At 36.5% G+C, this 72,089-nt stretch overlaps 2 protein-coding genes across 4 annotated transcripts; both read left to right on the plus strand.

Moving 5' to 3' along the window:
• Positions 1 to 5,715: 5,715 nt before the first annotated feature.
• LOC117412189 (uncharacterized) lies at positions 5,716 to 35,628 on the plus strand. Of its 3 annotated transcripts, none has more exons than XM_034905881.2 (17): positions 5,716 to 5,967; positions 11,757 to 11,882; positions 14,381 to 14,461; positions 15,070 to 15,243; positions 15,869 to 16,026; positions 20,192 to 20,368; positions 21,131 to 21,647; positions 21,898 to 22,060; positions 23,104 to 23,215; positions 23,953 to 24,043; positions 24,948 to 25,034; positions 29,065 to 29,217; positions 30,627 to 30,756; positions 30,857 to 30,889; positions 31,292 to 31,392; positions 31,581 to 31,664; positions 32,381 to 35,628. In XM_034905881.2, exons 1-17 carry the CDS (start codon positions 5,911 to 5,913, stop codon positions 32,483 to 32,485), a joined length of 2,349 nt encoding a protein of 782 aa, XP_034761772.2. In that variant the 5' UTR covers positions 5,716 to 5,910; the 3' UTR covers positions 32,486 to 35,628. The 3 variants fall into 3 exon arrangements, with proteins under 3 accessions (XP_034761772.2, XP_058847125.1, XP_058847123.1); XM_058991140.1 differs by having other exon boundaries at positions 5,717 to 5,967; positions 14,384 to 14,461; XM_058991142.1 differs by lacking the exon at positions 11,757 to 11,882 and having other exon boundaries at positions 14,384 to 14,461.
• Positions 35,629 to 39,886: 4,258 nt separating this feature from the next.
• LOC131698614 (cerebellin-4-like) lies at positions 39,887 to 48,345 on the plus strand. The gene is made up of 3 exons (XM_058991143.1): positions 39,887 to 40,489; positions 44,199 to 44,315; positions 45,765 to 48,345. The coding sequence occupies exons 1-3, from the start codon at positions 40,196 to 40,198 to the stop codon at positions 45,960 to 45,962; spliced, it is 609 nt and encodes a 202-aa protein (XP_058847126.1). The 5' UTR covers positions 39,887 to 40,195; the 3' UTR covers positions 45,963 to 48,345.
• The last annotated feature ends 23,744 nt before the right edge of the window (positions 48,346 to 72,089 follow it).

The raw sequence follows: 72,089 nt of genomic DNA on the forward strand, positions 1-72,089 counted from the left end.
GTTTGGGTGTTGCCCCAATAGGAGTGTCAACTTACTGAATATCATCCACATAATACATTCAAATTGTTTAAGTGAGCAAGCTGTATCACAAGAGCACTCGTAACCCCAAAAATGTATCAATTTACTAGGAATAGAGAATATTCCTGAAAAATATGAATTCTTAGGAAATGGGTCATTTCTTAGTAGTGCTCAATCAAACCATTAGTTATTTGAAAAGTGGACAATTATCTGTTCAGAGAAACCAAGATATTTATAAACAAGTGTAAACAGGATGGCTTGTGTTTGACGTCAGACTAGGAAGAAACACACCAGTACTGCCGGAAGAAGCGCTGAGTGTGTATTTATTGAATTAAAGGTTTACACAAAACAAAACACTGAATAAAATAAAAGGCATGATGGCCTAAACAAACGGGCATAATTAAAGCAAACAAGTATCGTCGAGTAGCAATTATGTCTTTTCACTTACGTTCCTCTTCTGAACAACCCAACCCAGGCTGAGAGGTTCCTGCCTCTTATGCAGCTGTGCCTGAGCTTGATTGCTTGTTAATCATTCAAATCGGGCTCAGGCACATTCTGCACGTGAACTGACTTGGCAGGGAAGGTAATTAACCCTTCCCTGCTCGACCTAAAACAACAGTGCAAAATAAAATAGATTTAAATCATGGTACAAATACAAAATATGCACAGGAGCGGGGTGTACCCATCACAGCAAGCAATCTGAGAGCAACAAATATCTCCACCCATTCATTTTTTGTTTATATTAATTTAAATGTATTAATTTCCGCAGCCTTGTAATATTAGCAATTTACCAACAACTAATTTGAGTCTCGCAGCACTGCGAATATATGCAAGATATTCACAATTCAAGCAGAGTTGCATAAAAGATGCATACATTCGCAAAATCTTTGAATATCTGACCCATAGTTTTTAGACAAGAGTTGCTCATTATACATGCAAAACATGTATATGAATTGTGATATATGAGACTGGTTTCACACTTGATTAGCACTAATATAAAGTGGACTAGCCCAAGATTTGTGCTACTTTTGGTCTGTGGAACCAGCCGGTAGTGAATCTGTAATGATCAAGGTGCTTTGAGGTTTAAGCTGAATACTAGATTTTGTTTCTTCCATACTTGTTTCCATACTGTACATTTTTGAGGAGAGTGGAACGGCAGAGAAATTGATCCTGCCATTATCATTTATCATCCAGGCCACTTTGATGAGGACATATGTTTAAAGTTTAAAGTTTGTATCCATACATACATTTATGAAAGAGGACACCTTCCTGGGCATTTCTACAGGGTATTTTATAACTTCCATTGCATTTTGTTATATGTACAAATCCTGTAGTAGTTCTAGAATTGAAAATAGCACTGGGACTGTGTTTGTGGGGAACTGTGAAATCCCTAGTGGCCCCTGAGGCTGCAGTGGTATCGCAGATATAAGACTTGCAGAAGCCATACTGTGACCTTTTCAAATTTCTACAGTATTATTCCATTTACATGAATGTGGGCTGTAGAGTCTACACATATTATATCAAGTTGGCTGCAGAAAAGCACTGGTTCACTAATACCATCACATCTTGTTGAAGTTCATCTTTAAAAAAATAAAAATAAACAACATTATAAGGCAATGATTGTTATCAGAGTGGAGCATTACCAAGGATTATCAGTAGTGATGACAGGACATGACTAGCGCTGGCATTTATAAGGCAGAGCTTGGTGGGCACATTTTGTGAATGCCAAGTTGCAAAGCTCAAACAATCAAAAAGGTCAGGGCTTATTGGGCATGTTATTTGCTCTAACAAGAATGGAATTCTTTAGGTCACATAATAAACTACTGAACTCTGAGAAGAAGAAACCAGGTTCTTGGTATTCATGGGCCACATATTGAAAGATTTGGCAAATGTATGCACAACTATCTTGCATATATTTGCAAGCCTCTGCGATTCAAAGGAGTTGCAGGGGAATTGCTAATTTTGCTAGGCTGCAGAAATGAATACATTTATGTAATGGTGATGTAATTATAAGAGCAGTGCAAATAATTGTGAATGCAAAATTCAAATTGCATTGCAGCCAGGCAATTATAGAAGCTTAAGAGCAATGCAAATTACTCAACATGCACAAATAATGATCTGTAATTATAATAATGAGGGTCTCAGTGAGCACATCTGTCTCTTTAGAGGCCACACTTGCAGAGTTAGGAGTACATAGCAGTAGTCGCTGTATGGCATTTGTGGAGCACGAAAATACGAACCAAAACAAATATGTCAGAGGAAGGATGGCAAAGTCCTCTTGGCACATGGCAAAGAAAAGAAAAGTTTGAGAAGGAGCTGAGACAGGGTTGCCAACTGGCTCCAGAATTTATGGACACTTTAAGCCACTTCAAGCCACTAAATCAACAAGTAAAGTGGGTGTTTAATTGCGGTGGCATTTCTATCCGGAGAGAATCATAACATGTATTAAAATCATATTGCTTGAAATGTTATATGGTAAACAATATGTATCAAAATAGTGCAATTTCGTCGTTATAGAGAATTATGCACTCACCCACACTCTTTCTCGTTTAACTGTGGGGTTAAGTTTCTATTAATGTAATACTTATTTCTGCTTCACACAGTCCCGCCCCAATCAGACAACTACAGCAATTCAGCAAGCTGTATAGGTCTGATTGATGGAAATGATCCTCACAGGCAGTAATTCCCGCCCCCAGACAGGTGTGTGCTTTTAGTAATAGTTAGCAAAACAATTCCATTCCTTTAGCGACACTCCCGTTACATGTTCAATAGAACATGATGGGAGACTACATTTGGGGGCTGATTCGTGAAAGTGATTTACAGTATAATCGTAAATCTCGAAAAACTACTCACTTCTAAATCTTTTGTAGTCATTTTTTATTACTTTAGTATAAATACATGTTAATTTGGATTCATATGTTGTTTTTTTCTGACTTTATGTGAACGAAAAGACACAAATTCGCCCGTTTTCTCATTGGAAATAGGTAAATTTCAAAATATCACTGTCCTGGTCACAAAAGCAAAGTTTGTGGGGAATAATAGACATTTTCTATACTTTTGAGGCATAAGCAATTAGGAAATAACACTTACTACCCAGGAACAAAAATTGTGTTACATAGTGTTATATCTGTCTCGCTGTGCTGTCACAGAAAAGGATCACTAGCCCCCTCTTCTGGCAAACAGCATGTTGAACAGTGTAGTGCAATTACCACTTTGAGGTACAGTACATGGAAGACCATTCAAATCAAGCCCAATCCAGTTTATATTAACAATTTCAGTAAGTATGGTACCACAAAACAGCTTGTATAATCTTAATACCGGTGTTGCACTCTGTTTTAAGCAATTGATGTGATCCTCCTTTTAACTAATTTGATATATTTATTTTTCAGAAATGACATTTCAATTGCCCATAATGAATGACTACAAATAAAGACATGGCTTTTTACATGGTTTTTATATAAAACCATATACAATTTTGGTTGTCAGATAGATCTATTATACTTGTTTTATATTATTTATATTATATTTGCATTTGGATCTGAACCTAATATTAACATAAATAGTTCCCGCTGTATCTCATTAATGCACTTATTTCTGATCTTAAAAGCATGACAAAACATGCACAGGAAATCACTTAGCAATCTTTATCCAGAGTATTTTTTTTTTTTTAAAGAGATAAACAAAATGTTCCTAATGCTCCTTTACAGTTTTAATCCAGTTCTTTGTTCTGAATCAGACCTGCTATATACAGCAACACATATAACACAAATTCGCCCGTTTTCTCATTGGAAATAGGTAAATTTCAAAATATCACTGTCCTGGTCACAAAAGCAAAGTTTGTGGGGAATAATAGCCATTTTCTATACTTTTGAGGCATAAGCAATTAGGAAATAACACTTACTACCCAGGAACCAAAAAAAAAAAAAAAATTGTTACACAGTGTTATAGAGCAAGTGTCATTAACTAGTGTCACCTCAACCATGCTTTAATTGCTGTTCTGTTATTGAGTTAAAACAGACTGGCTGGCCTCCATAGAAAACAATGGGTGAAAGTGTATTGTTGTTGTACAATTTGTCACAAAGCATTATTGTACTGTAACTAATGTGCTACAATATAAGTGCAGTTTAATTAGACACACTTAATGTAAAGTGTTACCAAAAAAATGTAACAGTATCCTTATTTTTAGCCTGTGACTAGTAATGAAAGGTGCTATATAAAATAAAGATTGATTGATTGATTGAGCATCTTATGTGTTTAGTATTTGTATTAATAATGGCTTTGAAAAATCGAAATCAAGTGAACATAATCATATCAAACAATAAATGGGTTAAGTACTTTTTATCAGTAAAATCTTTAGAAACTCATCGCACACAAGACTTCTTCTTGGGACACATTTTCAAACCCTTAACTCCAGTCTTTAATGCACTCCTACTTTTTGAAGGAGACAAACTATCTCAAGCTCATGGAAGACAATTAGGACTATTATACTCAGTCCCTTTGAGGCTTTTAGCAGGGCGCAGGATCTCTGCATAAACCGTGTTTAAATTAGTGAAAAAACAACTCAATGTGGAGTAGATTTTATGACTGAACTGGCTGATGAGGGTTAGATTTCAGATGCATTGCAGTGTAAAGCGCATGTGTAGAGTGTGTGCACCCCCTACAGTACCTACATGCTGATTTGAATTGTGCTGGCTAAACATTGAAATGCTGCTTATTTAGGCTTTGTACAGGTGAAACATTTAGCATCCTAATAACCAGAATGCTCTACAGCAACACTGTTTCACTCAAAACAAATGAGTTTCTTCACGTGTCACGTATGGCAGTGGTTCTCAAAGTGTGGGTGGTGAGTAGGTTTCAGGGGGAGTCACAACAACACATATATTGCAGTTTGTCCCAATTGACAAAGCAATGCTTAGATTTACAGTGCTGTTAAAAGCCTGTTTGTTTTTATGTTCCTGTCTTGACATCAGTTAAGATGGGAGTCAGCATTTACAATAAATGCGAGTGACTGTTAGAAGGGCTAAAGTTAATATTTCAAAGGATGCCTTGAGTGGGGTCCTCAATCAGGATGCCTAATTTGGGGACATCTGATATAGGTGACACACCAACCTGTGCAAGCCTAAACAAACATACAGTGCCCAATACAGCTTTATTATTATTATTATTATTATTATTATTATTATTATTATTATTATTATTATTATTATTAGCTGTAGTGGTGGTAGTAGTAGTCGTTGTCGTAGTAGTATTACATTTGATTGTCTTCAATGGTCCAATAATGTTTTTATTGTACAAGTTTACAACCCTATCAAACGTTCCTTGAGCAATGTAAGTACTGTATTGTCAACAGTATGTCCACAAAATGATGTATATATTTTTGTGTCACATTAGTTTTAACCAATCATCTCTTGGCCAAACCTCCATGCTTTTTGTAAGATTTATATATTTTTTGCTTTTTATTTATATATTTAGTAAACAGCAGTTTAGTTATTATTTTCTGGGGCTTAAGTTTGAGAAATTAATTGAAAAGCAGTTACCATGCAAGGGGATTAAGCACGCAGTGCCACAGTGCAGTGCTTGTTTTTCAGCATTCCTCGTACTGAAAACTGGTTTACATTTCTCCTCCAGGGAAATGAAATTTGATCTTACCCAGCACGTACCTACTTGATTTAAAAAAAAAATATATGATACTTCAGTCTCGCCTCCCAGTGTTCTTACATTTTCCACGTCCTCCACAATGAGGAAGTTGCCTTACCAGTAACCAAGGTGTTTCTCGGCACCGCCCGGTAGACAAAGCCATGGCATTCTGAGGAACTAAACACTGCAGAAAAACAAGCGTGGCTACTGCAAGCTCGTGTTGAGGAGCTCATCTTTGTTCAAGTTTTGGAAGACATGAGTAGAAGTCCTAAACCAATGGATATTACAAACCCGCCAGAAGCAGTGCCTCAAGTAAGACCCTTTTTTTATATATAGGTATAGGTATAGGAACTATTTTTCAGTTGTAACACTATAACGTCAGAGATTGGTAACTGCTGGTGACAACGCATTATATAATGCACTGTGTAGTTAGCATTACAATAGACGGTATAGTTGGTAATGGCTATGGCCACAATAGTTTGTTGTTGTTTCCACCAACAGCACTCGATTAAACTTGCATGTACAGTATAAGTCAGTAGCATGTCTGACTTTCGTTCCAAATGCTTTTCCGGCTGGGTTAGAACGTGGCGAACAAGTTATTATTATTATTATTATTATTATTATTATTATTATTATTATTATTATTATTATTATTATTATCAAAAGCTTAGAAACACGGTGAAATGGAAATTATTATGTATGCGTTCTAACTGCTTTTTAAACAGCTTTGTACAAGGAAATACATCATAAAACGTATTATTATTATTATTATTATTATTATTATTATTATTATTATTATTATTATGTATAATTTGGTTTTACAGTGAAGACAGAAATTAGTAAACGTGTTCCAATTTCCAACTCACTCGCTTACTTTTCATCAACAATTAATTTGCAGCCCCTGGATCAAAAAGGGGCATCCTCCATAAATTAGGAAGTACGTACCATTGAAGTTGATATATACCTAGTATCAATCAAAACATATTCTTAACATATCAATTGTTACAATTAAAAAGGTGTGCATTTATTCCAGCCCGGGGTTCCGTGCTGCTGTTAAATTGTATAGGCAGACTATTACCAATATCAATTAAATACTTTTTTTTTTTATTCTAATGTGCCAGGAATGAAGTTCCTCATTGAGAAATTCCCCCTTTAAACAAACAAACCGTCTTCTGTTATTTGTTAAATTTGGTTGTGTAACTTATTGTGGGTCGTTTTCACAAACAATTCAGCCCAGAGCTAATTTAAAAAAAAAAGTAGAAAAAAAACTTATAATGTTACTGAAGTAGAAAGAAACAGGTGTAAGCACTTCCTGAACTCTTCATGGGAGTCCAATCAACAGGCTCTATTCAGTGAGGCAGACTGACACCCCGTATATAGTAGTCATTTATTAAAACACCTCAAGATTTGTCATTTATAACCTTTTTATACCTGCATGAAAGCCTCAGGGTGTGAGAATTTACATTTTTGCCACTCGTGTGAAAAGTTTAGATCACTTTGTGCTTTAATTAGGCATCTTAAACAACTTTTAAAAAGGCTCCTGCATTTTACCATTTGTGGCTACAGTAGTCTCTGCGTATAGGAAGACCTCCTAAGAGAACACTTCGCCTAAGAGAACAGGAACTTCGCTTAAAAGAACACCTTCTTGGCACCGATAGCGATTTGTTCACAACGGATACAGTACTGTTTTGTAACCTGATAACTCATCATCATCAAACTTAAATTCAAATGGTTTATTCAGTCTTTTCAAAAGTGACTTTGTCATTGCGTAAGTATCTTGAGGCACACTGATTTATTCAATCTTTCCAGAACCGCCGTCATATCATTGACTCATTTTGTATTGATTTCCACAAGTGCACCTCATCGCAAAAAATGACATGTTAACAAACGACGAGATGTGCCACTGTTTCTTGCTACAAAAAGTTGGAAATTGTTCAAGCTCCTGAAAAAAACCTGAGCCAGGTGCAATTTGTGTTTCCTGTTCTGGTGAGTTGCTTCACCATTCTGTTAAATAATGTTGTGCATGTGTGGCGGAGTGTCCCACCCCTATGCATTATTATTTGTATTTTTGTTTGCGGCGCGGATAGAAGCGCTGTGTCTTTTATTACTTATATTTAAAAACCCTGTGAGGATGCATGACTGATCAGCTACTGATTATTTAACTAGCTGACAGTCATGCATCCTTACCAAACGCATGCAGACTCTGGCCAAGGGGTAATAAGATAATTAACAACTAGTTAACCCCTCGGCCAGAGTATAAGAAGCGGCAGCTGTCCGTTCTGGGGGGTGGTTGAGTATAGAGAGGAGAGTACGGGAGAGCGGAGAGAAAGAGCGAGGAAAAAGAACAATTGCTATATTTAAAAAATATACTTGTTTCTGTTTGTTTGGCCATCGCGCCTTTTTGTTTTGTGTTTTGTTATTGTTTAAATCTTTTGTTTTTGGTTTGTTAATAAATCCACGCTGAGTGCCATTGCATTCAGCTTCACCCGCCCATCCACTGTTTTGGTTTCAGTTACTTCCTGGTCCGTGACATCATCACACCTCACCACTGCGAGCCAGCCTGTCACAGCATGTCTTGAATATTGTTCTGTCACATGCATTCATAATTAATACATGCTGTGTTAAGCCTGGGACAGACAGGCATGGTGCGGCGTGGCACCCGTGGCATTTTGCTGCCTGTATCGCTGCCATTGCTTTAATATGGTGTTGGACGGATCAGTGTGGGATGATACCGCTAGTCCCGCTGTGATGCTGAGCATTAAATCCACAGTGTTTTGTTTTTTTCTGTCTGATAATCTGGTGGATTAACCAATCACAGTCAAGTAGTGGCAACAGGAAAAATCATGAATGAAACTTTTGTCTATGGAGGTGTCCAAGCCCCCTGAAGTGTTTGATACCTCCCAGGACTATTTTATTTTATACATCGCCCCTGATAAGCATCCTTCCTGTAGCCAGTTTGATCCTTTTTTTTTATTATTTCTGTAGTTCACTACTATTTTTACTAAATAACTGGCTGAGATGGTAAAAGGACATATTTACTAACACTTCAGTATTGGGCTACTTGTTGTCAGCAACGTATTGTATGTTTCTTTGCTAAGTTGATCGATCATTTCATACACCTGCATATAGATGACAGAAAAACAACTTTGATAAACAAACCAGTGTTTTTATTTAATAGAGTATGTGTGGGGCATTATAGCTATGGCCAAAAGTTTTGCATCACACCCTATAGAATTAACTATTTTTGCTTCATAAAGTCAAACTAAACCTGCTGAATAATGTTATGTTAACATATTGAATTATGTATCGTTTTGTAATTTTCCAAAATTGTACTACTATTGTAGTTTCCGGTACACTTTTGCAGCGTAAAGGAATATCCACTAGAAAGTGTCCTGAGGGCATCAGATAATTCGAGGGCATTTTTCCAAGCACGCCCACCTTTCACTTCCACAGCTCGGCAACTCTACTGAATCAACCCACCCTGACCCTAACTCAACCCCAACCCTAACTAGGGTTAATATTCCTTTGTGCTGCGTAGACTTTTGCGATATCATTTTGTGAGGCATGACACAGGCCCGGTTTTTGAGATGGAACCGTGTAACAGTAATATTATGCACACATGTAAGAATTGGCTTTCTGTGGTGATCTACTTTTTATTTCAAATAGCATATATCTGTAATCGTTTGCATGATTTATTTTAATTGCAAATATATATCCTGCCCACTATTACAGTTTTGTTACAGGATTCATCAGTTTATCTGTAATGTAATCACAGTTTTACATATAGACTGCTCGTTCTCAGGGTTCTGGGCCGCTTTGCTTTTATAATGTCCCAAAATCTGGGCCGATTTAGTGTTTAAGTAACGTCCCAAATTCTGGGCCGCTTTGCTTTTTTGAATTCAGCCCAATTTTTGGGATATTCTGCTCAGCTGACAGCCATGTTTCTAAGTCATGCCTGCTCTGTTTACCATAAAAAAGTTCACAAGAACTGGATCATGACTTAATTTAAGCGTAACCCTTAGTACATGAATCAAAGTTAGTGTATTTTTTTACTCTCCCCAGAAAACATTATTTGAATGTTTTAGAATGAAATAGATGCATGGAAATGCATTAAAGCAGTCATTTTCCTTTGTTAAAGGCTAATATAAAACACATTTTTGAGAAGGAACATGGTATTCCAAAAAAAGGACATCTCATTTTCTTATGTAATGTCCATCAATATATTGTAGCATTTCGGGTTCTTTTTGGGACAGAATGAGACTGTAACCATGAGTAGATGAAGGCTTTCTTGATTATTTCTCCATCCTAACATAAAAATGACCAACAGTGCTGCGTCACTCATGTGTTTCCAAGGCTTTAGCTGGAGACTACTGTATGTGTTCCTTTTCTCCCACTATTTTAAATGAATTGCATGTGTGGCCTATTGAAGCCATCAGTCACCCATTTGCCTATTTTGACAATTTCCCAAGATTTTCAGTTCTAGTGGTTTAATTTCATATGCACAACAAATCAATACTACAGAAGCAATGGGGTTTTCCAATGCATGTGCACACTACTGCATATGGATGTGCTAGGCTAGCTCTGTGGATCTGATATACTGTGGTACCTGAAGGCATGCGACTTCTAAAGCTGATCTTTGCAATAATGATGTTTTAAACATAACTAAATCTGACAATAAAAGTGGTACCTTTCTTTTGATGTATGGAAGATGTTGTCAAAACATAAGTGGAATACCAAGTTGGGCAGTTTAGTACATTTCTAGTATTATTCTAAATTTATTTCAGTTGCTTCACATTGTTGTCTTGTTTAAAAATCTGTTGCAATGTATAACCATCTTCCCTGTTAAAATAAGGAAGTGAATGTCATTTATGGTCAGGTAGGTAAATACATTAAAAACAGTATTTCAATACTTCTGCTTTTTAGATGCGGTATCTAAGGTAATTTGCAGATGTCCTGTATAAGAAGGGATGGTAACATACAATAAACAATAACAAGCTTATTTCTAAATTCAGTCTAAATAAAGTCTAACAAATCAGCACATCAGTGACATCCAAAGCTCAAATTATTTTGATTTATGATGAGGAAGAAAATGATTCTCATTTTCTCATGATTTACATGCCACCAAAAAGACTCAAGGGACTTCCAGCCTTATTATTATTATTATTATTATTATTATTATTATTATTATTATTATTATTGAACTGTCTTTTGGGAATGTAAAAAAAAAATTAACTGTCATTCCATAACTAAACTTTGAATATGTTTGTGGGACACTGAATATTTAAGATGCCTTTGAGATTATAACAGGCAGTATAATGGTCTAGGCATGCAAAGCATTCATCAAAGCGTAGATTAGCCTACAAGTAGTTCTTGTATTTTTTTCTAAAGTGATTAGAAAGAATTAGCTGTCCAGAGACCTTCCTGCTCTTACCATTAGTTGGCGATTATTTTACTGTAGTAGAAGTTTACTATAGTTTACTGTAATATATTATGGTAAATGCATAACAAATTGCAGTAAAACACTCTAAAGGCATACAAAGGACAGGCCAGCATGTAAATCATATAGTGGCTTGGTAAACCATGATTAGCCATTATTATTATTTTCTTAGCAGACGCCCTTATCTAGGGCGACTTACAATTGTTACAAGATATCACATTATTTTTACATACAATTACCCATTTATACATTTGGGTTTTTACTGGAGCAATCTAGCTAAAGTACCTTGCTCAAGGGTACAGCAGTAGTGTCCCCCACCTGGGATTGAACCCACAACCCTCCGGTCAAGAGTCCAGAGCCCTAACCACTACTCCACACTGCTGCCCTTAGCCATGGTAAGCATGCACAAGAAAATATTTTGTTAATACAATTACAGTACCAGAGGTTTTTGGCCAGCCTGTCCAAACCAGTCTGTAATGGAGTGGAGTGTGTAATTGGTGTTAAACAGAATGTCAAAGACATGTACGTGTTATTGATTGAGTTAGGTGGCTAATCTTCAGGTCAAGACATATTATTTCTCCTATATAAAGCTGTATGCAACTACTGATCTCTTCTGGACACTCTCCTGATATGCCTATGCACTGTGTTTCATGTTTCACTATAGCTGAGCAACGAAGAACAGCTAAGAATATTAAACAAGGTAAAAATGGGTGAGATGACCATCCAAGAAGCTTTGGTGTGGGCAAGCAAGGGGACAGGTGAAGCTACGAAACAAACCTCACAAACACAGGTAAGAAAAGGCAGTCTCAAGAATATGTTACAAACTAAATACACATCACAGTGAACATTTAGATCAGGTGATCAAGGAGCTCCATGCAATACTGTATCCCACACATAAAACATATATGAAATACTGTCCATTCTAGCGCTACAAAGTGTTGCTTTTGTAAACACTGTTGGGATCAATAGTAGTCATTTTATGCTCTTCAGCAGCTGTGCTGTTATTAATGCATCCACCCGAATGTCTGAAAAGTCATTTGAAATGTGCGGCTGTCTCAACTGCTTGGAGCTACACTTCGTGGGAGACCTGTATTTCATTTATGAAAGTAGCACTTTGTATTAGCTTGTAGCTCTGACTGCTATTTGTTTGGAATCCAGGAAATAGTGGCAGGGATGGGGTTAAATTCCTCTCCCTGCCCAGGTTTATTGTGTCAGGAGACTGGGGGTTGATTGGAGTAATTAACAATCAATCAACACCCAGCCACCTGACATAAAAGGAGGCCTCAGCTCCTCAGTAGAGAGAAGTAGTTGAGGAAGTAAGTGTGGTTTTTGTTGCTTGCTGGAGTTTTTCTTTGTGTGGTGTGTTTTTTTTTTTTTTTTTTTTTTTTTAAATTTGTGCAGTCCAGTGAAGGCAAAGTTCAGCCTGGAAGATTTATTTTCTGTAAGTTTTACTTGGTGTTTATTGTTTTTGTTTTAAAAACCTTTTGTTTGGCTCTCGTGCCTGTTTATTTTGTGTCTTTTATTTAATAAAAGTATTTTGTTTGAACCGCAGTCTCTGGGCCTCATCCCTTGCTCCACCCTGTCTCAGTGATATATTTATCTTGTGCTGTTTTAGCACACTTTTCTATATTTCATGTTTTTGCTGCAGTAGTGTATATCTGTCTAGGTATTTGAAACCAGAGAATTATTACAAAGCTGGTTGCTATGACATCCTCACAACACAGAGCAATGATCCTTCTGCTTATATGTGAAAAGACAACTTGAGTTTAAGGTACAAGCTTGACTTGATGTCCTTGAATGCATTCATAATTCTCTGCACTACGTATAATGTGTTTCACAGATCCTGTTTAGAATATTATTTTGTGGTACCGTATGCATTAGTTTCCTTTGCAAGATCTTTTTTATAAATTCTGTTGTAGGACCGAAATACAGACGTACTGATTTTTTTGTCACTTTTAAGTAGTGTTTGTCTGAACATATATATATATATATATATATATATATATATATATTCTAATGGTTAAGTTGTCTCACAAGTGCAGTACTCCCTTAAAACCTAATACATTCTGGGAATGACAAATAACTGGGGGTGAGCTAATGCTTCCCTGATGCAAAGTTCCCTGTGGAATCCCTGCTGAAGACCGACATCTTCACACAACCAGGACACGAACTGGCGCTCCCCTGACTGTATGACTCAATCTGCACGCCACGTGGCAGCGACTTTACTAGGTGTGCCACTCGGGGACCATACCTGCACATGCTGTTTTTAATACAGACTGTTTAACATGTTTGCATTATAATATCCACATAAGATGCTAAATACAAACCCCAGCTGTAATGAATGCACCTTCTGACCTGAGAAATTGTAAAAGATGAGGCTGTTATGAAGATACATGATAAATTGAACTCCCAATGCACAGATACACATGTCAACACCCACTGGCATCTCATAATAAAAAAGAGGAACATGAAGCCAAAGGTAGCTTTTCTCTTTGCACACAGATAACAGCACTGAGTACGCCTATTAACATATCACTTGGAAATCTGTAGGAGGAAGTACAAACTCTGGAGTTTTCTAACCATGACCACGGGATTGGTTTGTAGTATGCCTGATAAATAATCACTTTGTAGTTACAATTCCTGTTTTTTAAAGGTTCCGTATATTCATGTGAATGATTAATTCACAGAGAAAACTGTAACCCACATTTTAATTGCTTCTTATTCTTTTGAGATCATTTTTTTCTGGGGGGGACCCTAGCAACAAGCTGTATCAATACTATTAGGTGATCCTCTTCATGGAGAAGATAAAAGCATAAAAATGAGGATTTTTGCCATCCAAGTTCACAGTGTGGGGCTTGAGTTGCATAGTTCTTGTTTTGCATACCCACAGCTCCTACCCTGAGATATTTACACCATCACTGCTAGTGTATGTATCATCAGTCCCCACTGCCGGCATTTATAGTCTTACCATGGCAATTAACCCTCTGTTGCTTTTTAATGCTGGGTGGTTAGTAATATAAGTAAAAGTACTAAGTACCAGATTGATTCTCAGACTATTTGTAAAGTTCACACCATCATGCTCTACTGTGGATGTACTGCAGTGTTTTGATTTTTTTAAAATCATGAATATATTTGTGATGTGCTTACATTTGAACATTTATTTCAACAGAACCACAACTGTGATCAAACATGGTAAAGATCTTCTTTATGATCATCTGGAAATGTATGACGGCACCTGTCTGGCTGTCCTGCATGTTATAGTGTGTTTGATATCTGGCTTTGTTTCAGCAGCAGGTGGAAAGCACGTCACAGTATAATTTCAGTGTCTACAAATGCAACAGATACAGATGGCAGAAACGAATATTGCAGGTAAGAATATGTTGATGTAAATCCTCAGGAACTAAACACCATGGGCCAGATTTATGAAAAGCTTCTCAACAAAGGACAAGTTTAAGTATATATAGTATAAAAAAACTTATTTATTGATTTAGTTATGTAGCTTATGTTATGTAGCAGAGTAGTTACTTATAAAATGTTATAGCTAACTTGAAATCTGCAACTGTTTAAGAGCTGAAAACAATTAAAAAGGTCTAATTAAGCAAATTATCATTTCAATGAAGGGTCTAGTTAAGTAATTGAGAGCTCAGTTGGAATGAAAACCAGCAGACACAGGACCGGGGTTGAAAACCAGTGATTTAGCAGATGCTTTTATCCAAGCGACTTAGGGGTTAACTATGCATCAACAACTGCTGCTGCAGAGTCACTTACAAGGTGTTTTACATCTGAAGTTCTTTTTTGTTTGTTTTTTCTTTATGCAAACTGTTAATGTTACAGAATTAGGAACAGCTGAAAAAAACAAGTGAACAGTATAAAGCTATTGAGCTTTTCTATAGTTTTTTTTTTGTAACATGTAGCATTCATGTTTTTGTTGTCTTCAAATTCAATTTGAAGTTTAAAACACATTTATTGTCTTGCAGATTGATTTCAATTCAAAGGTTATTTGCAGCATTGAGAAAGGGACTGTGAAAAAGCAGTTTCCTTTTACACAAATCAAGTCCTGTGAAGACAGGGAAGGAACTAGATTCTCAATTTCCTTTCACGACCGTCAGGATTATGAGCTTGAAGCCAATTCTCAAGAAGACAAAAGAAAAGTAAGCATTATCTGCTAACTTGTGGACTCTTTAATCCTTGAGGAAGCTGCTTGTGACATTAATGCTCAAAGCAGCAGTGGAAAATAGGGCCCATTTTTATTTTTATTTTGAACAAACTGTAATTTGATAAATGTATGATTACCTAGAGCTACAGGGTGTGAATTCTGCACTGGTGTCAATACCTAACCTATAACTTGACCAGTTTTTGCAAAGATTTTGCAAAGCTCCTATTCCCCTAAGGTGATTTTAGCTGCATGACATCGAGCTTTGTTGCTATAGAAACATGGGGCATGATAATGTCTTTATACAGTATTCTGAATCCCGTATGAAAAATCATCCGATCATTGTCACTGACATTATGTTATGGTAATTAGTAGTCCTGTGTACAATACTAGTTTGTGATCTACAGAAAGTTAATATGTTGTGTGGGTGTCTCTTAGTATAGAGACATCATTTTACATAGTCTGAGCTCAGAATGGGATGACATTTTTTATACAATGAACACACTTCACATTGTGTATTACCTTATCACCTCAAAAGGGACAACTAATAAAATGAGTAATCACTTTTTGACACTTTTTTCTTTTTTTTTTTACAATGTATCTGTTTATTGTCTGTCTTTCAGATCATGCAGCTTGTAAATAAAGTTATATACAATAATATATATGTGCTTCCAACACAAGTTAGTTCGGCAGTTAACGAAGAACCCCCAAAATCAGGGATTATACGTGAAGGACGGCTGGATTTAGAGAGAGGAGAGCTGGCTTCTGTCAAATGGGTGAAGTATGCATTTCCCATCACTGCAGCGACTTGTTTAATAAAGTCATATTACACTTTTGGCTACCATTTTTTGCTGGAATAAATTGAGCACCCTACTGAAGGCATACAATTCACTATATATATATATATATATATATATATATATATATATATATATATATATATATATATATATATATATATACAGACGTGCTCAAATTTGTTGGTACCCCTCCACAAAAAACGAAGAATGCACAATTTTCTCTGAAATAACTTGAAACTGACAAAAGTAATTGGCATCCACCATTGTTTATTCCATATTTAATAGAAATCAGAATTTGCTTTAGATTTTTTATTCAACATAATATTGTAAATAATAAAACAAATGAAAATGGCATGGACAAAAATGATGGGACCGCTAACCTAATATTTTGTTGCACAACCTTTAGAGGCAATCACTGCAATCAAACGTTTTCTGTAGCTCTCAATGAGACTTATGCACCTATTAACAGGTAGTTTGGCCCACTCTTCCTGAGCAAACTGCTCCAGCTGTCTTAGGTTTGATGGGTGCCTTCTCCAGACTGCAAGTTTCAGCTCTTTCCATAGGTGTTCGATAGGATTCAGATCAGGACTCATAGGAGGCCACTTCAGAATAGTCCAATGTTTTGTTCTTATCCATTCTTGGGTGCTTTTAGCTGTGTGTTTTGGGTCATTATCCTGTTGGAGGACCCATGACCTGCGACTGAGACAGAGCTTTCTGACACTGGGCAGTACGTTTCGCTCCAGAATGCCTTGATAGTCTTGAGATTTCATTGTGCCCTGCACAGATTCAAGGCACCCTGTGCCAGGTGCAGCAAAGCAGCCCCAAAACATAACCGAGCCTCCTCCATGTTTCACTGTAAGTATGGTGTTCTTTTCTTTGAAAGCTTCATTTTTTCCTCTGTGAACATAGAGCTGATGTGACTTGCCAAAAAGCTCCAGTTTTGACTCATCTGTCCAAAGGACATTCTCCCAGAAGGATTGTGGCTTGTCAATATGCATTTTAGCAAATTCCAGTCTGGCTTTTTTATGTTTTTCTTTCAAAAGTGGAGTCCTCCTGGGTCTTCTTCCATGGAGCCCACTTTCGGTCAAAAAGCGACAGATGGTGCGATCAGAAACTGACGTACCTTCACCTTGGAGTTCAGCTAATATCTCTTTGGCAGTTATCCTTGGTTCTTTTTCTACCATTCGCACTATCCTTCTGTTCAATCTGGGGTCGATTTTCCTCTTGCGGCCGCGCCCAGGGAGGTTGGCTACAGTTCCATGGACCTTAAACTTCTTAATAATATTTGCAACTGTTGCCACAGGAACATCAAGCTGCTTGGAGATGGTCTTGTAGCCTTTACCTTTACCATGCTTGTCTATTATTTTCTTTCTGATCTCCTCAGACAACTCTCTCCTTTGCTTTCTCTGGTCCATGTTCAGTGTGGTGCACACAATGATACCAAACAGCACAGTGACTACTTTTCTCCATTTAAATAGGCTGAATGACTGATTACAAGATTGGAGACATGTGTGATACTAATTAAAGAAACTAATTACTATGAAATATCACTATAATCCAATTATTTATTATCTTTTCTAAGGGGTACCAACAAATGTGTCCAGGCCATTTTAGAATATCTTTGTAGAATCAGCAATAATTCATCTCTTTTCACAGCTTCTTTGCTTTATTCTATGACATACCAAAGGCATGCAAGTATACATGATAAAATAGCTTTTAATTTCATCACTTTTCAGGAGGAATGAAGCATTATTTCAATGAGCTGTAAGGGTACCAACAAATTTGAGCATGTCTGTATATATATATGTATGTATGTATATATATATATATATATATATATATATATATATATATATATATATATATATATATATATATATATTTTAGCTCCAAGAAGTTTGGGCTAACCTACCTGCCAAGTTCCTTCAAAAACTGTGTGCAAGCGTACCTAGAAGAATTGATGCTGTTTTGAAGGCAAAGGGTGGTCACACTAAATATGGATTTGATTTAGATTTTTCATCTGTTCACTCACTTTGCATTTAGTTAATTGATAAATATAATCTATTAACATGTCTATTTTTGAAAGCATTCTTACTGCACAGTACTGTATATATATATATATATATATATATATATATATATATATATATATATATATATATATATATATATATATATATATATATATATATATATATATATATATATGTATATATATATATATATATATATATATATATTAGTGTTTCTAAATGTTTTTATTTTCTTGTAATAATGTCATATTTTGTATATGGCTTATCCTCCTTGTACCGTTGATGAACAGACAAGATGATTGTTGTATGACATCTGAAATTAATACAAATAGTAAGTAAAAAGCAGTGCAACTGCATGAAACAATTAAATAAGTGAGGCTGAAAAGCACTTCCCTTACTAAAAAGTACTACTACATTATTGCTAAATTACGACATATTATGTTAGTATATAAAAGTGTTAGAATAAAGCAGTGCTCGGTAGTACCTAATAGAATTAGCAGACTGAATCCTACTTGGTATAGGCATGAAATGTCAGAGTTGCCTTAACTAGTGTGTTCTTCTAGTTCAGATTCACTTTGCATCATTCTGTTTCAGTGCTGGTGACTTTCTAAATCACCCCTGTATCCTTAATAGAATGATGTATAACCTAATGCTGCCTGGTACGACAGAGTGTAACCGTTAACCTGTCCCCTGCAACACTCCTCCTCCAGTGGATATAAAAAATACATCAATAAGAAATGGCCTGATTTGAAAACCATGCCATACATCAACTTCAACATAAAAGACAGCTCAGTTTTTCTGTTGCTGTAAAAGCCAACGGTACAGTTCTGTATGTTGGTTATTTAATGCGTGGGGAAAATGTCAATGAGATAACTAAGTGATCCATCACTGTTAATGTAAATATGATAAGCTGCAAGTTAATTCATTTGTATTGCCTTCAGTTTGATAAGACACCTTTATCTGTTGCAGTAATTAAGTAATTCATTAGTGCAACTGATACCTAACAAACAGACATGAAACACCCAATAAAATGGTAGTTTGTGTCAGTCGGGGGGGAAAAGCATTTAGCTACTGCTGCCTTATCTATTTGAAATGATCTAAATCCCTTGACATTTTAACATTCTTCAGGTCACCATGGTATATTTGCATGGTAAGTTATATTGAAAAAAAAATACCTTCACACCCAGAATACTGTATCGGGTTGCGTTGGGTGGGGGATGGAGAGGAGTGGTGCTGGCATGCTTTCCTGAGGTGTCGTTGGCTAGTCAACGATACACCAGAGATGGGACTTGCCCAATTGTTGACCCCTGCGAAGTGTCCCACCCACCCCATTCGCCATGGCGCTAGGGAGGCCGCACTTTGGTTGATCTCCGGAGTCAGCATCGCCGCTGTGTGGTCCAGTGGTTAAAGAAAAGGGCTTGTAACCAGAAGGTACCCAGTTCAAATCCAGGCTCAGCCACTGACTCATTGTGTGACCCTGAGCAAGTCACTTAACCTCCTTGTGCTCCGTCTTTCGGGTGAGACATAATTGTAAGTGCAGCTGATGCATAGTTCACACACCCGAGCCTCTGTAAGTCGCCTTGGATAAAGGCGTCTGCTAAATAAACAAATAATAATGATGCACCAGGGAGGCTGTAAGGAAGTTGATCCCTGGAGCCAGCATTACACGTCAGCCATCAACACCAGGCCAATAGGAAATCCACATTACTTGGCAGAGGAAAAGCACTGGAGGCTCAGTTCTGACTTCAATGTGTGCAGATGTTACAGTACAGCTTCAGTATGTCATGGTTGGTCCCCACCACTACCATCTCATTTTATCTGGGCGAAAGCTGAGTCCAATATTAGCATGAAGTAAATAGTAGCTACGCTCATGTAATAACAATCTATGATAGTGTTAAAGGCCCTATATATAACTACAAAGGAACCTACTGGCTGTTCTGACATTAGGTGAAAATATCTGATGTAAAGAAAATGACAATGGCTATTTCACATCAATATCAATAAGTGGCTCATTTTCATCATGATCCAAGTTTGAATGCTTGGAACGTGTGTGTTCTTAAATGCATAGTGGAGTAGATACTCATTCCTGTTGATTTGTCTTGTGTTCTGCAAGGTATTTAGTACAACTGCATGAAGGTGAGCTCATCCTGCAGCACACAGACCACACCACAGGGATTGAGGACTCAGACCCTTCCTCCACTGTCATCCACATCTCAGATGGTAACGCGAGCGTTGAGAAGCAGCATGGATGTGATGCCTTTACTGTGCACACCAAGAAAAACGAGTATCAGTAAGTACAAGACTTCTAGCCAACCATAATACATTAAAGTACCTGAGGCTGAAATTTAATGAGATCACAGCTTTGAAATTTCACAGAATAGAAATAGAGACTTGTAAGCGTGGGTTGACTTCCCTCTTATTAATCATTATCACACCAGAGATCCAGCATTCAAAACAAGAAGGCCACGGGTTCTTAATAGTTTCTCAATAAAGCCTGAAGTATTTCAAGCAACAAACTGGGAACTATTCAGAAAATCTAAAGTACATTAGTTTGCATTTTATAACCATAACTCAAATAAACTATAAGATAAAACTTGTTTCCTCTAGAGACTTCATCAGTTTAATCATGTTGTGAATTTGATTGATTCAATTCATACAACAGGGTAATGATAGCATGAATGTTGTTTATTTTTTCAATGTGGATTACAGCAAATAAAAGCATAGCAATAAAGCATAGTGAAAGCATGGTAAAGCATAGGTAAGCATTGTAAAGCCCAGAGAGGTACAGCAAAGCATATTAAAAAACATGGCAAACCATGATAAGCGATGGTAAAAGCATGGGAAACTGATCAAAACCCATGCAGATTTGCAGGGGTAAACTTTTACAGGGTCAGGTAGCAAATCACTTAGCATAGTAACCCTATTTTGGTTGGGTGGAGACACCAGAGCACCAGTTTTTATAGGGACACAGGCTACAGAATGAGGTGCTGAAGCAGGGTGTTTGTGGCCTAGTATAAGGAGTGATATGGTGGCATTTTTCTCCTCTTTGTAGGTTTAGGGTACCGGTTAGCTGTCAGTTCAAGAGTACAGAAGAAATAAAGAAAGAGCGGGATGAATGGGTACTGGCCATCGATAAGTTTTGTCTTCACTGGAAACGTAAATCCCAATTCAAACCTGAAGATGATGGGATATATTCAGTCATACAGGAGAGTCGGGTCATGGACATCAAAGATCAGGTGGCAGAGAAGGAGCCGGTTTCACCTGTCAGTGGAAACACACCCCCCCCACTGCAAACGTCCCCTTCGGAACCAAACGCTGCGAACGCTGTTTTTCCCCAGACCCCATCTTCTACGCAGTTACCTCCCAGTAAACTGGCACAGACGGTGTTTCAAGCTCCTTCTCCGAAGTCACCTGCAACAGTGCCTCCTCCCCCAGAGTGTGTAACGACACCATCCATCCCGGCACCGCCCCCACCTCCACCACCTCCACCACCATCTCTAAGTCTGCAATCCAAATCTATATCAACGAGGACAAAAGCATTTCACTGGGACCTGCTGTCTCAAGACAAGGTGAGCAGTCCTTAAGGGATAAGCAACGACAGGGTTTATTCGATTGATCTACAAACCGTCCCTGTTTAAATAATGAACAAAGGACCCAAGTTTATAAAAATCAAACGCCCAACAGTGCAAATTAGTCTCTTTATCTTAATTCCCTGTTAAAATAAGAAAAAACTCAGGAAGGTTCATAAAGATCAGCGACTGTTTCAATGGAATAGACTCGACATGTGTTGAATTATTTGGACACTGTTATGTTTTTCAGATTCCAAAGTCTATATGGACACAGTGCAACACAGAGAAGATCAAGATAGATGCAGATATGCTCAATGATCAGTTCAGGGTCCAAGAACTAGGAACCATCGCTGGAGTGGAGTCTGCAACAAACCATCAGATCTTGCTAAATCAGAAAGTGGCACATAATTTTAGTAAGTTAACTTGTTTTCTCATATTTTTAGGTTGTGTAAAAAGATATAAGGGTTTAATTCCATTAATCACACCTGTGGGTTTTGGAGTATTAAAATAATTATTGATTGAATAATCTTGTCTACCTTGTCTAATATATATATATATATATATATATATATATATATATATATATATATATATATATATATAACCCTGATCTGTGTTTCAGTGAACCAGGAGATGGTGCTGCTGGATTAAAATTCACAGTTGCTTAAAAAATAAAATCAGGAGATGTTCCTTGCATACACCGGATCTAAATCCCATGGGTTTTAAGAACAGTGTTAGTTTCAGAACTCCACTTAACACATGCTGTACCTACATTCTGAATTACTAGAAGGCAAGGGATTTTGATATTGATAGCAGTAAAAGTATTCAACTGGAACCAAACAGTTTTTAATATGAAGGGTGACAGTAAAAACCGTTCCCACATGAAAGTGTGTATGACACTCTTATACTGTAAGCCACAGGGCCAACTGTACATTACTACTTCCGCAGTGTCTAGTGCAGACACCTTATTTGTTTAAAACATCATTAATAATCAGACAAGGTACACTAATGTTGTTTCCAGATGTGTCCAAAGGGTGGCAGCAACAGACACATTAAATACTAGGAAACTGAGGATTTTCCTTCACTTCATGCACGCCATGGTAAACAGCCACACAGGGTTATGCAGGTCCAACACAATGTAAATGGTATAGATAGAGAACATGCCAAATGCAATACGAACCGTGGACCACTTTATAATAGAAATACTACCCTCTGAAGTGGACATTGTCCCAAGCTCAAGTGCTGGATACGGTCCAGGAGATATTGGTTGGTTTTGCATTTAAAATATACATATTTTGAGCCAGGAATGCTATTAGTAATGAATATTGTATGTACTACTACTTCAGAAATACAAGTGCATTACTGTAATATTTACTTTGATTACTACTGTAGGTTTGATTCAGTTAAGCATATCAAATCTACTGGGGTTTTAAACACATTCTCTCTTCCAATGCAGATATTTTTCTCAGAAGCTTTGATGTAAAGCCCTACGAGCTGAAAGAAAAGTTACACATTATAAACGCAAAGGACGGCGGGCTTACAGACGAGCAAATCTCATCCCTCCGGAGGTACGTTGTGAAGTGTCTGATACTGTCACTTTTACACTTTTAAATCTGTAGACTGCTGTCAAAAATATTTACAGCCCATATAATTCTTTAGGGGCAGTAATTACACAGTATAATTGTTTAATACATTTTTAAACTTCTAAACAGGTCTGATTTTAAATGGGTCAAGCTTTTCTGTTTTTTCAAAGTCTGAACATAGATGAACGCAGGAATCCTTAGTATAAATCTTCCCAATGTATAGGCTTACTTTCCTCTGATCCCAAATTTTTACTTTGCAACTTTTTAGGGGATTAATTGATCAAGTCACACCCCATCAGGATAAAGCGGATTATTATTATTTTCTTTTACATTTTAGAGAACCAGTGCACAGATTGAATCAACCACTTTTTTTATATAGCACAAGTGACTGATGCAATTCAAGGTGATTCCTTATTGCTGTAAAATGCACTTAAAAATCATAGAATTTTACAGACTGGTTTAGAGGCCTAGAAAAGGTAACCACTCAACATGTCAACCTGGCTGTTTAGATGTAACGACTTCTTAAGAATAAAGACACATATGCATGACACTTGTACAAACTAATATGCCATGTCGCTAATAATTTAAATGCTGTTTAAAACTGATATCCCAGGAGTTTTTCAACACTGGTAAAAGTATGATTGCTGGTTTGCAAACTGTAACCAAAAGTTTGCTAATAAAAGCAAATGCTTGTTCACACTCTTATCTGTATCTTTTATTAGGTATGTGCCTACACCAGATGATATAGAAATGTATAAATCATACAAGGGTTCACCATCCGAGCTTCATGTGGTTGACCAGTATATGATGGAGGTAAGAAGGAACATGCTTCATCCAGTATTAATGAACTGGATCATAGAGGTCTGGTTGCTGTAGTTTAACTCAGTTTGTACTGTATTTTATTTTTATTTGTTTTGTATGAAGCAGGCAATGCAAGTGAGAAACAAGATAATGTATATTTGGATGTTTTATTTAACATCATGTAACCAAAGAAACTACAGCATGATATTGCAAAAGTCTACCGGAAGCCATAATAGCAGTACAATATTTCATGTTAGATTTCAAAATTTTCCAATTTTTGTCAGTTTTTTGTTAAGTATATGGAAAGCTACAAAAAGGTATGTAATTGAATGTGTTAATGTAACATTATTCCGCAGGTGTCATTTGACTTTATGAAGCAAAATTTGTTAATTTTATAGGGTGATGCAAAACTTTTGGCCATAGCTGTATGGGCCAATGTAAGAACCTATTTAGGGAAATAAAAGATATTTCACACAGAGAATGCAGGACTGATTACACACACACACACACACACACACACACACACACACATATATATATATATAATATTGCAAAGTTATAAAGGCACAGGCAATACAACAGTATAGCAAAGGTTAGTAAAAAAAAATGACAAAGGAAGGTTCTGTTAATGCATAATATAAGCACATGAAAAGAATGCTAAACTGATGAAATACCATGGTAACTGCTACAGTACCATGGTAACTGCTATAATACCATGGTAATGGCAGTTATATGTCATACTCCAGTGCATGTTTTTTGACAAGCAGCAAGCAAGCCATTTTTCCTTGCTTTATCTCAATTAAATACAGAACATTCTTCTGACTCTGATGATGATAAATGATGCTCTTCAAGCTCTTTAGAAAAACTCTTCAAACATCTTAGTGAAACATGTTTTAAATTGCATTTTTTTCCTTAGATGTGCAATATTCCCAATTTAGATAATCGACTGGACCTTTTGCTCACGATCAGAGAACTTCCGATTAGTGTGGATGACCTTCAGCCTGTAAGTATATGTCATAAAAAAAGGTTGTCTTAAACTGTGTGTTGATGGTCCATTGAAAGATTAAGGGCATGACATAACACATTTATACATGGATGAATAATGATAATAAACTGAATTTGAGCATAGCAGGGAACCAAATCACGTGCATGTGTGTTGGGTACCCAAAGGTATCAGACATTACAGACCTTTTTATTTTTTATTTTAAAATAATGCTGAATACTGGACAGTATCGCAGAAACTGCTCTTGTATGGAACCGGTTAAAAGGGTTTTATTATAATTTCGGTTTCATTACAATTAAAACTTTGCTGCAATGCACTCTAATTGCATTTGAATCATTTTTGTACACTTCTTAAAAAATACAGGATAGATATATGGGCATTTAACACCCTGCGGTTTATTTAAAATTATTTTAATTCTTAAAACTCATAATAAACACTTCATAACCATTTTATTTTGTTTAACTGAGAAAACCATGTTTGAAGTTTATGACATTCAATGGCTACACTGGTAAATTACAGGTTATTGCTTCAAATACCATAAATATGGTTTGATGGCATTTTACACACAAAACTTCACTTCTAGACAAGAACTCAATAACATCACAGAGTCTGTTATGATCATTTGGGGATCCCCACATCCTGAGCAATTTTAAAAGTGATGGGCTTACAGTGGTAATCTAATCACTCATGAATGCCGTGGTTTTTATCACTTTAAAGATGCAAGGTAAGATACAAGGTTCTGGGTCTCTTGTGTTCAAAGTGTTCACTCAGAGCATTCATATCATACCAGAATGCTACATTAATAATGCCCCCTGATGCACGTACAGTATTAATTTATATGTAGATCATGTGCTGGCCATACACATACTGCCATGGGTCTGAGAAGTCTTTTACACTGTCGGGTGTAGCCAATAGCCTGAACTCCAGTGAATACTATATTTTCAATATGTTTTTTTGTTTTTTTTTAAATGTGCTTTTCAGTTTAAAAAGTTAATAAATAAAACAAAAATCAGGCTTTCAGTGTACCTGTGGTGCAGAGAGCGAAGCCAGTACCATTAATTATGAACTGCGTGAATGTGAGATGATCAGATTTCTAGAAACAGTACTGTGAAGAAATCAGAATGCTCTGGGGAAAAAATAAAAAATACTGCCACAGTGTTCTTCTCAAGGTTACCGAAGAATTCATAAAATCCTGACAGCATTACATTCCTTAATAATAGTTTTTTTTTTCACTGTAACTTGAATATACTGGATAAAAACAATCAGAATTGTGTTTTGAGCTTGCAGTTCTACATTTCCTCTACAGCACAATGCAGATTATTTTGTGCAAGAATTGTAGAAACTGTTAGCTGTAAGATTTAACAAGCCGGCTGATTAAGGCCTTTATTAGCATTAGCATTTGTACATTGATACCAGCCAAGCTGGTTTCCAGCTGTGTCGAGCTTTCTCTTGAGTGAGGAGTAAGTTGAACATACAGGTAGTGGACAAAAAAATGGAAACACCAATGTAAAGTCACTTAATAGGGTGTTGGGCCACTATGGTATCCCACTCCATGGAGTTCTCGGTGGACCGTTTTTGATTAAACTGGCTGCTCGCGCCTCAGGTTGAAATTTGCAGTCAATTGATCTGCAGTTGCTCGCCTGTTTTGTCTTGCACTTCAAATTAATGCACGGATATCACGATCCTGGAGTATGCGCTTCCGCCCACTGTTGCCCTTTGCTGATGATGTCTTTCCCTCGGAGTTCCATGCCGATATCACCTTAGACACCGTTGCTCGTGAAACATCAGCAAGTTTAGCTGTCTTTGTCACTGAAGCTCCTGCCAAACGCGCCCCAACAATCACCCCTCTTTCAAAGTCACTGAGGTCTCCTCTTGCAGCCATGCTAGCCATAATTATAGGCAACCAGGCCTGTCCAGCATTTATACGTGACCCTAAGCATGCTGGGATGTTATTTGCTTAATTAACGCATGATCCACACCTCTGTGGAAGCCCTTGCTTTCAATATACTTGGTGTCCCTCATTTACCCATTTTTTTGTCAACTACCTGTACATTCAAACTAGTGGGCTACAGTTTTGCTGTAAATCTCAACATATTGCTTCATATTATTTCCCCTGACCCTCAACCTGTACACAAGCCATTTAATCTCAACGAGAGAATCCCTGACAGCAGTGTATCACACAGCTCTCCCCGTTACATAAAGTATAAGGACAGTAATGCACAGTAACCTACATCTAAAGCGTTTGCAGAATATACAGTTAAACAACAAAACAAGTATGCTTCTTTAGTAATATACTGTATCTCCTCTGCAACAGCTCTAAATAAAGAATGTCCAATGCAAGGAACATGCTAGAGCTGGATGCAGACTCTTTCTATTAATCTCTCGGCTATATGACCTGGAAATAATACAGCCAGTAATGCCCACCTGAAATCTAGGATATGGAATAACATCACACAAAAGAAAACTGCTGGGTTTAAGCATCTTATGAACTCATTCTTTGAGTTTGCATGACACACATAGGTACAATTTTAACAAAGACAAGCACACCTTGCGCTAGACATGTTCAGTTGTGACCTCAATGCAATCTACACCTTTCTTCCACAGCAGGTGCCATCTCTTTGCTGTCAATGCCAGTCAGTTGTGTTAAAAGAATCACTTTATGAGCATGCCTTACTGAGGAAGTACTTGCTGTGCAATTTCAGAAGCCTGTTTCATTAAGCAAATACCCATAGTTGTTTGTGCTTGAGGGTATTCACAAACTTAACAGCTGCAGTTGAAAGTTAGTGGAAGAAACCCATGCAGATTTAAGTAATTGTGTGAAAGAAGTTTTCTGCCAGTCACTTTGAAAGCACCTTTGAGTGTTTAATTTGAGTAGAGAAAGGCAGTAACAAATTGGAGATCTGGATAATCAACACCAGATATCTTTGCTATATAACTAGATATGTATGGTAATGAGTTGACTATTTGTGGTGAGAGGCCGTCTGAAGGATAATGTCTGACAGACTTAAGCACCAGGTACTGCAGACATTACAGAGGTCTGAACGCATATACAGGTATTTCAAGGCTGTATCGGCTTCCTGGCACAACATTACCAGTTTCAGTCCAGTGATAAACAGCGTAGCAGCAATTAGGTCTGCTGCACAGGAAATAATCTACAATCTTAATATCCTGAATTTAATTATCAAAAGAAACAAGCAAAGGGTATTCAGTACAACAAATGGGGCATATACATTGACAATCCTAACAAGAAAAAAATTGGATTTGAAAACAAAAATGGGCAAGCAGAACCCTTATAGAATTTTACCACAGCACATTTGCATCTTAATTATGCAATTTTCCCATGCTTCATCCATGGTTATACAGTACACCCGCGCTATAATGAACCTGTTGGGGTCCAAGCCTTTTGTTCGTTATATCAAGGGGTTCGTTATAGCGAAAGGACAATCAAAATAAACTGTTGGGAGTAAGTTAACGAGATGATATTGTGAATAAAAGTAGAATTACATGTACCTGTTCATCTCATGTATGCAGTATTCTGCCTTTGCTTTATCCTATTTGTTAAAGAATTAAAACACAATACAAAACAAAAATCAATCTGGCAGAATCGTTTCAAAGTGCATCAAATCTTAATCCAACATGCAAGAATCCCAAACTGATTGTTTATTCAAAATCGAGCTGACATGAAAAGTTAATAAGATTAACTATTTTTGCTGGTGTTGTTTTCATTGTTTTTTTTTTCTTGACTTAATTTTGCTTTGCCGCATGGTTGATGAACAAGCCGCAAACAGTGTTTTTTGCTTTTGGTGATGCTGTGACCAATCAGAGGTTGTTATTTTTCCAAGCCGTGTTATACATATTGTGTGTATATATATATATATATATATTATATATAAATATATATATATATATATATATATAGATATATAGATATATATATATATATATATATATATATATATATATATATATATATTACTATTTTATAAGATGTGACTGTAATTGACTGTAATTGTCTCTCTTTATATTTCAGCTGATAAACCAGATGATTAAAATGTGCACTCAGTTGCGGAACAGCAAATCATTTGTTTCTGTGTTAAAGTACCTGCTAGTTGTTGGCAACTACCTCAATGAGAACGCTGGGAAGGAGAAGGCCAAAGGTTTCCGACTCTCTTCTTTAACAAAAGTAGGTAGCTGTCTTCTATGCATTTGACCTTCATAACTGCCAGAGTTAAACTGTATTCATCAGGGTCCTTATCACCTCACTCTTTGGAGCCGTCTTTTGACCTGAGCCCCTTTTCATACCTTTAATACAATCCAGTATAATACAGCCTGGTAAACCGATTGCATACGTGAGTTCAATCCAGGATTTGCCAAGAGGGTCTAACTGAATGATATGAACAGCAGGGAATCTTAATTCCACCCTAGAAATGGTAACCCTGCTCTACTGCAGGCCTCTTTCCACTGCGCATAGCTATTGTAACGATTAAAACAGTAGCAATAACTGTGCCCTGGTGGAAAACACCAGCATGATTTTAAAGAATGTAAATCACTGTTAGGATCTGTCAAAGTTCCAGTACTTCCTATCTTGTGCACAGATCTCATCCCATGCATAGAACATATGAGACCATTCTAAAAACAATCGACAGCCCTCTTTATGTTTAAAAGTAGTTCTTGAGGTTTTGTAACTGATAATAAGGTAATATGTCCTGCGGAGAGGGTATCTCATATTAGAAATCATTTCACGCAGTTTAAGCAGGCAGAACATTGAGCAGTCCTGACTATGACAATATATATATATATGAAACAAATGTAAAGTTTTTTTTTTTTTTTAATGTACACAAAAGGCTTAAATTCATTTCAGGATGTTGGGGACAATAGCTTTTATTTATTCGAAAAGCTGGACCTTCAAAGAATGTTTCGAGCTGCAGCCTGACCAAATGTAAACTGTGCCTGAGAAATAAACATTTGTAACGGTGACTAGTTTTTTGCTTTAAAATAACAACTTAATGTAACTACAAATGTAGTTACAATTTTGTTCAAGGTCCATGTAACTAACGGATCCCTTTTTAAAAGTGATTTCCCCAACACTGCCTGACAGTGATTTAACCAAATTTGAATATGTATGCATTGATGTGTTCATGCACCTTAAAACATATTTAGATCCGTTGCTACCCTCATAAAAGTTTACCACAGTAATTTTGCACCGTAATTTTGCAGTTTTCCCATGGTTATACTATGCATTTACTATGGTGTGCCATGTTTTTCAATACAATTTACCGTATCTGGACTTTACAATGCTTACTTAAGATTTACCATGCTTGCACTATGCTTTATTACACTTTGCTATGCTTTTACTATGGTAAAGGGAATTCATATCAATTGAAGATTCCCCAATAAATTGATCAGTGAGGATCTCTTCTTAAAAGGTAATATATAAATGAAGTATATTCAGATGAGTGGCTGGTGCTTCAGGCGCCTCTTAATCCCAGTCTGCATCCTGTTTGATTATGCATTAGCCATATCATCTTTATTTTATCTTGTGTGGTTCTGCTAGTAGACGTGTCACTGTGTAATGCTACCCCATGCCCTCAGCTCACACAGATGCGTGGAAAGGAGAGAAAAGTCACCTTGCTGCATGCCCTTGTCCAGCAGATTGTGTTACATGAACCCGACTTGGCTATTTTTTTCCAAGAGTTGACAGAATTTGAAGATGTTCCAGGGGGTAAGCTAATGACATTTTTATCAGCGTCTGCAAAGAAATCCATTGTGTTTTGGAAAACTCTGGTTAATTAAATTAAGGTTTTTTTTATTCCATTTCCTAGCTTCAGTTAAAGGACTTACTGCAGAAGTGGATGGTAAGTTTTTTTTTTTCAGAAAATAAAAGGTACAATCGTGTTAAATATGGCTCCATAGAGAAGTGCATTATTTTATTAAATGTCCTGGGGTTTTTTTTAAGTAATTTGTGCTGCTTCTGACTTGTTGCTTTGCCAGTGAGTTGTATTTCTGATTAAGCCTCTATGATGTTTGTTCATTCAAACTGTACTGTGTCCTGTTTTTGACTGACTTAAGTTTAGAGCTAGATTTAAAAAAAAAGTATCCCTGACAAACAACTTAGCACATGAGCTAATTAACTTGAAAAAATAATTATTATATCAAGATCACAAGAACATTCTCGTAATTGCATCAAAACTGTTTTAAATGTTGAGATTCTGAGATCGTTCAGTTTTTTATTAGATGTGTGTGTTTTTTTTTTACAGTTCTGAAGAATGAGCTGCGGAAAATAATTCAACACAAAAAGGTTTTAAATAAAGTTTTAAATAAGGTTAACCGGGAAACACAGTTTTACAAAGACCTGAAGGTAATTTCATTTATGTATTTATTTGTTAATACTGTATATTTATTATAAAATCTATTTATTTTAGTTTGCTTTGCTTCTTTAAAAAGCCTCTGAGATCTGTCTTAGTTTCATCAATTTAACTGAGAACTGTTCAGCATTGAAATGGAATTGTGTCATTTATAAATCTTAACTTAATTTTCCTGCTCTAGACTGTACTTCAGAAGTATGAAGCAGACCTTTCTCAGCTGACTAAGAAATGTGACGAGATGAAGAAACTGTACAGTGACATATTGGTAATCATGCCTTGTCTCCATTTCTTTTTATGAAGTGCTTAAATGAAGGAGGTGTGTGTGGAGGTGGGTGGGGGGGGAATGATTGGGACAATTCTGTTAAATTATTAAAGAAATCCCTCTTGCTAATATTCTAGATTTCAGATTTCAAAACTCCTTTAAATACAAAAAAAGAAAGGCTTTAATTGGGAATTGAGATTAGCCACTATTTAGATGATTAACAGTGACCCTGACATTTGATTTTGTTCTTCATTTAACCGGTACAATAATGAAATATACATTCTTTGCTAACTTTGCTAAAAAAAATTTCAGTCTAAACTGTCCCCCATCTCTTCCCTCTGCTGGTTTAACAGTGATTTTGATTTAGGGCAGCAGTGTGGAGTAGTGGTTAGGGCTTTGGACTTTTGACCGGAGGGTTGTGGGTTCAATCCCAGCTGGGGGACAGCTAATAATAATAATATCTAAAGCTAATAATAATAATAATATCTAAACACATGGAAACAAATCTGTATTTATTAGACTTTATATGTACAATATCTTCTAGATCTCTACATTTAATCTTTGAAGAGATTCCTTTAACAAATTATCATCATCCAGTAAAACAGTGTGCCATCAATATTGTTTTTGGTTCCTTTTGAACATTCAAGACCTCAGATCATATTGTGCTACAGAGTCTTGTTTAAATTCCTCTTGCTTTCTTTTCTTGGCTTGTTTTAAAGGTGAAATTTGGGGAGCCACAAGAACAGGACTCACAGGAGCTTTTCGGATGGGTGTGCTCATTCATCAGCAATTTCAAGAGGATTTATGAAGAAATCATTGCATAAGGACTTTCAAGACGAGCAGTATGCATTATTATTATGCAAGGGCAGGATTTATTTCAAGAAATTGTTTCAATGGCAAACATACAACTAGATTTGCAACTTAAAAAACATTATCTGCCAACATTAAGGTTCTGTTAAAGTCAATTCCCATTTCTGTCAGAAGGTCCGTCGAAAGTCGATTGATTTGTAATTATAATTTAATGAATCTGAAACTAATGCTTCTGATTAAAAGAGGCCCCATTCTGATAACACCACATCAGTCTTCTTATACCACAGTTAAACCTCTATTATCCAAACTAAATAGGAGCAAGGGGTGTTTTTAAAATCAATTTGTTGGGATGATAATATTATAATGGTATTTACAATAAATTGATTAAAAACTCTAGAAATAATTAAAGCACAACTCATCTAAATATGTTGGGGACAGTAATTGAGTGTACTGTAAATACTGGAGAGAGTGTGGTTAGCACACATTCTCTAGGACAGAAGAGCCGTGCACACAGCAATACAGGTTATTAATATAACACATTTCTTTATTGGCTTCCAATTCCCTCCGGTTTACTGCTATTATTTAGTTGTATTATGGTTTCTACAAGTTAGCACCTTTCCAGTGTTCTGGCTTGGCATTGTACACCTTGTTTCCTGCTCCTCCACAGCACCAAAGCTGGGAGTTCTTTGTTTTAGTGCTCTTTGGGAGGGTATCCATGCAGTTTAGAAACTCCAAATTCTATCTCAATTTAGCACGCACATTCCTGCAATAGGAAGTGTGTGGCCAAAACATGATATGATTTAAAAGGGTGGGTAAATCATCTTTTCACACTAAAAAGCCACACAAATTTTTTTCATGGGAACATGTCCGAAAGCTGTACCTTCTATTTCACAAGACTTCAGCAGTGAAGATCCCATTTGTGAAGTAACCTTGCACAACCTTTTACTGTAACTAAAGGCTCCGAGCAATTCTTTATTAACAACTGAGATTGTCTGGAAGTAGCTCTGGCAAACTCCTGTGACCAAATAGAGGGGAAAAGCTTTTATCCACTCTGAATGTGCTTGGTGTCTGGCCAGTAGGGTTTGCTGTTGTGTGATGAGGAGAAGCAATCCCTGCTGGCTTCCCCTCCCCCACCACGGGAGTGTCAGAGCCAATGTGACGCCCCCTTCGGAGTCCCGGACGCGAACTGACACCATCCAGGCTGTATGATTCATCCTGTGCTCCCTATCGGCAGCGCTTTAACTGGATGAGCCACTCAGGGACCCTGTGCTGTGATGTTTTTGTACTGTTTTGTAACAGTGTAGTGTAACACTTCACTGCAGTTTCTGTCTCCGAGTCTCTGATTCCTGCCGGTACTATCTTGGGCCAAAGCGCTATCCTGTGACAGGATCAAAATTGCTGAAGATACAGTTCTGTAGGAAAACTTGTCTTTATGTCTATAACAGGTTTATAATAAATAGATATATGCAGTCAAAATATATATGCATGCAAATAATACATGGATAGTACACAGTGCTTTCTTGTAGAATGATGATATTTGTGAGTTTTTTTGTATTCAGTATTTGTTGGAACACAGACAGAAACATTGAAATATACCTTCCCATATTGTAATATTAAATATGTCATTTGCATTTGGAAGGAGAATTTCTTTCCCTAAAGGAAAACTACATGGAAACCAAAATTTGCCGGAAAGTACTACCAAAATCACGTGAGAAAGAGGTGAACGTATTTTTTATTTTTCCATGAAAACCACGCCTATGCTGCATTTTATCTACGGCTCCAAGGCTTTGGAACAATTTCCCCTCGTCTGTAATTCCAGCTCTCAATAACAATATAGACTCACATTAAACTTGGGATTGTGCTTGAATTGTAACTGCAGCTTGCTGTTTCAAACAGAGCCCTGTATCAATGATTTGTATAGCCCCTCAGCCCCACACAGCTGTAAAATTGACACAACGGGACCATCTTCAAACTACATTTCTCCGAAGTTTCTGGAAGCAGTTCATGTTACAGAATTAGAGAGACAGATCTTGAAGCTGCAGTGCCCTGCTATAAGTTTATGGTAAATTATGATTTATAGGTGACTGTTTACAACATTTGTCTTTTGTTTGCCATTGATGGCATGTAGTACTTCATTACAAACTAGACCAAGAGCCCACTGAACCTTTTCAAAACATTCTAGCAATAAACAATGGGCATGTGGAAAAAATCCTGCACACCTGTCCTTAACTAACAAGCCAGTTAGACACAACTAATACTAACATCAGCATTCACACATTCCTCTTAATGGGCACCATAAAGAGATGTTCACACTTTATCATTTGGGAGTGAACAGCACATTACCCAGGAATATAGGAATATGAAATCAAGGTTGTAAATACACTGAACATACATTTTACATTTAAAGGGTGGTCTAGTTACTCTTTAACATAAGCAATATTATAGGAGGCTGTGTGGTCCAGTGGTCTCCGTCTTTCAGGTGAGATGTAATTGTAAGTGACTCTGCAGCTGACGCATAGTTAACACAGCCTAGTCTCTGTAAGTCGCCTTGGATAAAGGTGTCTGCTAAATAAACAAATATTATCTTAAAATCACATTTAAGGGGATTAAAAAAACAATTATATTTCCTTGTGATCTTACAGCAGATACATGCTCCACTTTTTAGAGAAACCCAATATTTGAAATAAAGCTAAGCTATTTTAATGTAGGTTTTGATGGAAAGTTGCACATACATTTAAGTGTCATGAATGGAATTTGAATTAATGTGTACCGATAAATCTACTTTCAAAATAATCATTTAAAACATATCTGTTTACACGATTTGTGTGTACATTTTATCATGTGCCTGTCAAAATGCGAAAGACCTTAAGTTATATTTGTTACAGTTATTCCATGTTAGTCTAATACAAAATATCAAAAAGTTTGACATATTTTGACAAAATATGATCTCATTATTGTTAATCACTATAATAAGTGGTACAGGACTTGCACTCTCGTATCTGAGTTCTTGCCAAATAACTTTGTCTCCACAATTTAGCAAGTTTTATTTTGCTATTGTTTTTTTTTTTTTTCATCTGATGCCTTGAAAATAAGATGAACCATCTCAATAGACCTGTATCTTGAAACAAATAAATAAATAAATATAAAAGTCTTATAACTCATTACACAAGCATACTCTGTCAATCCAAATGGGATTCCACCAGATCAATACCTTTAAAAAATGCATTGCTTTTTATCTTTCTTGAGGATCAATTTCCTATATTTGTTATGTATCATCCCCGGCAATGGGCATATGGTGGAAGCACAGCATGTCCCGGTGTATCTGGAGAAACACTTATCCAATCCGTAAGGAAATTACATAGCACATGTTCCTGGGAGTATTAGAATCTAGGTCATGGTGACACACTCTACAGGTTATGACTTGTGGTTGGTTTTGCAGATGGAGTCTGTATCTTAAGAAGCAGCCCCCTGAATGCTATGAAACTTTCATGTGCATTGCAAGCTGTTCAATATACCATGAATGCAGGTCACGCGATGGCAGTTCTTTCTTTTTATATCTTAAACCCCTCACCGAATTGTGATGAAACGTGTTCTGCACATTGAGGTATTCGGAATCTGCATTATGGTGGCACACCTATGCACTATTCCTGGTATTTCTGTCTCGTTATGCTAACAAAGGCCATATCTTCGGTGCCCACATTACATCTTTGCACGAACAAATGTCAGGGTCAATCCTTTTTATCACAATTTGTGGGAACATCATAATTTTCTATTTTTTAAGCATTATTTATTTTTTAATAAAATGTGAACGTGTTTCTAAGAGGCAAACAACCCAGGCCTGTATTCAATCAAAGTTATGGCAACGTCATAGTCATTATAAAGCATAGAAATGGCTGCACCATTAACTCTTATTTAATTCAGGCCACAGTCCCAATCATATCTAATCCTCTGTCCCTGTTTCCTGTGTACATCTTCTTAATAATACCATCTCTTCCTCTAGACCAAGGGGTCCTGATTGGTCCATTCAGGTCCAGTTACATGTTCCAACCATATTTCACATCCAGATACTTGCATCACTGATGTATAAGATACTTAACCATGTATCATGATGCTTAAGGGGAAAAAAACAACATCTTATTGTCTTTGTGCCTTTGGGGGATTTAGTATTATGTATGTTGCTGCCTTTTCCAATATATCTGCTTGTATATCCCATCAGTAGCCACTTCTACACTGTATATAAATAACCTCCAAACGAGCCATCATTATTTAAACATATTATGGGCAAAATAAAATGAAGGTACCTGTTTATTAAATAGTAAATAGTGAGTGGATCTCTTCACTTCTATTTAAACTAATAAATCAATTCCATCCTTCTAATTCTAGTTCATATAAATTGTTTATGCATTCTGGGCTAGATTCAACAAGCTCTTTGCTCATTATTAGCATGGTGTACTGAACTAGAAATGAACAACCCAGGGGCAAATCCAATATAAAACTAAGGCTTGAAGATTCACGTTTAAAAAAACAAAACAATTCCAAAACATATAAACAGAATACAAATGGGAATTATACCATACCAAAAGATTACAGACTATTCAAATGCAAATGTTAGAAACATTTAAAAAATAGACAGCTTTTTATTCAGCATTTATTATCAAATAATGGGTTTCTACATAAATTCTGTAATAAAAGTTTTATGAATGCTCTGTTTTTGACTGGTTACAAGTAACATATGTTGCAGTTTGCAGGCGTTTTAGGAAACATAATTCATCTAAACATATTTAGTTTAGGTATTAATTGTTTGCATTTTGGCCCCTTGAACTATGTAGCTGAAAGACTATGCTATGTATTCCACATTATAACCAGAATACATGTGAAGATGAAATGGTAATATGGGAAGATATCAGGACTTTCGCACATTATAACACATTATATTCAGGATTGCAGTACAATGTGGGAGCACTGTAATTAACTCTGATTAATATTTTACACATAACCTTTATTGAATGCCACTTCATTTTAACTTCAAAATGCTAAAAGTCTTAGAGTCTTACTTTGAGATGCACTGATATTAAAGAAACTATACAACACGGGCCCAATTCTTGTTGTCTAGAGTGAATGCAGTCAAAATACAAGCAGCTGTTTTCCAGCATTAGGTACATTTATATTTTATGAATGCAGCTGTACATTCATGGGCTCTATAGTGTATTTAAAACCGATGGCAATTCTTACCAGTGTGTGTATGTGATCATTTCAACCAAATTCAAATTGAATTCTGGCACTGCTAAACTTTAAAGTGCTATCAATTAACAAAAACATTTCTTTGCTACAATGTAACCTCAGTCTTTGTGTATTGTTTAGTCTCTTGTGCCCATTGTGAACTTAAACCAAGATTATTATGACAACTTATTAGGAAAGACAATGGGTATCACATAAATAACTCTGATTAATAGTGATATATGTATTTATTTATTTATTTATATTATGGAGAACGTATATGTAAATTGCGTTCCAGAACAGAGAAGGCAGTAATTGTCGTGGAAGGATACCCGAGTGAGCATTTCTCAATGGTTACCAGATGTAATGCCGTGCTGGGAAAGGAAATACGCTGAGAAACCTGTTCTCCAGAATGGCCATGTCTTCATCACATCTGAGGCTGTTCCTCCTACAGCATCAGTCATTCCTGCAAAAGTCTGTCATTTGTGTTTCAGATCTGCTGTCCCTACCATGACTGGACTGGCAGGCATGATACAGCATGGACATGATCTTAGCATGCATGGATCATACAGCTTTTAAATATGCAATACAGTGTCATGTCAGGAATTCCTTTTGCTTTTACACATGTGTGCATCCCCTTTACACAAGTGTGCTACATATTATAGGTGTCTCTAATGTTGTGTCACTATGTACAGTTGGAGCAGCTTAAACTAATCTACAGTAAAGAAGTCCCTGCATGCTTCACAGATTTTTCACTCTATTATTATTATTATTTATTTCTTAGCAGACGCCCTTATCCAGGGCGACTTACAATTGTTACAAGATATCACATTATTTTTACATACAATTACCCATTTATACAGTTGGGTTTTTACTGGAGCCATCTAGGTAAAGTACCTTGCTCAAGGGTACAGCAGCAGTGTCACCCACCAGGGATTGAACCCACAACCCTCCGGTCAAGAGTCCAGAGCCCTAACCACTACTCCACACTGCTGTACACTCTAGGTGTACCAATTTGCTCCCCAGCACTCAACTCTAATAACAGTATTATTGAGTAACAGTGCTGGTATATTAAAAAGAGGGTGTTTTCAAATTACAAGTGAAAAGATGGTGCTTGCTCTTCTATATATACACTGATCTAACTGTCCTTACATACAGCATGTCTATGGCAGGCAGCTACTAAAACATTGTAATTGCAATGACCCACTTTGAATGATTGCAAACCACATACAAAGTTAAGGGTAAAGAACTAAGAATGTGTCATTTGAATGTACTTGCTCTTTAAATACCTCATCATCACATCTGAAAAACAAGTTTATTGTGCTAAATACATATTTTAAAAAAAAATGTATTTGAAGGTGTCACAACCGCCTAACTAGCTCGTTACTTGTTCAGACATTTTGGTGTAAATCACAGTAAATAGTGTTGATAGATATGTAGCAAGATGAAAAACTCCCGCTACACAGCCCATGGGAAGCTTTTGTTTAATGGGTACCACCATGTTTCCCAAAGGCAGTGTTAATCAGTTCAGAGACGAGCGTGTTCAAACGCAAACTGAGAATTCTGCCCTTACATTTACAGGATCCCCACCTTTCTGAGGTTAAAATCCGCCTGCTGCGTTCACATTCAACCGCAATGATCGGTTAAACCTTTTTGCATTTGTGCAATTCATTATCGCCTTCTTCCTTTTGAGTTCTTTAATTCTGCTGTCAATTAAAGCTACGCATGAATCTTAAATCAACAGAGACCAATTAAACAATCAGGCTAATTATTTGCTGAACATTAAGCAAGCTCTTCACACACACTCATTACTTCCCTGTTTTTAAATTAACAACACCAGATTTACATAAACACAATAATGCAAGTTTAAAGGTTGTGATTATGGTGCCTTATTAGATCGTATAGCATTATTTATCTATAAACATTTCAAATGTATTTCTCATCTAATTAAGAAACCAACTTTCTGCTCTCCGCAGTTGTTGTAAGCTTGTGGGACTTATGAAAGACAGCTGTGTTTCGTGTATTGCTGTACGGTATTATGGTCAATTTATATTGTTCGTATGTTAAGCTTCTTCAATTTTTGTTTAAAAACCAAGCAAAGGGACGGCATGTGTTGTTTTTATACAATATGTATCAACCTGTACCCATGTGGCTTGATTCCACAACCCCCCTTTTTTACACTATTAATAAAGCGTGTCATGTGATGTGGTACAGTGTAAAGGTGCGCGAGTGTGTGAGAGCGAGTGAGAACGGCGCTGTTGGCGCTTAGGGCACTAAGGCGCGCACGTACAATATATTCTTAAGTAAATTAAAAAGTTGCTGCATCACATAAGACCACGGGAAATTACTTCAAGAGACTCTTAACGTGCAAACACCTTGGCAATGCAATCATTTCCACGCACTGTTAAATCTATAAAGAAACCCGTATCCGAAGGTTTCAAGCAAACATCCAAGCCAAAGGGAATATTGGGAAAACTGCTGTGGAGATCCGTTTCTGGTGTTTTACAATGTTCATTATTATATTCAGTAAGGCTATGTTCACAATACTGATTTTTCTGATTGGGTTGGCTTTGTATATTGAACTTGTAGTGGCACAAAACGACACGGAGCCCATTGTTCTGGAGGGTAAGTGTCTCGTGGTCTGTGACTCCAATCCAGCAAGTGATTCCAAAGTGTCGTCTTCTCCGCTTGGGATCTCTGTCCGTGCAGCGAACTCCAAAGTAGCTTTCTCCGCCGTGAGAAGCACTAACCATGAGCCTTCTGAGATGAGCAACAAAACTAGAATCATTTACTTTGATCAGGTAGGATATGTTTATGTACGTTATAGCATTAATACTTTAAATTTCTGAAATTGGACATGTGCAGTTTATATATTCAAGAAAGGTAGTATACGGAATTACATAGTGAGCGTGCAAGAATATTATGTTTTATAAGACTATCACGCACACGAAAATTATATTCTGTAGTTGTGAAAAAAACTATAGCCTACCATTAGTACAATATAGTTTGTCTCGTTATCTTCATCTTTACAGTGGTTTTGGTGTAAAATAAAAAGCACAAATGGCTTGCTATTAATTCGCACTAATCATTCCAATACAGCCAAACGGTTTTAAGTGACAATACTATTGAGATAGGCAGAGCTGTTCAGTGAAATACATGTCAGACAAAAGCAGGTCTGATTTCAATATAATAATAATAATAATAATAATAATAATAATAATAATAATAATAATAATAATAATAATGACGATAAACACATTACACATTTCTCACAGCGCTGCGTAAAGTGACAGTTACGCATCAGACGCCTGTTGAACATAAGATGACAGAATCTGTCAGTAATCGTTGTTAACAATCACAGTAGTCATTAAGACACCAAGTAAGATAACATTACGAATCAGAACAGAACCGAAGTGAATATTGCAAAGCACCGTTTCAATTTGGGCGAGAATCAATGCTTTTAATATCAGGGGTCAGACAGAGCACGCCAGAGTATTTTTAGACTTCCTTTGGAAACCTCAATGAGCAGGCTGTGTGCAAATGGACAGCGTTGGGAATACGATAAGGAGTGCAAGAGCAATGCTTGAATGAACAGGCAACATGAGTACCTGTGCATGACAAATTCATAGGCGCAATACACTAGTCTATTTAGTGGTAAACTATAACCTGCATATAACATTGTGATCCAACATCCATAACAGATGTGAAATGAAAGTATTATTATTATTATTATTATTGTTATTATTATTATTATTATTATTATTATTATTATTATTGATTGATTGATTTACACCTCCCTCATTTCCTGTTAATCTCATTATACGTTTCTCATTGGATTGACTTGAAAATGTGTACAATAAATTGATTGTACGCCTAAGTGGGGGGGGGGGGCGACACACATGCAATTGCAAACTATTATAACAAATAATTTCCCCCCCATAACACCCACCCCTTCGATATTAATAGATCGAAGATCACTTGCGAGCGCCGTGATAGACACAATCCTTCAAATTCATTTAAGTTAAGCAGGCAAGTCTGCCTTCACAAAGAGTTTGGTGTTCATCTTCAGATCTCAGGATCTACAGTTCTTTTTGTTGGAAGACGCAACATCGTGACACAAAATGTATCTAACCAGTACTGAAAATACAATCACCGTTAGGCTACCGTTAGTATCATAAAGATACTAAAATGATCGATGCACGTAACACGTCAATGTAAAGAAAAGGGTACCCAGTAAACTGATGCAGTTCATTGCACTGTGCGCAGTATATCACTGTACCTCAATTGCGCATCAAGTCTTTAAGTACCAGTGAATCCAATGACTGTACTTGTATTATATTGAAAATTTCTTCTAAACGTTGTGCAGAAGTGGTTTGAATTGACTAGGTGTAAACGGAGTGCCTAATTGCAATGTGTTAATAAAACACAGTTGCAGCTGACCCGCCACACACACTTCGGGCCCTATTTAGCAATGTTAGCAAACCCCTACGGCAATCGCGAGAACACTTTTGGGAACAGGTAGCGCCCCAGAATCAAGTGCACGTGTGGGCAAACAGACTTTGCCCACATATGTGATTTAGCAACCGTGTTTTGATGCCCACACGGCGAGTCAGCGTAGCTCTGGACATGGGCTGAACTTTAGGGGAGTGTCCTCATGTACATACAAATGCAGCGATTGAGTGTTTGCGTTTGCGTTTCAGTTGACATGTGAAAACCAGGTCTAAACTGTGCAAATTACATGTTCGACTATAAATACCAGTGAAACTACCACGGAACCAGGCAAAGAGAGAGAGAGAGAGAAAAAGAGAAATAAAAGAAATATGGAGTGCGCACTGGATTAATGTGATATTTGTAATGTGATACTTTGTACTGTGATTTTGTAACAATTGTAAGTCACCCTGGATAAGGGCGTCTACCAATAAATAACTAACTAAATAAATAAATAAATAATTTCTACGTAGCCAGACAAAGAGTGGAGGAGGAGACGTCCCCAAATATTTAAAAGTCACTTGTTTTTTCTGAGCCTATTTGACACAGATTTTGTTTCAAAATACGCTCCGTTCACAGACGCACAGGTGCGCTTAAAAGGAATGTTGAATCCTGGCTGTAACCTTACTCCCTCCACTGTGCTTTGATTGGCTGGTCACATAATTTGCTATTTGGTATGAGTTAGCCCACGCATGAGACCCGACTTCTAAATCACGTTTTCGTGCTCTATCGCAGCGGTTCGCTAACCCTATAATTGTTGCCCTAGCTATAGCGGCTGCGCACATATTTGCTAAATAAAGCCCTTCTCTTTTATTTATTTCATTTGAAATTAAACTTCTAGGGGTGTTAAAAACAGCTTCCATCTCTAGCTCTCACTTTTGTGCGGAAGGGCAGTCCTTTGTAATGCAAATGTTTCCCTCGTGTTTATTAAAGGTTACCTGTTGCAAGCCAGTACCATTCACTGTGGGTCACGAAGAACAGGGCAAGCGACTCCTAGAAAGCTGTTCAGTTACACAAACACACATTGATCAAGCGCTGTGAATTTTAAAAACATGTTCAGAAATAGATTGTTCTCCACATTGTTAATCTAGATATTTGTTGTAGTTTTCCATTCACTTAACGAAAAGCTGCTACAATGGAAAAATGTGACATTTTAAAATATAACGTGAAATACTGTGCTTCTATTATGGCTTCCGGTAGACTTTTGCGATATCATTTTGTATTTTCTTTGATTACATAGTGTTAAATAAAATATTTACATTATGTTCGTATAGTTTTATTATTATTATTATTATTATTATTATTATTATTATTATTATTATTATTATGTCTCAATCCTAAAAAACTGTACTGTACACACTCTCTCTCTCTCTCTCTCTCTCTCTCTCTCTCTCTCTCTCTCTCTCTCTCTCTCTCTCTCTCTCTCTCTCTCTCTCTCTATTTCCTGTAGCAATAGCAAACAAGTTTTGGACAATCAGAAAATTGTGTAAAATACAAAATGTAATATTGTCTGGGATACAAGGAAAGCTTTGTCAGTTGCAGGTTTTATTTTATTATTATTTTTTTTAAAAGAGAACCGTCTTGGCATAAGTCAGGTTTTTATTGGGTGTTGGACTTGAAAGAAGAGAAACCAACTCATTTTTTGCTGCAGTGTGGTGAGAATAATTCAATTTGATAAATGTAGTTCAAAGTACCAGTAGCTTGTAAACCAGCACCTAGAGCTACCACAAAGGAACATCTAGCATACAGTATGCGCATTTAAAAATGATTCCCGAAAACATGCCCTCCTATTTGTCTTGATCTATGCAAGCCTTTCACAGGGGTAATAACACCACTAAATATATGCTAATCTATGTATTTCTATTACTTGGTATCCCACTATTGAAATAATTGTCTGTATGCAGTGAATGCAAGCAAATGATGCCTGCAGGGAAGCTGTTTTAACTTGTCAATTTGAATCTTCTCTGGATGTGTTTTTTGTTATAAATGGTTTCAAAGCACTTTTGCATTTTTCTTCCACAGATCCTTGTGAACGTAGGCAACTATTTCACCTTGGAATCCGTTTTCTTAGCGCCAAGAAAAGGAATTTACAGTTTTAACTTTCATGTCATCAAAGTATACCAGAGCCAAACCATTCAGGTGCGTACACTGTTTTAACAGATCTTTTCAGTACAGGGGTTCACAGTGTATTGTTTGGTAAGGTAGAGAATGTGGAGCTGCTGTGCAGGTTTTTGATTTGTTCAGTGAAAAAAAGGTTCTGAGGAACACATGTGACTCTAGGACCACCAACACACAAACTTTCCATTACTAAGGGCTTGGGCTCATACCTGCCTTCGGTCGTTGTTGTTAGTCTTTGAGTGGCAAATAGGGCAGGGTCCTGGGCTTCCAATGCAGCTGCATTTCCACTGCCCAATGTTGCTGTTCTCAGCTGCAGCTTTCATGCTTTCTCGTGGAGAGTCCGTGCTCGTGAGCCTAGTAATTGTGCCCAAAGAAATTAGATTTGCAGAGGGAGAGGAGGCAATCATTGGAACAGCACAGTGCTCCTTGAGAATTGTGTTCAGAATGGGGTTTGGGGCAGCAGAAACACAGCTCATGGCAGGGTTTGGAATATTATTTTTTTTATTTGCTATTTCATTGTGATTCTTTTTTTTTAAGCAAACAGGAAGTTAAGGCAGGTAGATGTTTGTCCTGCAGCATGTCACACCAGATAGATTGACAACCTGCAGCTGAGGGGAAAGAACCACGACAGCTGAGCAGGAAGATTACTTGTGATTCAGTGCATAGATAGGCCTTCAGTTTTGAATCTAAAAACTCACACTTCTAAGCAATTAAAAAAGCACCCATGTATTATTTAGCAGACACAATCTTTTTTTTTTTTTTTTTTAATTAAACTTGCATATTAATAAAATTATGAATACAGCTCCAAGGGCAGTTTTTAAAAACTGCAGGATTCATAATCTTTCATTTTATTAGGTTCCCTTTTTGAATTACTTTATATAATGAAAGGTACTAGTTTATGCTAAAATTGTTAGTACCTGTGCTAGATTGCTTTTGTCAAGTGCTATAGTGGTATTGCTGGCACACCTGTAACTTGCTTTATAAATAACTAGACACAATATTTAATGGTCACTGTTTGTTTGTATATGCACAATGTGGGGTCTATTCAATTGATCTAAATACTGCAACTGAATAGACACCAGGGATTTTTGGTTTCAGTATGCCAAATTCATTATGATAAACTGTCAGAATACAATTTAGTTTAAATATGTTTGTTGTTTGTTTGGTGTTGCGATATCTTGAGCTGAATAACTTTTTTTTGAATAACACTGCGTTGTTAAGCAGATGCAGAGCTTGAATAAAGAAAGTCATTTAAGTGTTTCATTTAGGGTTAAAATGTTGCCATACATTGTATTTGTTATAAAAACCATGATACTCAATAAGTGTTCGTGGGGTGCTGTGTTTATTTCCCTAATGAGAATGGCATCCGCTGAATAACTACAGTACTGCACGAACACTCAGGGAGTATCTACATATCTCAGTCTCATTGATGCTTGTAACTTTACCCTTTAAGTCTTTTCTGGTATCCAGGTAAATCTGATGTTAAATGGAAGACCTGTCATTTCTGCATTTGCTGGAGATAAGGATGTCACCCGTGAAGCCGCCACTAATGGAGTTCTGTTATTTCTAGACAAGGAGGATAAGGTTTATCTGAAACTGGAGAAGGGAAACCTTGTTGGAGGGTGGCAGTACTCTACATTCTCTGGGTTTCTGGTTTTCCCCCTGTAAAAAGGGAGTGCTCCCCAAGCAAGCTCCATTCACTTGTGGTCTAGTTGTCATCTCCGTTTAGTAAACTCTTCAGCATCAATGGATTTCACCTCTGAATCCCAGTCCTGCACAGTGACTTTGTACATGGGAAGAAAGTGACAAGAGGAAGAAAGAAAGAAATGTGAAAATGAGTCAGGCATCAGTAAGACAAGCTTGTGCTCCAAAACTTGAATTACATTACTCACATTGGCATTACCCTATAGTTTGCTCATCTCAAAGCATCTTCCCTCTTTGATTGGGTTTCTCTGAAACTGTAGTGGTAAGTAATTACGATAAACAACCAAAATCATCAATTAAAAATAAATAATTAAAACAAATACATATAAGAAGGTATTACACATGTGTTATAAGGTCTTTAGGTGTTTCCTGCCCCCCCCCCCCCCCGTCCATAGTTTACATTTTGTTTTTAATACTGTACCTTGCCCACAGTAGAGTGCATGACACTTCATAACCCCCTACTGTGGCAGATAGTATCAGAAGCAAGCATTTTCAGTTCACAGAATGACAGACTGGCAGGAAGGGTACAAAGAGGAAAGAGGCTTGAATGCCTGGAGTTGAAACTCCCTTTGTTTAGAGAAAGCAAACGAGAAAGAGAAACAAAGATGGGCTGTTATGAAGTATAGGTTAATTATGAAAGAGTGTAGTATAAAGTCACCCAGAAGTACCATAAAACTGAGCATTAATGTGGAGCACTGCAGCTACATGATGTAATACAGATGTAATTAAAGCAATAGAAAGACATTAATAATTTAAACTCAGCCCCATTCGTTTCAGGTCACCAGCACACCGAAATTTAAGTGCATATTTCTCAGGCAATGTAAAAGCCACCTATGTGGTTCAGGGCTTGTTTAAAAGTACAGACCCGGCGCTTTCCAATAACATATTCACTGTTGGTAGGTGGTATTCCTAGCCAGGGCTACGATCGCCTGAATGTAAGCCACTCATCATGTGACAGGGGTCACCTGCATAGGTTTTGTTGAGAGTCGATTACTGTAGCTGCCAGACAGAAGGAGTCATATCATTGGAAAGCTTAGACTCTCAGCTATATCAAATGTTCCCGTATACGTAGTTCAAAGAGAAAACTACAGCCTCCAGAATGCAATAGTACAGTCATGTGAGACGCATCAGATCGGTGGGTGTTTTTCAGTGCTGTAACTCAAAAACTACAAAGCCCAGCCAATCGGATTAGATATCTACTGAAAGGGCAGGCTTGGTTGCCTAGCTAGGTTTCTAGAGAAGCTACAGACGAGAGAGAGAGAGAGAGAGAGAGAGAGAGAGAGAGAGAGAGAGAGAGAGAGAGAGAGAGAGAGAGAGAGAGAGAGAGAGAGAGAGAGATATGCAATTATGGTCGTTTGGCAAAGGTGCTAATAAAACAATTAGCTTCATTTTTTCACCATGTTCATTTCCTATTGAAGTTCAATGCTGCAGTGTTTTTTTGAGCCATCTATGATTAAAAAATATATAGCAGTGACCAAACATGATTTTTATTTATTTATTATTATTTTATTTTTACATGGATTTTCATCTCTACCACATATAGTATGCCTGATCCTGTTGCTAACCAATATAATATATAACTTATATCATTTGATATAAGTTACATGTATGCAGCACAAACTATCTAGTAGTTACACATACATAAATGAAAACTGTGAAACACAGGCGGAAATAGGGCTGAGTTTAAAGAGTTTTTAATGAGAGACTCCACAAACAGAGCGTGAGATATTTGGGTTGTGAAGGCCATGCTCGTTATTGTATCATTGGAATCTGTTTCTATCAACAACAGAGCTCCACCTAGTATGTTATGTCACGGCATCCAGAAAAGCAGCTCATGGAAACATCATGCAGTACTGTGCAAAAGGCTTAGCAGCAAACAACTTCTCAAAGAGCTTTAGCACTTGCTGAAACTGAAGTCACTCTAAGGTGCAATGTTAATTATGTCAACCAGAGGAAAACTTGGAGGATATAGATGATGAAGAAATTTTCCAAACTGCTTGGAGGTTGTAAGGTGGAATCGGTGAAAGGTGGACTATGGGAAACTGATTAGCAGTTACTCTGTGGACTCTAATGCTCGAGAGGAGAGATTTGTTGACCTGAGCAATGCAAGATGCTATTGTTGTGTGTGTTCACCACTGCACTGTCAAGCAGTGGACAATTTATTAATTTTATTAGTGATATGCAACAATCGGGTCATATTGATGGACTAGTTCCCTGGGTTAAATAAGATGTTGTTGTGATAATGCTGCTTGTGCCACCTTCTGCTGCTTTTAAATGCCTATTTTTGGATCTGTTTGAAATGTGTGTGTTTGTTCTGCGTCTCAATAAAGAGCATCATTGCTAAATACTGCCCATAGTGAGTTTACTCATTTATAGTTACTCTTGGCCACACACTGAGTAAACAGGTAGCTAGTTCTACATTTATCATTATCATAATGTTTGGCAATATGGAGCCATTCTACAGCTATGGCCAAAAGTTTAGAATTTTATGATTGAGACATAATAAAAACATAATTTAGATCTTTTATTTAACATCATGTAATCAAATGAACTACAAAATGATATTGCAAAAGTCTACCGGAAGCCATAATAGTAGTACAGTATTTCATGTTAGATTTCGAAATGTCACATTTTTCATTTTTTTGTCAGTTTTTTGTTCAGTGTATAGAAAACTACAAAGCAGTATGTAATTCAATATGTTAACGTAACATTATTCAACTTTATTCAGCATACAATGAAGCAAAATGAGTTAATTCTATAGGGTGATGCAAAACTTTTGGCCATAGCTTGTAGACTAGAGCAAGAAGGTGTTCTATAGAGTGTGTTTAGTATAAAATCAAAAGGGACCTAGTGAGACCCACTACGGGTTCCTTCAAGTACATAGAGCTAACACAACAATGCCAGGAAATCTCTGAACTACGATTACTTTGTAGGTCTCAAAGTTTTCACCTCAAAAGATTCACACATTATGCTAAACATGTACAGGATTTTTTAATTGTATTTTTTTTGTTGTAGCTACTTACAAATTAAATTTACCAATCACTCCTTTCAATGTTGAGTTTCCACTGTGTCCCAGAGTTGATGTTTTTTTTTTCAAGATCTAAGTTTTACCAATAATATCTTTTGGTAATTGTCTAATTTGTAAGTTTTTGATGCCATGCTGTGGTCTGAGGTAGTTCACACCATGAAAACGACTGGGAATCACCTCCCTTAGGAATCATAGTCTGGTTGTATAGGGAACACCCAGAATCTCTCTTTTCTAATAGAAGATCATGAGGCTCACTGAAAAAAGATGGAACCCTAAGAATAAAGGTCGCCCCTCATTGAAGGTTGACATGCTTGAGTGACTGAAATTCATATATTTCACAGTATCCAGACTGCTCATCAAATACGTTTGGTGTGGTACTTTTTCAGCTGGTCTCCAACATTATTTGAATTTTGCAGTCAAGGTTAAATGTGGTAAAATGCAACCTGTATAGAAAATAATACGTACAGCTTTCGATTTATAGTCGCAAACAAAAAAACAGTGCAATGTACATTTCTATTGATCTGGACAAAATTGCCACTCAGATCGAAAATAATATGAATGGTCTGGAAATAAAAAACAAAAGTTACGGCTGAAGTGAATGGAGAAAAACGATCAGACAAGTTTAAAATGGCATCCCATCTATTTCGATCAAAAACTCAGACTCATCCCACCAGAACCACAATTAAAGGTAGCCTACTTAATATGGAAGACGTGCTGCAGCTGAAGTGCAATGAAATGACTTGGCAGTGCTGCCGCATGTCCAGTGTTGTTTCTGAAATTGTATCCTTATTGAGAATGACACTTTATTGAAGAAAGGCATTAGCTGTGCATAACTCTCCTCCACCAAATGCTGTGGAAGAAATCAAAGATAATGATTATGAATGCATGGTGAGCCACGTTTTTACTTTGAAGTTATGTGCAGGTGGCATCTCCAAGTGCTCATGACTTCAAAGTAAAAACATGGCTCCTGTCATCAGTTATCAAATAAGCACTGATTGATTAAACTGTTGTGTTTTTGTGATGTAATTATTTGCCTTTTACTCCGTCACATTTACAACTGTGGGGTCAGCTGCAGTGCCTCCGTCTTGGAGGATTATCTCACTACTAGGACTTCTATAGGCGAAGGTAGGTACAGTCAAATTGGAGATTTCTCAGATGACAACTTCCTGTGTGCACTAGGGGTGTACGAACAACTCCTTTTGCTGGGGGGTGGTGTGCACAGATACTTCAAATAGACCAATGATTCAAAGGGAAAGCTTGAAATCAGTGCTTCTAATTACTGTGTATTTGCATAGTAGTTATGTAGTAAAGACAGGTGTACTTACACATAATTAGAATGTTATGCATAGTTACAATGTACTAAACGTGTACATCTTTTTTCACAATATATATAAGTTGACAATTTTATCAGAAAATGGTTAGGTTTAGAGTTAGGGTTAGTGGGGTTAGGGTTACGTTTAGAGTTATATCATGCAAAATAATTTACACATTAAGTACATTGTAACTATGCATAATAACATTGTAATTACGTGTAAGTATGTATTTGCTTAGTAACTACTATGTAAATACACAGTAATTAGAGATACTTAAGTATTACCAGAAATCCATTTATAAATTCCTATCAAATCTAAATCCCTGAAACAAACTGAAAACTAAACTAAGTGATACATGCATGGAATGTTTATGTGTATTTTTTATTTTTTTTTTAACTGCATATTTAAATAATTCATTTTGCGATGTAAACTCAAAAAGCTCGTGAAATTGTGACAAACCTTTACAGGTCTATAACAGGATAATGGTAATGATAATTCACATGTTTCTGCCTATGTATTCCAAATGTTGACTTTAAAACATGACTTTTTCATTTGCATTTCTGAAATAGAAATAAACTAAAATGCTGCTTTACAGATAAACTGCTTTTGTCTCACATTTTGTTCTTAACTTGTTTGACTTTTATCAATATGAGTAGCACAGAATTGGTTTGGATGAGTAAACATGACACATATACAGAAACCCAAGGAGATGGTCTTTAACAGTGGAGGCTTGAATTACCATACACCTGAAGCTGGTCCTACACTGAAACGACTCTGTTAAGGGGACAATTCAGGGTCTAGAATGCAAACTTAGTTTGCTTATTTTAACTATTTAAAATCTGATATTCCACACATTGCTAATAGATATACAGTTTGTACAAAAGAACAACCATTGGCAGTTTCTTTTTTTTAAGTTTGGCATTAGTTAACTTAAGGGCTGAAGTAATTAAAATATTGTAAGGCATGAGATGGACATCTTTGTTTAGTGTTATTGTGCTCATAAAATGTTATGCCAGGAAATTGGTAAGAAATAATAATAAAAACAGTACAGTAGACTGCAGTGACCCTGACCTTACTATGAGTTCTTAATTAAATAATTACACATCTATAGAATGATGGAAGACAATGAGATTGCTGGGTTTATCAAAGCCGTTTGATTGGCGAGAGCACCACAAACAACGTTTTAACTTATGATGCTGTAAATCATTTAAAATGTACTCCTGAACTTCTATTAAACATAAAAGGGTTGTTTTTGTATTTATATCCACGTGTATATATATATATATATATATATATATATATATATATATATATATATATATATATATATATACACACACACACTACCAGTCAAAAGTTTTAGAACACCTCCATTTTTCCAGTTTTTATTGAAATTTACGCAGTTTAATGTCTCAATGTACTCTGAAATTAAAGCTTAGAACAAATAAACAATTGGAGATAAAAAAAGAAATCATGGAATCGTTTTGTTTAACAAAATTTAATCTAAATTTTTGACTCATCAAAGTAGCCACACACTCGTGGCATTCTTTCTACAATGGAAATCAAATATTGTTCGGAAAGTTCTTCCCAACACTGTTGCAGAAGTTCCCACAAATGTGTTGCACTTGTAGGTCGCTTTGCTTTCACCCTTCTGTCCAGTTCATCCCAAACCAGCTCGATGGGGTTTAAGTCTGGAGACTGTGCTGGCCATTCCATGATTTGAAGCCTGCCGTCTTGTTCTTTTCTTCTAAGGTAGTTCTGACATAGCCTGGAGGTATGTTTTGGGTCATTATCTTGCTGTAGGATGAACCCCTGACCAACTAGGCGTATACCAGAGGGTATTGCATGGCGCTGCAAAATGCTGTGGTAGCAGTTTTGGTTCAGGGTGCCATTCACTCTGTGCAAGTCGCCGACTCTGGATCCAGCAAAAGAGCCCCAGACCATCACGCTTCCTCCTCCATGTTTGACAGTTGGTGTCACACACCGAGGAACCATCCTTTCGCCTACTCGACGGCGTACAAAAACCCTGCGTGATGAACCAAAGATTTCAAATTTTGATTCATCGGTCCATAAGACCTTCTTCCAGTCTTCAGTAGTCCACTGGCGGTGCTTCATGGCCCAGGCAAGCCTTTTTCTTATTTTGCCATCTTAGCAATGGCTTTCTTACTGCCACTCGACCTGTCAAACCTGCAGCTCGAAGTCTTCTCTTCACAGTTGAAACTGAGACTTGCTTACTTCGACCAGTGTTAAGCTGTGCTTGAAGCTGTTGTCCTGTGAGCCGCCTATCACGCAAGCTGTTGACTCTCAGAAACTTGTCTTCTGATTCTGTTGTGGCTTTGGGTCTGCCAGACCTCTTCCTGTCAGAGTTTCCTCCAGTTTCCAAGTGCCTTTTGATGGTGTAGGAAACTGTACTCACTGACACCTTGGCTTTCTTTGCAATTTCTCTAAAGGAAAGACCTACACTTTAAAGGGGTATAATGGTCTGTCTGTCTTCCTTTGTTAATTGTCTTTTTCTCGCCATTATGAGAGCAATATACTACTTCCTGCAGTACAATACTGTCCAAATAATGCTTAAGAGGGTGTAGTAACACAGTCTGTTCCAACACTGCTTTTATACAGACAGAGGGTTTGTAAGTAATCAACAAAAGTTGGGACACCTGTAGGAATTGTTAGCATCAACTTTCAAGGCTTAATTTACTTCCATTGCTGCAGAACAGCTGTAAGTTGTTAACACATTACTTGTTCCCTGAAAAAGGCCTTTTTGTATAACTGTGAAATGTACATTATTTTTCAGTTTCTGGTAACCTAAACTTTTTTTTTTAACCTCTGGTAGTTTACCGCTTACCTTTGTACCATTTCAGGTTATTCACTGGACTTGAACTGCTTAAATTTCAATAAAAACTGGAAAAATGGGGGTGTTCTAAAACTTTTGACCGGTAGTGTATATATATATATATATATATATATATATATATATATATATATATATATATATATATATATATATATATATATATTCTGTGCAAAGGATGACAAAAAAGATACAATGTTCTGGAACTTTGACAAACCCTTGATGGGATTGGTTTTTCATATGATTTATAAAATGTCAAGTTTACCTGCTGTTGCCCATTCTAATCAATACCATGGTCCTAATGAATCTGACATTTAATGTGAGCCTTGGGCTAATTTATATGCAAGGCAAAACATTTGTTTTGGAAATGGTTCAATCCCCACCCTTAGTGGCCTTAAATCACAGGTGCAGTATTAAGAATTTGAAAGATTATGAAAATTGAGTTTTTTTAGGATGTATTTTGTTAGAACAAATACAATGTAATTGTACTAGCATGAAAATGTCTGTACTGTTCAAACTGTATTGTGTTGGTTTAAAGGAGAGTTTCAAGGCTTTATATGTAATGCAGTAATAATCAATTAACTGTCATGAGAATGGAAATTCTTAAAGAAATCCTCAGCACAGAGTTATATTCTATTCTGTACTACAATACACAAGCTCTATTAATGCATTACACATGCTTTATATCAATAAAGCAGAACCTTGAATAATATTCAACCTTTCTTGAATGTTAAATATCTTTATTGCATACACATAGATTCCAAAGTCAATTCATTGAAATGTTGTTGTCTCACACCTCCTTTCTTTGACATTGAAAAATACGATTTCAAGCCTAAGGAAATGTAAACCTGCTCCCCAGATTCACAACTGGACATTAACCAGCTCTGTCAACACTCTTCAATTTAGCAACAATTCACAGACATGTCCCAGGTAATGTGTGACATGACAAACTCGGGCCATCACTAAACTTCTAACATGTAACTAACTCCTTTATTTTTTTGTATATTGCTTGCCCTTTCTTTATGATACCATACTTTGCAATATCTCTTAGGTGCAACTTTCTAATGCAGTTTCTTCCTTGTGTTACTCTTCCAAATGTGCACAACAGCACAGTAACCTATTGTGTTCGATCTTGGGTCAGCAAAAAAATAATTAAAAAAAAACAACTTTCATTTAGGGTATGCCGATCAGTGCTATACTGCCGATAAGTGCTATAAATGTTTTATCAGCAATTAGACCATGTGACCTAAAACTGCAACAGGTACCTGTGCTGTACCTGGATGAAGAAGTGGTTTAGGGTATGGTTTTAAAATAACATGCCAGCTTTACAATAAAATATATATTACAGTTTCTGGGAGAGAAAGAATACAAATACTGTACCTGCATTAACACATAATGTAATATGCTGTAGCCTTGCCTCTTGTGATTTGGGAAAATGGACTCAATCTAAAATGCTGTCTGGATTATCCTGAAGGCATGCCAATGCAACCAGAAAATTCAAACAGACATGCGGCATGATGAAGTGGTAGGATGGGTTACCTGGATAACAGCATATCTCCACGAACAGTGTCAATATTTCATGTAGATGGACAGCTTGTATGATTTGATATAGAATGTTTGTTTGTTTTTTGTTAAACTTAGTGATATCGGGGTATATTCATCTGATCTAAATAACGAACCTAAATAACATAATTGTTTAAATCATTAAAAGAAGGGGACTTTGCAAAACGCAAGATCTACAACCGTGTTTATGAGTCTCTTCAGTGTATTTTTGTATTTATTTCTTAGCAGATTTGAAAGTATGTAAAGCAACAGGTTTGGTCTTATTATAATATTTAAACAGAGACAGTTGGATAAACTCAGACCACCCAAGTGACCTGCATTTCACGGGTCAGACCTGCAAATTGACATTCAAACCTGCAGACCCATGACAACCAGCAAAATAAAATGTATAGTAAGATCACTGTGTCCTTATCAACATAGGATTGTATGTACACTCCATCCATTGATGAGTTCTCAATTCAAGTTGCAAATGATATATTTTGAAATGAACCAATGCTGTTGTTTTCTTTTTCTTTTATTGATTCGAATTTTAATTTTAATAATTTAGGTCCAGCGTTCATCCTTGTCCCACTGCTCCGCAGCAAGGACCAGCATTCCAGTTGATGAAACTGGGGACCTATGTAAAATGCATTGTATTTCCGGGGTAGGCCACAATGGAAAGCAAATGGAAATATAAACAGATATCTTATCAGTAGTTTGGCTGAAGACAAACAACACACAGTTTAATTACAAGAAAATATCAAAGTTACAGTTCAAGCATTTTCTTGCACAGAAGGTTGAGTTCGAACACCACATGTCATTGATTTCATATTGAAGTCACCGTGTTGAGGTTCCCTTAGCATCCTCTGCTTTAGCACCGTGGATGTGAAGAGTTTCAATCCCTTGTGAACCAGGCTTTTTTAAAGTAGCACTCATAATAAAATAAACTCCTGAAAAAGATTTATGTTCATTTGATCTCATTCCACTCATCGATTGACCCAAAGAAATTAACTTTTAGTAATCAATAGCCAATGGAAAACAACGTACATTAAAATGTGTTGCAAGAGAATATGCTTTTTTTAAATCTAGGGCTTACAGTATATGATGCTTGACCCTTTTACTAATGCAGTGATGATGTCCACCTATGTCTATCCAACATGTTTCTTGGCTCAAATGAGTCACTGTAAAGCAGACTTCACTTCAACATGCTATATAAATGACAAGTAAATGACCATTTCTGTTTCTCAAAATCCAAGCACAGCAAACAGCTCGCTATTCAAGTTTGACTTAATTAATTAACTTGTATTGAGACAGAGCTGTATCACATTTTGTTTCTGTACACCACAGCCAGATATCTGTTACCTGAGAGTACCATCCATTTGCTTTTCTGTGACCACAATGTAATCAAGCCCTTTTATTGTTGAACTGGACAGCTTTATACAGGAGATTCAACTGCGTTAATGACAGGAAAGAATAAAACGACAGGAAAGAATAAAATGATGATCAGCATCCATTAAACAAATAAAACAAATTCAATCACAATATTTCACTTACAGTAGCAACATCTTAACGGATTCTCTGATAGAAGCATGAAGTCACAAGATCAGTTCTGCCACTGTACAGCTACTGTATAAAGTATATTTGGCAGAAATTTAAGCATGTTGTCCTTGGTACCTATTTAGTTATTTAATGTTGGATCTAAATACTGTTCAGGTGATTTAAAAAGGCACCTGTGTGTACCATGAAAATCAAACATTTACTACTTTCCTGTGTTGATTTCTGTATGGAAAAATCAGGGTGAGTGATAAGTACAAAACCGCAATAAACTAAATGTTTAATTTTGGATATTAAAAGCACTTATGAGCCTCAGCACTGAGGAGCCATGCCCGTTTACTCTCCCTCTCTTAGGGAACACAAACAGGCTTTTGAAATTCAGCTCAACTCTGCAGTGAAGCACTTACATGGAAGGCAAAGGGTAGCACAGAAAACAGACAACTTTCCAAGAAAAATAAATATAAATGTAAACTATTTCCGACATCTCAGGGGTATTTGAAAGCAGAGAGTGGTCTAATGGTTTAGAGTCATTCCTGACATTCCTCCATTCTAAATCTGCCTCGTCGGCTGTACTAAGAGTAGTTTACCTGACCAGATTAAAATCTGCCTGACTGAAGGAGTGTGACTTCACTGTAAATTAAATGTACCATCACAGCCTATCCTAGATTCATTTATTAGTAATAATAATAATAATAATAATAATAATAATAATAATAATAATAATAATAATAAATAATGTCTTCATCATTTTCTGTTTTAGTCAAAACATCAATGTGACATTTTAAAACTTTCAAAAGCTTCAATGAAGCTCTCAGAACCATGTCATACCTCTAAGTACATCAGGTAGACCACAGTGTAACCATTAAAGCTATATTGTTATATAAAAGCAAGAGCCATATTTATCTAGGCCAAAAATGCTCTGACAATGCACACAGTCGAAAAAATAAATAATGCAATAAAACTTAGAATGCATTAAGAAATAGCAAGCTCTATTGATATCTATACGTTCAAATTAATTATACAATGTGGCAGGAGGTGTGTTTTTTGCACTTTACGTTGGACTGCCAAACCACAACCACTGCTGTCCTGCGCAGTCACAGTGCCCAGCACACGGTGTTGTGTATGACAGAATTAACACACAATAATGTAATTGTTCCTGGATTGTTTAGTTTCTTTTTTTTTACACTAATACCACTAGATCATTGTTTTTCATATTTGGGATTCTTTAAAAATAAAATCTCAAGGCAAAGCTATCACATTTTGATCTCTTATTTTATTATGATTTTCAGGTTTTGCCACACATTTAAAAGAAAAAGAAATCCACCCTTTTCCCCCAAACCAGCTTACTGTATCTGCTGCACACAGTAAGTCACAAGAAGAAGCTATACCACCACTCCTCTAATTATTTATTTCAGCAGCTACCTCACAGCACCTCTTCTCCCCAGCTCCTTCACAACAGGGCTAAAGATGTAGCACAGAAGAGCTTTTATAGTCTGCTGGTGCATGCTGGGAGTAATTTCAGAACATTACAAAGACCAAGTTAAGTTTCAAGCATCTGTTCCTCTACATTAGCTTATCTCGTTCATTTACTTCCTCAAAGTATTTTCTTAGGTTATAGGACTATACAACAAAATAATCATAACAAACTTTCAATTTGAAGACAACTCAAACAAAATACATATGCACCCTTATTCCATGCATACTCCAATGAGAAATGGGGTGATCTGTGCACGAAATAAAGCACTATTAGAAAAGAAATAATACACTTTTAAGGTTACCTATTGTTTGCTTCAAAACAACCGATTAAAAGGGACACTTTTCCCATTGACATCTACCTTATTATAGTTTAGTTCTAGTAGTGAGACAAAGTGATATAACTGGATACCATGAGTACCAGAAATTATTCTTTTTTTTCTCTCTATAATGTTTTAAAGTTATATTAAATTACACGAAAGCAATAACAGAAGGCTAGGTTTCTTCTTTTGAATGTATTTATTTATTTATTTATTTATTTATTTATTTATTTATTTGTCCATGCTTCCGTTTGGAGTAGGCAAATTTCAAAATGATTACAACAAGTATAGACAAGTAATAAGACAGAAAAGCAAACCAAACAACACTCCAGGACTATAGTCCCCTAATGTTCTAACCTTAGCTTTTGTTTATTCAATTGATTCCCCTTCTAACACCCCTTGGATCTTTACATGACCTTTTTGTATGAGCTGCAAATCTGACATTATGTATATGACCTCTAAAGGGCAGAAGGACACAAGTCATTCCATGGTCACCTTTGGTCAAAAATAAGTCGTGGAGTTCAATTGAATATAGCGATACAGCTCTGCGTCTTATACCTGATCCTCCTTGCACATTATTTTGCTGTGAAGTTAAAATTTTGGGAATGTGGAAAAGGGGAGCGTTGCATTCAGGCAGAGGCAACTAAACACGCTGGCAGCACACTTTTATGTAACAAAAAACAAAAGCATTAAACATAAAATGCTAAACAAAACCACCCAAGCTTTGCTAACCTGTGAGACTGACACCAAGAGCACAACCTGCTGCTCTGGCATGCATAGCAGATATGAGATGGCCTCCAGGCTCCTCCTTTATATGTCATTGTGACAGGGTACTCCCCGCCCCTGTGTATAATATGTATTATTATTATTATTATTATTATTATTATTATTATTATTATTATTATTATTATATAGGTATTGAATATGATGCCGAAAAGCCCTTCTGTTTAAATGTAGGATGGATGGTAATGCCGTCTGCTACTTGTTTTGTTTTAAATTCTGCATCTTTAGTAAACCGTGCAGAATGTGACCGAGGGGTTGATCATTAATAACTGGTTAATCCCTCGGTCACCACTATAAGAACCAGTAGCTTTGGCTGCAGTGGGGAGTGATTTGGAGAGCACAGGAGAGAGAGCGCGTGCACAGGAGAGAGCATGCATGCTACCGGTGTCTGTGTGAAAAAGGTACCTGTGTGTTTGTGTTTGCTTTGTTTTGGCCCTTGTGCCTGTTTGTTTGTATTTATTCTGAAAGTCTTTATTTTGTTACTTTGGTATTGACTTAATAAATACGCTGCGCAGCCACGCAGTTTTCCCCCCGCATTTGTACCTTTTGTGTCATCCTTCCTGGTTCTGACATCACCACCCAGACCACACCTCTCACATCCTGACAGTCATCAAGTCCAACTCTCAATTCATTACCAATTTGGATTGACCGCATTCTCACATTTTTTTGAAGTTCCCCTCCAATCAGCTCAGACTAACCAGTCCAGTCACATTCTCCCATGGAGGGCTTGTCTGCCTGTTAGAGGGGAACTATAAGCCTAAACTCTGAAGGAATAGTTGACCGCACAGATATCAAAGTGTTTGCCATTGCTTTCATTAGTTCTGGAATATAATAGTCTGCAGGATTCAAATCATATTAGCATCCAATAATGTGATAAGAACTGCTTTTCACTTGGGCTTCAGGCAACTAGAATGAAACTTACCATATTAAAGGTTTAGTATTAATATTAAAATACTTTATACTTAGTATGTGGCTTTAGCATCTTCTCTTTTTTTCTTCTCTGATAAATGTTCTTTCCATTTCCCAAAAATATAATTATGTAGCTTTAAGTGTCTTTTTTTAAAAAAGATGATTATATTATACTCTTCATTATTTCTCAAATGAGAAAAGAGCATTAACCTTCTTTTTAGCAATAATTAGGACTGCAAACTGTATTTTATTATTTAAAAAAACAGCCTTGTGCTGACTTTAAACTTGAAATAGTGGATTAAATACGCTGCTGACTAAATTATCTTAATTGTCTTTATTAAGTTATGTATTACACATTTCCAATATTACTTCTTCACTCCTTTAAATGTGCTTTTCTCTTGCAACAGTAGCAGGTTATAAAGGATGTCTTCAAGTTCTATAATATCTCAAAACAGAAAGTATAAATGAGTATTGAACATATTTTACATAAAACTCCTGAAGAGCTGATATTTTAAACATAATCTTTTAACTTCTTGAACCATTTGACTGCCACACAAATAAAAAAATGTGTGTGCCTGCTCTGCCATGGCAAGAGAAAGCACTCTGGTGCAATGACAACATATAGACGAGAAATCAGGAATCTGTAGTAACTGTGTGTGTCATCGGTTTCAGAAACCGCACTGTCAAATCCTGATTGCTTACACGTGTATATAACACCTTACACTGTAAGAAAGATTATTTCTAATGTGTGTTTTATACATTTATATGGGTTGTACTTATTGAGTGTGATGTTTTCTTTCTGTAAAATAGTCCTCAGATGAGACATGGTAGTTACGTTGCGCATCTGTAGTTTAAACCCGCCATTATTAACCCAGTTGACATGGTCAGATAGACAGTGTATTGAAAGGTTGCACAGTGTTTCAGCCTTTATATTTAACAATATATTTATGATGAGATTGGCACATTAAGAGAGACAGTAAAATGACGAGACCTCTCGTCAGACACTGAAAAGGTTGAATATGTAAAACTTTGTAAATTGTATAGAGAACTACATCTTTAAGTATTCTACTGCTGGTTAGAGGATGTACTATCCCTTATCAAGAGAGATACTGAATTTCTTATAGACATTACTAACACATCTTCACTTTATTAAGCTGTCAGCGCTGACTTTGAGGCATTACCGTGTGAACTATAAAATCTAATCTAAAGGTCACCAGGAAAGCATAACACCTGCAATCTCTCTTAGAACTGTTTGTAGCAAGAAACAGAGTTTACAACAAAAGATTGCATTCAGTCAGCATAAGTCATTTCAATCACCTCATTCCTCAGCAGGAGATGACCTTTTGCAGTCTACTCCTTTCAAATGCGTTCCAAAAACAAAGCAGCAACTTGAAGCAACACATATAACTTTTGCTGGAAAATGAAGATATGGGTAGCATCAGATTCGATATGGTTCAGGTTCCGGGTTCATGAACAAGTCTAGTGAATGTAATAGCTGGTTTGCAGTTTTGTTTCTTTTTAAATAATTATAGTGTGCCAGTCATGTCCAAAACATCTCAATATCTCAACCCCACCCTATAAAAGGCTACCATGATAAATTTGCATAATAGGCATTTACCATGTTTTGCAACACTTTTTAATATGCTTGATAAGTAGGACAAGAAACCTAGTTTGCTACAAAATACACCATTTAAGAGGTAGCATGTCACAATTGCCTATAAATAGTTAGTGTTTTAAAACAATATATATTCCAGATAATAAGAAAAAAGAACAAATTCTCATCTTACCCAAAACTTAATTTTCATACCTCTGACTAAGAAGCACTTGAAAAATGACATGCTTGTATTCTGAAGCACTTTAAATTCAAAATTTGTTGAGCCATCAATATAAAATTGCCACATACAGACCCACAGTAAAACACATTAATCAAACATACATAAAGTTGAATTATCATCTGTGTACAGACAGTATGGCACCCCCGTGGAAAAAGGATCCAAACCCAGCAAGTATGAGTTTAAATCTGAAAACTTGATCCTATATTCTAGGCCCTTTTATTTATCCATCTGCAGAATAAACACATATCCCAAGTGGAAAGCAGCTTTTTCGTTGCTGACTGCTGGTGTTTGATATATAACAACTTGATTTTGTACTTGCCAAGCTTGTTTCTACACCTCACAAGATCTGATTTCGACTGAGCAGATTTCTACTCTGTTATGAGGCTGTGTGAAGCAGCGTCTGGCGATTCTGTCTGTGGAGAGCTCAGCTCAGAGTGCTCTCTGCTGCTCATGAACTTTGCAGTTTTCAACTCATGGTACAATTGAATACTAATCAGTGAAGCACAGTCTTTCTGCATTTTTTGAAGAATAAATGCTCCGGTAAACATAAATAATAATCACATGATTTCCATTACACAAGAGTAGATATTAAAACTTCATGCTGATTTGAACTCGGCTCTCGCCAAGATAAGCACTAACTAAGACGTAGCTTTACAGTAAACTAATGTGATCCATAGGTGTCTCCATCCATTTGCGCTTCCTTAAATATGATGACGCAGATATCCTTCTGTCGGGTGTTGATAGCTGAAGTGTAATGCTGGCTCCAGGGAATAGCTTATTTTGCCTCCCTAGCGCATCAGCACACACGATGCAGGCTCCGGGGATCAACCACAGTGCGGTCTCCCCAGTGCATCAGCATGACAACCGTCTGGATTGAGCTAAGTAGGGTACATCTCTGGGGTCTTCAAGTGGGCACCTTCCATCCTTGGTGTTTTGTCGACTAGCCCACGACACCTCAAGAGGGTTCGACCGTGATTCTGGCATCCCAGAATCACCCTCCTCCGTCCCCTACTCATACAGACAGTTTTTGTTTTATTTATTAGGCACGGCTGCATTTTAGTACCAGCAATAGTGGCTGGTTGAATTTGTTTTCAGTGTTTGGTAGAGTACTGTACATCCAGATTATCCTGTGTATTGTTTCTCGAGTCAAAAATGGATACATTTCTTACTTGCAAAAGAAAATGAAAGAAGAAAACACAAAAGAGTCAGCAAAGCCATGGAAAGTTATAGGGTAGGGTGGGGCAAGAAGCCCCCCCTTAAGGAGGATTTGCCATAGCAATGTGTTATTTATGTATAACAGAAATACAAGAGGTCACAGTAATAGTGGGAATAATGATCTATCTTAATGCATAACAATTTAGTTGTCAGGTGTTTGTCTTTTGATGCAAATGACAAACACTTTTTTTTTCATAAGTTGGCGTCTTGCCCCACCCTACTCTACCAAGTCCTTTTTGATCATTTCTATTAAGTTCATCATTGTTAGTTATTATAGTTTTTTCTTGAGGTTAATGTTTATGATGTAAACATTTAGAATTATGCTGAGATGGGACGTAAATCACTTTACTTAGGGTCAGGTACATTTAAAAATAAAGCAAGGGACATTGATGCCCAATACAACCTTATCTAAATATGTAGGCAAACATTGTCTTTGTTTTGTATTTAGAACCAAAAGGATTACATAATTAACAAAATATAGTAGTAGTTGTATTTTCCATTTGCTGTATATTTTAAAAACAACAAAACAAAACAAAGGACAATATGGAGGTTTGACTGGCATTAACGGAATGAACATGTGGTCATGTGACTAAACTAGTTTACTTTAAATCAAATAAATACATTTATCTATGCTTACCTTGAGGTTGTGAATTCACACAGTATTGTTTAGTTTTTTCTCACAGACAGCACAGATGTTTAAAGACAAGGGAGAAACGACATCAAAAGCTCCAGATAACATCCTTTACCATAACTCGTAACAGATTTCCACCCATCCACTCAGCACTTCCCCTTTTAAAATGTTCACAAAGTAAAAGAATAGCAACGTGAAATAAAGCACAGTCAATGCCGCTCTTTGTCTCAATTTTTACTCTCGTTTGACTGTGACACTGTAATTGAATGATTATAAAATGTCCCTCCTGGCATTTGGTGTATTTTTAAAGACAGAAATACAGACAGATAGACACATGTACTCTAAAGTGTTTGATTTTCATACATTACACAAAGAGTATGTTTTAATGTATCTGCAAATCTGCTTCAGTTTAGAGTCATTAAATAGCTTCCATTATCTGGAGTATAAACTGTGTAAAACTGTGCATATGTACATACATACATAGTCCTTCCACCAGCGGACCAGCAGGCAACCATTTTGTATAGAACATTAGAACCTAAGAACATTTCAAAAAGCTAGCAGGCCATTTTCCTCATGAGTGCTCATCCAGATTAAAATCTGATCATGGGGGAAGGGGACACAGGTGAGGTCATTGAAAAATGAGCATTTAACATTGGGGATAACTTCTGTTATGTGAGTGCTTCTTTATTAACCCCAATGGTCTTGTTTAACCATACATTTTAAATTACATCTTTATAGGGCTGTGCTACCTTGCTCCCCTTTACATGGTCGATCATGTATTTTAATTTCATTTAATTTCATTTTTTTTGTATTGTACATTAAACAGTTAAACATAAACTTTTAGGCGATTTGTTTTAATCATCATGTATTCATGCAAAACTTTTAGTTTTATTATATATTATAATTTGCACAGTGCATGAAACATTCACCGCTGACAGTCTAATCATACAGCTGGCAACTGTTTCTGTGAAATTTGTTACTTTATTATGATTAAATGGATTAAGGGGTGGAATAAATAATAGCAAATGGTCACTTGTCAACAAATTGCTTTTGTTGAGCAAATCAGTACGTGTAGAAAACATTAAAGGATGACTTTAACCTTTCAACATAACAAACAAAACAAAAAAGAGATGCAACCAATGTTTCATACTGGAGCACTATATCTTGAATGACAGCCACAGAGTGGAAAATGCTTATGGTGTACAAATTCTTGGTAAAGCTTTTAAAGGGGCTCAGTTTTCAGCTTATTAACTGCTGTTAATAACTTCGGTAGTGTAATGATACTTTAAGAAAAGTAATTATAAACAGCCTATAATTATTATTTATTTAGCAGACATTTTTAATGATGCTATTAACAATTATAGAATATGATTAGAAATAATAAGATTATTATTAAACACTTTTGTCATTTTTTTGCTATCGTTTATAATAACAGATATAGGCCCGGACCAAATCAAAACTTTGACAACCCGCTAATCGCACTTAACAAAACCGTATTTAATAGCGTTTTCTTTTTATGAGTAGAAGAAATAAGATACTTACAAAAAAAAAGAAAACGCTATTAAATACAGTTTTGTTAAGTGCAAATAGCGGGTTGTCAAAGTTTTGATTTGGTCCCAGCCCTAGTCTGTCTGTCTGTCTTTATATGTCTGTCTCACCAATTGTATGGGGTTGCTTTATTTTTGCAATACAGTTATTATACACTTTTGACATTATTTATATATACATTATTTATATATATATATATATATATATATATATATATATATATATATATATATATATATATATATATATATATATTTTGCTATTGTTTATAACCCTTTATAATGAATCCCTAAGCTAAAGTGTTACCATTTTTTTCTTGGTAGTTAGTAAATAGTCACTGTATAGCCACTTTATTACAATCTTTATAACTGACTGGATTTGGCATTGCCCTGGTGTGTGGTATGTTTTGTTTGTTTTTGTTTTGTTTTGTTTCTTTTCAATTCAACAACATCAACATCATTGCAAGTGTTCTCTATGCATCATAGCGCATCATTGGACTTTGTTGTTTTCACCTGCATCCATCACACAGCTGTTTCTGCTGCCTCTGAATAAGGATTGCTACGAATTCCTCTTCCCTGCCAGTGTGAGCGGCTGTGTGTGCGGCAATCATGTAAGAACATCGGGAAAGGACACAGGCTGTTCTGGTGCTGTTCTGGGATGTTTCCTTGTTGTTATGCGTTGTGTTATTTTATTAGTTAGTTAGTTGTGGATTTTAAATGTTTATAATTCTTCATTTGCTTTTATATGTCTGCTACGTCTGCCATTTCTCTCTGTTCCTTTATTTTTCTTTTTCTATTTTATTTTTTCTTCTTATAAGAAACATTTTAAAATGTTTAATTTATTATTTTTATATGTTGTTTAATTTCTGTAAGTTGCTTTGGATAAACGCGTCTGTTAAATCATTAAATAATAATAATAATAATAATAATAATAATAATAATAATAATAATAATAATAATAATAATAATAATAATAACGCTCTCCTGGTATATCCTGGGTCCATGGATTCCTCCGGAAAGCCAAATGAATGTTGCAGTTTACTTACTTTTACACAGAGAATTCTGGGAGTTTGGAACCAACTCCCCAGTAATGTTGTTGAATCTGACACCCTGGGATCCTTCAAGAAGCTGCATGATGAGATTCTGGGATCAATAAGCTACTAATAACCAAATGAGCAAGATGGGCTGAATGGCCTCCTCTCGTTTGTAACCTTTCGTATGTTCTTAAGCGTCACTGCTGATCAAGTCCTCCCAACAATGCTACAATGATGACAATAATGCACCAATCCACCTTGTCAGAATGAATGGTTTGAGAAGGATGGCATCTTCCATGGCCACCACAGTCCCATTCAGTATGTTTGGGATGAACTTGGATGACACATTCATCATCACAATCCTCTGCCTACCTCTCTGCACCAACTGCATGGCATTTTATTCACTGTATAGATTAATATCCTTCAGAACACCTTAAGGGGGAATAAGTGGCCCAACCTGATATTAGGTACAGGTCCTAATAAAGTGGATAGGCAGAAGATGTTAACCTATTTATAAAAAAAAAAAAAAAAAAAACATGATCTCATTTGCTAAACATTCCTGTAGTGACACCCACAATTTCTATTTAGTGTGGTATTATTCATTCTGTTTCAGCTAATCTGTATTCAAACTTGTGTGCATCTTGCATTGCAAGGTGTTTATGATTTAAGAAAAAGCAATATGTGGGATCAGATTTAATAAACAAACCCCACATGAAATTATTAACTGCAGTCTTGTGTTATCATCTATTTTAATAATACAGCAGAACCTAAAATCCCTTCTTATCAAGTGTGTTTATTCTGCATCTATCAGAATTGCAGTTAGTTGCTAAGTCATGTTGAAAAAAGTAGGTTTTCATTAGCAAATCAAAACATATATGTGAAGTATGTGTGTGTGTGTGTGTGTGTGTGTGTGTGTGTGTGTGTGTGTGTGTGTGTGTAAGTACACTGCTTGTCACTGGTTAGCCCCAAGATGGTTTTGAAGTGGTAACATGGTCTTGAAGTTAGTTATCCTAAATATATTGTGTCCATCTCAAATCTGACAGTGTGCAATGAAACTTCAACATGTAGGGAACATGGAATTTCTTTTGAACAAAAGCAGCCAAAAAAATGATTTATTGAAAATGTGCAAACGAAAACAAAAAGAAAAAAAAGAAACAAAAACCCACTCAAATTATTCGTCCCAGGCACTCTGATCATGTGGCACAAGATGGGGGTGTTCACTGTGACTTGAATGGCCAGCAAGGTGGCAACCAGGGCAACATAACCCTAAACAGCTCTGGTCTTGTGCATCTGATCCACAAAAACAAATATATATTTATCGGAAAATAGCTCCTTGTGCCTTCGATGTCGCCATTTCTCCTGTTTTGTAAAGATTTTTTGTAAAAATGTTTGTTTACTGCAGTAGGTCTGTTTTCAGCTCAGCAGTAACATTGCAAAACACTTCAAGGCTATCTCCTAATATGGTCATCTACCTGAAATACACAAGTAGGACCTCGTTTTAAAGCTCTGAATCTTCTCTTTCCAATGCTGTAAGCAGGGCTGTCTCTCTCAGTGCCTGAGTAAAAAGAGTTAACGGGCCAGGTCGCCGGTGGGATATTTAACATTGGGCAGACCCTAAATGAATGTTTAGGGCAGCAGTGGTTAGGGCTCCGGACTCTTGACCGGAGGGTCGTGGGTTCAATCCCAGGTGAGGGACACTGCTGCTGTACCCTTGAGCAAGGTACTTTATCTAGATTGCTCCAGAAAAAACCCAACTGTATAAATGGGTAATTGTATGTAAAAATAATGAGATATCTTGTAACAATTGTAAGTCGCCCTGGATAAGGGTGTCTGCTAAGAAATAAATAATAATAATAATAATAATTCTTAAGGAAAGCCTTTGCATTGAAGTTCATGCAAAAGTCCCTCAAATGTAAATGAAATGTAATTGTCTAGACAAGAGACTTACCACATTGTGTGAAGTTTTTAAATCTTAGCATTGAATCCAAATGACAGGTGGTAATGAGAACGCTGCATGTGTTAGGTTATCATTTTAAGGAAATAACAGGAAGCTGTTAACATGGTAATCGCAGGTGACAGCGCACACATTATAACAATTTAATTAGCCCTTTGTACCTGGATGCCAGGCTGCTGCTTTTTCATGTAGGAGTGTACATTGTGATACTTCTCATGTGGACCTGCCTCCTGCTTTGTTATTTCCAAGTTTCTCCATCATCAGTCCATATTGCAGCTTCTTTTGTAAAAACTGTGCTTTTCTAGACACATTGTAAATGTAGTTTCCACTGCTCCCTCCTATTTTTCTTCAGGCTATGAATAAGGCTTAGAAGAGTTTGGGCATTGCTGATACAGTCCAATCCTGTCTCGATATCTACAATTCATTTATTTGGTGTTAGTTAATTTAGGCGCCTCTCTATAAGCAACCTGCATTAGTGGTGTGCAGAAAATGCTGAATTTGGCTTCCATTTCATAACCTGGTCTGCAGTACTTTTCAATATTTATAGTTGAGTTCAATTCAAATTCAAATAAAAGAAAGTAAAGTTGGTCACTCGTACCTGGTGTTGCCAGTGTTATCAGTCTCAGATTATTATCGTATGAAGGATTAAACAATGCTAGTATATATTCTTCTAAAGGAAACTGCTGCTCTGCTAAACTTTGTAAGTGGTATACTCCGATCTAATGTATTCATTTATTGTAAATTTGAAGATACAAGAACAATCTCTCACTCAGGAATTTACTGGAAGACAGAGCCCTCGAGCACTCTTCCTCAGTCTATTGGAGTCAGAGGCTTTAAGACCTATTTATTTGAGCTGGCATATAATACTGCCTGATTTTAATCATAATACTGGCTACAAGTTTGACATTTTTTCTTTTTTTTCAGAACGGTAACGTCCTTATTGTTTTAACAGTTCATATTGTTAAGTGCTTTGAGGCGGTTTTGACTGAGAAAGACAATATATCAGTGCTGATGTATTGTAACAACACAACCATCTGTGTTATTACAGTGTAATTTCAAGATTGTTGCTTAATGACCACCTACTTCTTGTGATTTTTTTTTTCTGCTAGTTTCTTCCTAAGAGGCAGCGTATTAATTGGCCAATATGATAAAGAAAAGGTCAGGGCTCCATTATTACCAATTAGACTGTTATGCGAAGCGTCCAGTGAATGGGTTATTGGCACTGCTGGAATGTGTGGTACTGCATGTAAGCATTTATGTTTCTGTAAATGATGCTCAGTGGAAGAGATTCAAGGATACAAGTTAGAATTATTTCTGAAGACAAATTCAAGGTTTATATTATGGCTTTAGACATGTATTCCAAGCATGTATTGAACTATAGAAACCAATTAAGGAAAAGGAGGATTTCATAAAGTATTGATTTTTATTGTAGTCCTTGAGAGTGTACTGTACAGTTCTAATTTTACAAAAAGAGAGTGAAGTTGGTTTTCTTTAAATATATATAAAAAATGCCCATTCTTAATATAGGTATATTTTACCTGGATACATTAAAAGATGTGAAAGCTGATGTAGAATTTAGTCAGTCTAATCTTGAAATGCAGTGCAAAGCTGTACTGTATATAAACAAACCATCCAGTAAAAAGTGCTGAACCACATCCCAACCATAGTCTCTCTACAAGATTGCAGAATGTCTCAAGCAGAATTGTCTCCACAGTTGTGGGGCCTGTTTGACTTCTCCTTTGAGACATGTCTTCACACTGGGCTGTATCAAATATATCCAGTGATCCCCACACAGCTCAGGAGAACTGAAGGTCAGCAGACATCCTCCAATCTCACTGCCTCTTTATACCTAGGAGTTCTACATGTTGGTGAGCTGTCGGTCCTTGAAGGACAGAGGCCAGCCCTGCAGTAGGGTCTATCTTTACCTTCCTAACCCCGCCAGCCCCAGACCCAGGACTCTCCCTGTGCAATCTCCAGCAAGTTCACACAGCCAGGACAGCATGACTCACCCTGAAATCCATGCAGTTGTGCCTTTACCAGGTGAGCCACCCTGGAACCTAGCACACAAAGTGTTTAATGCATGTAATTCCATGTATTTCCATGTATTCCATGTTTAATGTATTTAATTCCATCTCAGGTATTTAAAGGGGAAAAGTGGGTTTAGTTTATTTATATTTTCTCAGGGTGTGTTTTGAAACACAAAGCTAACATTTTATATGTCCTGTTCATTCATTGTGCAGATTGCTGTTGTCATAAGTGTGTATTGATGCCAGGACTAGTGCTCTTATCTATGTACTCTCCACATGATTCAATAGACCTGAGCTTTGCAGGCAGGGACATACAATCGTGTTAAAATTACATTCAGATCATTTACCTTCTCTGACCCCCTACAGTTTTTAACAGTCTAATTAAAAAGTCTACCTCTACTTCTCTCATTTCAGACTGACACATTGACAGTATAATTGCATTCTCTCTGGATGATATTTTTAGCTATGCTTTAATCCTCAGGTACACCATTCTGTCCCTCATGATTTTCTTTCTTTATTTTCTATACTTTGGATTATTTACAACAACAAAAGATTGTGAAGAATGTATAAAAAAAATGTGTGTGTGTGTGTGTGTGTATGTGCGCGTGTGCGTGTGTGTGTGTGTGTGTGTGTGTGTGTGTGTGTGTGTGTGTGTGTGTGTATAGCTTTACCTTTACAAGAATAAGGACAAATATATGTAGAAATATACTGTATATATTATCTGACAAAAACATTTAATGAACAAAAAATGTACTATATTATATTGACATAAATGATTGTCAATATATTGTTATACAAATATAGTTTGACAATATATCATTTGCTATATACATATTACAAATAAATGTATTATGTCGAAAGGTAAAAATATCCCTATGCTGCGTTGCTGGTTTTTGGAGGCAACAACACCGCATGCTTGCATTTTCTGTTTTTTCTACAACATCTACAATCATGACTTTCTAGGTAACATTGGACTCTTAAAACCATCTTGGATTGATAATTAATTCCTACAAAAAGCAAAAATATTCTGAAATGCTTGCATTTTCTGTTTTTTCTACAACATCTACAATCATGACTTTCTAGGTAACATTGGACTCTTAAAACCATCTTGGATTGATAATTAATTCCTACAAAAAGCAAAAATATTCTGAAATCAGATTCATATACTGAGCCAGAATCATTGTTTTAGTCTCTATCAGAATCTAAATAACAGCTTTAAATTCATTATTAAAACTGCTGGATTGTTGTACTATTATCTAAAAAATACAAATGCAGTGTGTCAAATGACCCCAGCAACTGGAACCACTGAATCCAAGCCTTTTATTTCAAAGAACCAAGGTCCATTAAAATGACATTTCAGTTAAATGAATAACAGTAGCAACAGCTTTACCCCATTTAAAGGTAGAAGAGAATAGATTTTTTATGATGTTTACAATTATACCGAGTGAGGTTTAGATCCGTGGCTCCACTATTGACATGTCATTATTTTATTTTACCGGAAACTTTGGTATAGATTAAAGCACTATCGTTATACTGTAATTGCACTTGTGTTACATCATTCAATGCATGTACTTAGATAAATATTAGTAAATGGTAACTACAGTGTAACTACATGTAGTTAATGTGTCGTTACTTTAAATTGTATTCAAAATGTGTATATACAGGCTTTGTGATTGCTGGGAGCTTTTGCTTGGCCTTTGTCCTTGCTTCTGATTCTAGAATACAAACCTGAAACCATGTGACAACTGTTTTGGCTTCATAAGGTAAAGTATAGAAGCATGTGGAGCCAACTGAGTTGAAAGGTCAGCTGAGGATAATTGTGAGCATGAGAAAATGGAACAAATAAAACAATATCAATTACACAGATTGTCAAGCTCACCTGCAGCCAATGATAATCAGAAAGGAGGTTGGTGGGGGCTATGTTGCACTGTGGGATAAATCATTTAGTGAAGGCCTGAAAAAGAGTTGGTGGTCTCATTCCAGCTCACAGTGGACATCTTTCACATCACAACAACATCACAGAATGTAATTATCTAAAGATGTTTTGAATTGTCTTGACTATGTTCACTGGTAAA

This window comes from Acipenser ruthenus, chromosome 18 (genome assembly GCF_902713425.1).
Source record: "Acipenser ruthenus chromosome 18, fAciRut3.2 maternal haplotype, whole genome shotgun sequence".
NCBI lineage: Eukaryota > Metazoa > Chordata > Actinopteri > Acipenseriformes > Acipenseridae > Acipenser > Acipenser ruthenus.

Coding starts and splice junctions, on each gene's coding strand:
- LOC117412189 (XM_034905881.2), top strand. CDS start 5,911: ATGAGTAGAAGTCCTAAACCAATGGATATTACAAACCCGCCAGAAGCA. Junction 5,968..11,756: donor CGCCAGAAGCAGTGCCTCAA/GTAAGACCCTTT, acceptor GTTTCACTATAG/CTGAGCAACGAAGAACAGCT. Junction 31,665..32,380: donor AACTGTACAGTGACATATTG/GTAATCATGCCT, acceptor CTTGTTTTAAAG/GTGAAATTTGGGGAGCCACA.
- LOC131698614 (XM_058991143.1), top strand. CDS start 40,196: ATGTTCATTATTATATTCAGTAAGGCTATGTTCACAATACTGATTTTT. Junction 40,490..44,198: donor GAATCATTTACTTTGATCAG/GTAGGATATGTT, acceptor TTTCTTCCACAG/ATCCTTGTGAACGTAGGCAA. Junction 44,316..45,764: donor ACCAGAGCCAAACCATTCAG/GTGCGTACACTG, acceptor TCTGGTATCCAG/GTAAATCTGATGTTAAATGG.